The 59,898-nt window shown below is 40.4% G+C and overlaps 1 protein-coding gene across 1 annotated transcript; it reads right to left on the reverse strand.

The window, feature by feature from the left end:
- Positions 1 to 23,901: 23,901 nt before the first annotated feature.
- On the reverse strand, positions 23,902 to 59,047 carry ABCB5 (ATP binding cassette subfamily B member 5). Its single transcript, XM_009282053.2, has 28 exons — positions 58,987 to 59,047; positions 57,842 to 57,929; positions 57,667 to 57,715; positions 56,463 to 56,616; positions 55,441 to 55,507; positions 55,015 to 55,206; positions 53,728 to 53,899; positions 52,580 to 52,704; positions 50,008 to 50,182; positions 48,920 to 49,033; positions 47,941 to 48,051; positions 45,438 to 45,563; positions 43,945 to 44,148; positions 42,551 to 42,721; positions 39,754 to 39,915; positions 39,023 to 39,262; positions 36,902 to 37,048; positions 36,386 to 36,490; positions 35,524 to 35,601; positions 34,318 to 34,401; positions 32,163 to 32,366; positions 31,209 to 31,309; positions 29,503 to 29,643; positions 28,851 to 29,013; positions 26,920 to 27,117; positions 25,794 to 26,000; positions 24,644 to 24,790; positions 23,902 to 24,099 (listed from the first exon to the last, which is right to left on the reverse strand). The coding sequence occupies exons 1-28, from the start codon at positions 59,033 to 59,035 to the stop codon at positions 23,902 to 23,904; spliced, it is 3,972 nt and encodes a 1,323-aa protein (XP_009280328.2). The 5' UTR covers positions 59,036 to 59,047.
- Positions 59,048 to 59,898: the final 851 nt, after the last annotated feature.

A 59,898-nucleotide genomic window follows, 5' to 3' on the forward strand; every position in this document is an offset into this window, starting at 1 on the left:
GATGTCTGTCTAACTTTTCAACTGCATTTACGTTCACTCAGCCACGCTGTAGCTTTGAACTTTGTTCTTTGTACTTATTACCCTGTTGATCTCCATTTCTCTATTTTCAGTGTGCTTCTGCATCCCTTGGTTTTCATTTCAGTGAGTTTAGAAATAAGTTAGGTTTTAGAGATAAGATGTGTTTTATAGATAAGCACACAAAACTCCACCACACAGATGGAAAAAGCAGCTTCTATTCAATACTGAACTTTCTGTCAATTCATTTCCAAGGAAGAAAGATATTTCAGTATCGTAACAGGAAAATCCAGTAGGTTAACATACATATTTTCTTCCTTTGTTGCAGTTACGACTTCTTCATCAGTTACCTTTTCTCTGCCACATCTTATACATGTTCTAACTCTCATCCTAAAAGGATGGCGGCCTGGCTGACCATGCTCACGAATTCTCAGAAACCTCTCAAGTTAAATGATTTTTACATCATGTTCCTTCAGGATGATCTAAAGAAAACATCACGCCCTCTATCAGAGGGCAAGATTGCATTTTGTGGCCTTTCATCTCTGAATCAGACTGACATATAGGGCAATCTGATACCAGATTAATGAGTCATCAGGTAACGGTTTGTCTGCTTTAGGTGGATGTGCAAACATGCCTGCAGATTCTTTGGATAACAACTAGAAAATGATGATATACATACATGTATGTATGTGTCAGGTGGTCACAGAGCTGAACAACTGCCTCATGCATTTTCATGGAAGAGCGCCTGGCACTGGAGTTTAGGCTTGAGTGTATTTTGCCACGTTACAGATTGGTCTGGAGAGAATATGCACGCCTTAATGGCTTTAATTCTGTTAATTTTTCCTATACTTAATCCCACCTACATAAGCGTTACCCCCAATGACAGCATTTTCCATTCTTTCATTTAGCCTTTCTGGAGGCATCTTTATCTTCCCTCCACTGATTACAAAGGGAACCTAGATGATTAGCTTAGACTAGGCATCAAACTTCTAGATGGTTAAAACTGGGTAAGATAATGCTCACGTGAAATGTAAAGATGACTAAGTTTAAATTTAGAATGCTCTATAGGCTGAAAAGTTAGAAACTGATGAATAGGTTGTTTTCAATGTTACTCATCTCCTGTTGAGAAAAAGTGATTATTGCAAAAAAACACAAGAAGGTAATTCTCAAATATTCATTGGCTTAACATAAGTAGTTATTATTATAGCAAGTTTTACAGAAAACTTGCAGCCTCCTGCAGTCTGCACAGGGAGAACTTTTTATCTGGCTGCATTGCAAACATCGCTATTTCATTTATAATCTTGCATCGAGTAGCAAATCAAGCTTCAGTTATCTCTGGGTACTCAAAATGCTCAGCTCTACCCAGCAGAATGCTGTTCAGAGGAAAGGCAACCTGAGCTTTGGTTAGGCTTTAGTAATCATGTGATGTTTAGATGATTCAGTATTTTGTGACGAATACTCCAAGAATACTCTCCTCTTCTGCTGTTGGGATGTCCCTATGTAGCTTATGATGTTCTCTATTTAGGTATTTGAAACTAGAAATAAATATTTCCATGAAGTCACATAATGTTGCCTATGTTCCCCAGTTAAATAAATATCTCACAAGTCATATTTTTTGTTTTAATGGGTCTAGAAAGTGAATTTTGCTGTAACCTGTCACATACATTTCAAGCCGTTTCAATTCTGCAAGCACCATATTTACACCAGACATGAAAATATACATTTTGATATGGGTAAAATTGCTTTTCTTTCCCGTCATACTTCAGTTCTGTTCCGTAGCTGACTGAGATAAGGACAGTTAAAGGTGCCGTGCCAGTGGTGCCGGTGGGGCCCTTCCCTGACCTCATTTAAACTGGGGAGTGAGTAATTGCAGTGGAATAAATATGGCTATAGCAGCAGTAAAGCATTTGCGAGAACACTAATACCATGACCTGATCTCAGTATCGGCTCTGAAGATTTACTCTGAAAATGTTAGGCAGTGCTTTTCAGACAGCTGAGCTACTGAAGAAAAAAAGTCAATCAGGACAAGATAATAATAAACCTACTTACCACAGGCATCCATATGATCCTTGAATATTTTTGTGCGCTAGTGGTTTTTTTTCCCCATCATCATGTCTATAGACTATTTATCCTGCAAAAATATAGTAATGTTGAGATTAGCGTTTACTGCAAAATCTTTTAATTGGTAAAGAACATACTTTCTGTTGGTGTGGCAGCTGTAAGAAATCATTAAAATATACAACTGTACATGTAATATCCTATGAGCTTTTGTATTATACCAGTTCTGACATCCCCATTGCTTGCAGTGTCCCTACTCCCAGCTACACTTGGAGTGAAAGGAACAATTGCTGAAAACCAGGGGATGGGGAAATCTATCATATAAACAGATGAAAAAAAGATTGGGAATATTTCACCTGGGAGAGAATGGAAAGGGCATGATTTGTATATAGGGTACACAGAAAAGAGATTGGAAACCTCTTCATATCTCCCTGTGCAAGAGGAATAGCATAATTTCAATATCTAGGAACAAAATAACTGTCCACCTGGATTGCAACAAGAACATTATATCTATTTCCAAAAATTGTTACAAGCCTTATGTCCAATATACCAACCTAGACTCTACTGGACTGTATATGTCCTTTTGTGTGATTTTGCCTGTGTTCATCTATTTAAAACATCCAAGGCAGAAGAATTTACAAGCCTGGATGCAAGTTCCCTGTTTTGGGATGCACTTCCTTTATTCTCTACTTAGAAAGGGGAAATATTATAAATGAGTCATCTGATACAACATACACTTTCTACAGCACTCCTATACAGACAAACATTTCTTCTGTACTAAAGAGCTACAAGCATGAGAAATCACACCGCCCCTCCACATACAGGCAGTGCAGCACCCAGCTTCAGAGGGTTTTCCAAAGGTGTCCGGAATTGCCTGGGGGTGTGCAGAAGCTGCGTAGCAAATAGCAGCTACAGATCGTTTCAAGAGAAATATTAGTTCAACTGCAACCAATTTCCTGCCCTTTGCCACGGGAGACTATTTTGCATGAGCCTATTTTTAACTTGGGTTATTATTTCTTTACTATGTTGTGATAGCTACAGGAGTACTGTTTTCGGTTTATCAAAGCAAACGTTAACTTGGAAAAATGGACTTATTCAGATATTATGTAAAGGCAGAAATAATACTCCTGCCCTTTATTTTAGAAGCAAAAATCATAGCAAAAGATATATTGAAAGCTCTGGTGCAAAAGATTACGAAATTAAGGTCTCGGGGACCGATAAAAACATAAAGACCATCTGCCTGCCAGCTTCTATGGAAGATGTAGCCTGTTGTGTTAACCACTCCAGGAACTCCCAGCTTTAATCAAAGTTCTTCAGCTAAGCTGCTGACTTTGCATGTGGTGGACAAGGGGGCACTTGCAATGATTGCTCCTTTGGCCCTGAGGCTTTGCTGCTGACAGTTGTTGAGGGTCCCACAAGCACCGCTGAAGTTGTCCTGTGACATTGTAAGTTTGAGGGTTGAAAGATCCTCTGAAATCAACCTTTTGAGACCTGTTGCACCTTCAGATCTGTAGTTTCTTACCTCTATGTTTTGCCTCTAGAAGCAAATAAAACCAGAACACAACTATACAGCGCTGTTTTAAAGAATACATTTACCCAAACCATGGTAGGAGGCCAGGTGCTGCCCCAGCTGATACACCTGTATGAGAGTCAGTAGCAACCACAGCTTTCACAAAGAGCTTCCCAGACTGCTGACAAGAACAGTCGGAGGTATGGGAGAGGGAAAGGGTGGCAGTATAAAAAATAGCAAGCAATACAGAGTAAGAAAAACTGGTACACCTATTTGCTTTCCTTTATAATGCAGGGAAATGGGGGTGGAATGAAATCTCCAAGGCAGCATTTAAAAAGTGGTTGAAGATGCTTTTGAAAGGTATGAGCATAACTAACCCATGAATTTCCCTGTCTAAATACTGCAGAGCCATAACAACAAGAGCAAAGATTTTAGTCTTGAAAAACTCGATTGACCCAATTTTAGGATGATTGACACATAGTTAGTAATAGATGGGATATGTTTTTAAAATTGAAAGACAAACAAAACCCTTTACCAGCCATCACAGTCCATTCTTCCATTAAGTTCACTTACTCATCGTGTTAACTGAAAAAGTTTAGTATGAATTTTATTCAGCTGGATTGAATATCCAGTGAAGTCAATCGGGCTGTAGAGCTCAGGGACTGAATATGGAGGACACCTGAAAGGTGCTTCAATTTAGAAGGAGCAAAAGCTACCAGGAATTGAACAGCCTTAGGGCAAATACTCATCTCAAAAAAGATACTACGAGTGAGCAAAGAACCTACGAGAAGGGAAAAATATATTTATCACCAAATTTAGTTCTATTTTGGATGTCAGGAAACACAAGGATGAAGTGAGAATAACCTCAAATCAAGCAGATTCAATGCTGCAAAAAACTAAGACTAATACCAGGCAGTTCTCAAGACACATGGATAGAAAATGACAGAAGCAGCAAGGCCATCGTGTATAACTGCCTCCACCATGACTGCATAATGTAGGCGTGACCTAAACTACTAAGTCAATACCTTGACTTAGCTTTCCAGGAAGCTGATGATGTCACGTATGTGGGAAAGGCAGAATCACAAAAGGGGCAGGCAGCACGGAAATGGAAGTGACCACGGTCACGGAGGTCGTGGGCTCAGCTCGGATAATCTCTGTTCCGGAAAGGAAATGGCATGTGAGGTTCTGCCCGGAGGCAGCCAGTCTGAGACATTCTGGGTTCATCAGAGGCATGTCGCATGCTTTACTTGGCAGAAAATAGATATTAGGAATATTTTTGGATGTGAAGAAACTGATTAGAAATGACTCTATCATCTTCTATACTTGTGTGAACAGTTTAGGCGATCTTCAATTTATTTAACTGAATCGATGGTATGTGTAAGGGGAATCAGGGAAAAGCGTAATTTGTATTCAATTTGATAATCAGTAATTTAATTTAATGAACTCTTCCCACATCAGCAAAAATTGAATTTTAAATCACTGGGTTAAATAAAGAGAACCTTTCAATGCATAACTGAGGACTTGTTTAAAGTTTCTGGTGCAAATTTTCCCTGTTACCCCAGGGATTAATATGACCTGCAAATCTAGAAAAAAAAATACATTAACTGGTGTAATACAAGGCAAGAGGGTCACCTCCACCAGAATATTCTGTTTACAAGACATTTCAGAATTAAATCTGTAACTCCTTTAAATTCAGATAGCATATTACAGTGTATGAAGTTCGTGTTTAAGACTGGTGGTTCATGCCACTACTACTGCATATAAAGCAGAAGATCTGACCAGAAATTATTATTTCATTGGTACCTTTACATGGTATTAGAGCCCTTCTAGGACTATTAATTTATAAATTAAACGTATATAAATACATCGTCATAAGTGACACAACACGGATGAGGTGTAGAGCACACAACCCGACTTGCAAAGATTGAGCTACGGTTAGAAATACGCTCTTCTGAAAAATGCTTCTGTTTGACGTATATCTCTCCCTTCGCTTTTCTCTGTAGTTACACTCAGCAAATTTGGTATGACATATAGATTTTATAAATACTTGTGGTTAATATCTTTTGTATTACTTTCTTTAGGTTCTTTCAGCTAAGTCAGTTGCTCTCTCCTCTTATTTCAACTAGCAGTGATGCGAGCGGGCTTCGTGCAAAATGCTGCTCTCTGTATTCACAGAGGAAGGGTATAGATGTCCAAGCGACAAATGAAAGTGGCAATGGCTATGCGACCTGCACCTTCTGATCCATTCAAAGCAGTGAAAGACAGCAGTCATCTGAAGCAAGGACGTTTCTCACGAATTTCTTTTGCAACTGAATCTTTATCCTCTGCCGAGGGAGAAGCTGACAGTTAAAAAGATAAATGAGGAACAAGAAAACTGAAAGAAAAAGAAATCTCCTTTTTCCACAAAATATACTAACGGTACGCAACTCAAGACTGATGTCTGTCAATTTTACGGGGATTAATGATGCCTTACACAGAGCAAAGTCTGCCATGGGGAGCAAAATTCTGTAAATTACATTAAGAAGTTGTTTTTTCAATTGAAGTGATAGACCTACTTAGACACTTTCATATATTTGTAATAAAATAAATACTACTACTTATTTATAATGTATTTATATACTATATACTTATATCACATGTCATATATTAAATGTATTAATTGTACCATTGCATGTGGTACACACTGTGTGTGTGTTATAAAATTAGTATTTTCTTCCGACTGGATATATATGTGTTTCTGCAGAAAGAGTACAGAAATTTGGGTCTGTATATGGTATTTTCTTAATGAATTAATTAAATCCTTGCTTTTAGAGTATAACTTGTTGAAAAAAAGCGCTGTGATCAGTTTTTCCATTTTGTGTAATTGCATGCTTACAGACTTGCTTTAGGCTCTTGTTTATGAACATTACTGTTTTTTTGTATTTTACCTTTAAAATACCAACAAATGATATTTCTTTTCTGAACAGATTCCACCCAGACCTTTCCTTTCCCCAAGATTAATACTCTTGACTCATACAACATTTGAAAATTCTGGCAACTCTCCAATCGATATGACAGGATTTATTAGCATCTGATCTGTGTTTCTTGGTGAGATGTTTGGCCCTGAGCATACAATCAATAGTTTGCCAAAACATAAGTTCAGTGGGATAGCTTCTCAATTTTATACAGAAGCTTTTCTGGATTCCCACCTTTTTTTTTCTATGGCTTAGTGCATTTACAGGAGATGATTTCTGATGGAAATAAACATTTCCCTTCTGCCAAAAGTGAATGCAAAACTTACGGCTATGCACCATAAAAATCAGCTTCCTACTTTAACAGAAAGTTTTAGATGATGGGGAAAATGTGCCTGAGGACAGCATGGAGCTTGGAGCAGGAAGATGTTTGTCTGAAACAATATAATAATTTATTTTTAAATTACAAGCCTTTTCTCTCCAGAATTATGAAAGTTGTTGTACTTGGATTATGGAAAGACATGATGCATTTTGGAATAGGCTTTTTGTTTAGGACATTTCTTCTGCAATTTGCTTTGATCTCAGCAAAACATGTGGGTGAGCATTGCTAGAGGGGGACCTTGTGTTTCAGTCCTGTCAAAGCACATTCTTTGCAGAACATATTGGAAAAAGCTAAGTAATTAAAAAAAAAAAAAAAGCCCTGTGCGTGTACGTCTCTCCTTGCCATAACATTGTCCATCTTCAAGCCATGGGTGTCCATGCCAGCTCTCCAAATTCATCACAAGTGTCAGTATCTGTCAGGCCTTTGTTTTAGGGACAAAACCCCAGATAAGGGCTTCTTCCCAAGTCCAAGCTCAAACTAGTTTTGATACCCCAGGAAAAGACACCAAGCTAAGTTTGGAGCAAAGTAGAAAAGCTGTTGGTCTACCCTTTTATTGTGTTGGGTTTTTTCTCATATTTGTCTCCATGTTAATATTGCTTTAACAATTCTTTCACCGGCTGGTCCCCCTAACCCTTATGCTGGTGACTGGATGCTTTGGTTGATGGCTCTCCGTGCAATGGTCTGCTGGCCAGCTTTATTCAAGAAAGGACACACGGGTGAAAAAGAAGCTAGGGAGGAGACATGAAGTGCTTTTCTGAACCCCAGCAAATTGGCTCCGCAGCCAGACAGTTGCAGAGACTTTAAAAAGCCAAGCTTATCTGCAGAACTGATGAAGAAAGTATTGCAATTAGACTGACATTTTATACAGAAATATAGGTCATTTGCCATGTACCCTTCTGACTCTGGTTTCTTCCCTTTGCGTCATAGTGACCGATCATCTAACCTGTATGTATCGTTTTAGCTCCTAAAACAGTGACTCAGTTTATAATCAGGATCAAGTGCCTCCAGCTTGGAGATACCTTTCAAACCCGCATGTCTGGATTCACAAATACAACCAATATATGAGAGCTGGAGAAAACACTCAGATAAAAGTGATATTTTAATTTTAAAAATTAAAAAAAGGAAGAAGGGAATGAAGCTTTGTGAAAACATCTGTGAATTTGCTTTCCCTTGTCTTCAGCTCTGGCTCCAGGGCCTCCTTAGTGAGAATGACACCTAGCAGGATGATTACTCATGAAAAGAGGGACAACCTTGTAACCCTGGGGGCATTATCATGTACTGCATACGTAAAACTGTTCACCCAGGATAGCTCTGATGCCGCAGGTTTACCGACCTGACTGCTTACTGGGGATTTTCTTGCATTGCTGTGTTGGAAAGCTACTTTCTTCTTCTAGAGGCAGCATTTGTCTCTGCTTGCGCTCTATTTTCTTAGTCATTAGCAGTGAATGCATCAGCTGCCACTTCTCCTTGGGCAACAGCAGTGACTACGACCACAACGGAAACCCAGTCTCCTCACAGTCCCTTCCTTTGCTATTGTTACACAAGATTTCATAATGATCACAATGTGCGATCTTACTCAGCTTAGGTTTCTTTACAGATAGCTGATTTAGATGTGAGAAAGTTCAAAACTCATTCATACAATAAAACTTGACTAGACACCACCTTACTACAATAAACAGGTAAAATAGAAATGAAAATCCACTTTAAAATCAATTTTATAGGATCTCTTCTCTTTTTTCCCAGGTTTCTCTGATGGGACAAGGAAAGCAAAGAAATGTCTCGGTTAAAATACCTTGTCCTTTAAGCTTTTCCCCATCTCTTCAGAGCCACATGGTAAATTGCTTGCAACTGAAGTAATCAGAAATAGTTTCACTGAAAGAAGGCTTAAAAAACTGAAAAAACCTAACAAAACTGGAGATTTAACTTGACTTAACAATGCTCTTGAAATACTTGAGCACACTGTATTCCAGGAACTCAGTTTATCCTCTTGCATTGAACTACACAGTTTCAGGTATAATTATGGAAATAGTGAAAGATCTCCGGGAGTTAATAATAGTTATTGAACCACACACTCAGCTAAAATAATTATTTTGGCCACACAGTAAGCAGGCAGCTTTCGTTAGAAGCAAACCTCCAAACACTTAAACCATGCCACCCCAAATCAGAAAAGATGAGAGTGCACTGTAATGGCGAATAAAAAAGGGAGTAAACCCACCTGTTTATTGTTCACAGTCAGGCAAGGAGAAGGTGATAAAGTCTCTAATGCCCCCATGTTAGCTAGTTCCTTGACAGCTTCTCACTTACCCTCCCAATGCACAGGCTTGTTGAAAAATAGATGCAGCAGAGGAACTGACTGCAAAACTCTCTGGGGCTCTGAGGAGAATTAGTTGCCTTCCTCAGGAAAGTTACTCCGGTGGTGTAAATTTTGTCAAATTGAAAGAGATGCGTCTGGCAAGTCAAGTGATATAAAAACACTAACCCAGGACTTCCAAAACTCATAACTCTGCAATTGCCTCGTGGGCTGGGAAATCTGGAGCTTGAAGATCCCTATAGTCACCTGGGGCTGGACTTAACACACAGCCTCAAGGACTTTACAGCCAAAAAGAAGAAATAGTTTTACCAGCAGTCTTGCTTCTACCTGTTTTTGCCTTGGAGAATCACTGGGTTCCCAAGAGAGTAGAAATTCTTGTGGTGAAGTCTCTTTCCCCTCTCCCCCCAAGCTAACATGTCACAAGACAATGTTTTTGCTACAAATGAAGGTTTACACAAGTGGAAATGTCTTTTTTTTTTTAATAAAAAAAGAGGGAGTCCACTGTTAGTGGGGATTGCAGAAGCATGGACTATCTGCAGTTTTTACTGTGCAAAGAGAAAAGACTGTTCATAGTTGAGACTAAATTTATTTGCACCTTAAGGGCAAGTTATCCAAGAGGCTCTTTACCTAGCAGCTCTGCCAGCTTGCAGGGCCTGTGCCTGGGATCGGCAGCATGCTATCGCAACAGCATGCGATGCACACTCATAGCATTGCTAATGCAGCTAAAAATATTGCAGGAGAATAAACAAGCAGGGATCTGTAAAAAGTTTGTGTGCCAATAGATGTCACTGTTGCATATCTTATGTAGCTTTATAGTTCTAGCAAACGCTATCTGGCCTAGCTGTGCTGGGAAGGGACTGTATGTGTGTCCTATTTTGTTTCATAGACTCTTGTCTATGTTTTTTTATATATAAGCCTGTCCATATGACACAGGACAAGTAAACTGGGGCATCCGCTGCCTAGTGCTTCATCAGCTAGATTGTAAAAAGTAAGTTTTATCTGTCACATAACGATTAAAGCAGACCTTTACCATTGATCTGTTTGAATTTGCAGGCCTGGCAATCAGCAATACCATCTGCAACAGAGCTGATAATCAGACTTCACAGAGATAACAAAGGTGAAACCGAGGAGCCGCACATGGCAGCCCACAGCCGGTCCAGTGTCTCAGTTGGCGCTGAGATAATACCTGCTCACGTGCCGTGTTGTTGTGGGCCCATACAACCAAGAGCAGGGCTTGGCACGGCTTTTTGGCAACCCCTGTGTCTGACTCATGCTCCGAGAGAAATACCAGAACGCTCCTCTGTTAAAGCACCGGGAAAAGGCGCCTCTTCATCGCCGGACGCATCAGCTGGAGACTCCGCTTTGTGGGGAGGAGAGCTTTTCAGGGGGTTTTATTCTCTCACCAGGGATTTGCTTTCCATTACTTGCCAGATCATTCATCCTGGCCATCTCCTTTCACTCTGCAGCCCCCTCTCATGCTCCTGCATCTCTGGTTACATAGCAGGGGAATCACAGAAAACGTTGCTATAATTAATGTGCCACTTCAGGATCCTGTCTTGCCTATGCTCTCATTCTTGGCTAATGACTCATCCCCTCTTTTATTCCCCCTTATGGCAATCAATGTGCATCAGTGCCTTTACCCCAAATGGTAATGTTTTTATTAAGGACATCGAGCATATCCCTTGCGCGGCGATGCCAGGTAGAACACAAGCGGTTTTGATCCTACCAGCGTAACCAGAAAATCCAAAGAGGTTTTTTGGCCTCCTGAATTTCCTGCATCTCATTAGACTGTCCGGCGCACATCTGTAACAGCTCACAACCAGGCCTGTCAGCACATGGCTCATTAAAAAGCCATGGCTGCCAGCTTCTTTTGGCCTAAATCCTTCCCTTCACTGCGTAATACAAATACCGGTCTGTGCGCTGAGTACCTTCGTGGGAGCTTGAGGGAAACAAAAGCAATCTCTTATCAGACGGTTCGGTTCTCCGTGGGTGTCAGTGTGTGCTGATGTGCAATAGCCTTTGCACTCCTCAAGAGTGGGAAAGTGGAAAATCCCCATGGATGAGACTCTGACCTGAGGAATTTGCCTTGTAAATTACACAGAAGGGTCCAACTGGTGAGAAGGTTTTGTTTTGTCCTCCTGCATTTTTTTTTCATTTCCTCTCCTTCCCCAATCATATCATATACAACTTGCAAGGTATATACTTAAAAAAAAAAAAGGGAAAAATATATGAGGATTTAAATCAGGGCTATTATTTCCAATCCCCCTTTACTCTGTCCCAATGAAAAACCATTTCTGGCAAATTATTAGAATTTAATTCTTGGAGCATGTGAGCTACTAAACTTATGTCAAAAGCCAGAATACCTCAAACTTTAGCTGCCTTGAAACCTTTGTCATCCCAGTAGTGAAAGCTGGAGGTACAGACTGAGTATCATCACCTTGCCCTGCTAATACCGCTCTTCCTCAGGAATCTCAGACATTTCCTGCATTGGGGATCCAGAGAATTTCTCATGAAAACATTGCTCAAGATCTATTTTGGCTAAAAACATCTTGATTTATGGCAACTTAAAAATATTTTCAACTGTCTGTTGAAGCATTAAAAAGCTCTCAGAGTTTTATGGGCATGTATTAAGGAAGGAGGAAGAGTGGCTTTTTATTTAATACTAGCAAGTTGGGTGTTGTTTTTTTTTTAACAGTAAAAATGTTAAAATCAGGTAATCAAACCAAATATGGATGAAAACATGGATGACACCTCTTCTTTCTCCTCCGGACCCAATTTGTCCCACGAGCAAGAACATCCGAGGGGCAAGGCTCGCTCAGAAGGCCCATACAGGGCACTACTAGCAGCCCCGGACCCCAGCTGTCTCCCGTGGGAGAAGGGGGGTGGAAGGGGTGTCCTACCTGGGACATCCCCTGCAGCAGTTCAGGGGATCTGCTGGGGCAGTGCAGGTGGTGGCCGTGCTGGGCAGGTGCAGAGCAGCAGGGCCATCCTCATCACGCTGAAACGAGCGTTTGTGGGGTGAGCGCTGGGAGAGGCATAGCGCCCATCCTGGGCTGCGGTTGTCAGCTGCCACAGCCAGAGGCTGGGGTAGCACTGGACAAAGCACGGGGGAGCAGAAGCTGTGGCTTCCCATCATCATCCTCCCTTTCCTCTTCCACACATCTGTCTCCATCCATTTTCCATTAATCTTTCTTTCCGGTCCTGCCCCAGCAACCCGGTGAGCGTTAGGTGGGGTGACCGTCAGGGTGCCAGGCGCTCTGTGGCTCAGCTCAACGAGAAGGGCTCTGCAAGGTGCACAAGCTCTTCCCGCTGCCAACTTCAGATGCTGTGGCCCCAGCCCAGCCCCAGTGCAAGCGGGGCTTTTCAAGCACTTTCCTCCCTGGCCCAGGTTATTAAGCCAAACCCCAGATGAGGCAGGCACAGCTAGGGACAGAGCAGTCTCACGCAGGGTGTGCGATGGCACTATGCGATGCACTACGGAGCATAGCCAGAAAATAAATAACCTTTTTTTTTTTTAATTAACCTGTTTTTCATCTCCTCAGCCTCCTTTCCCCAGCAGGTTCTCCTTGTCACAGAAGTCTCCTGCTGGAGTTGTATCTCAAGTCTGTTAGAAACAGGACTGGGTAATTGGCTTTGGATGTATAGTTTATTCAATAAAAAGGCCAGCAGAGGTTAGCTAAAACTGTTCACAGCTAAATTTGGAAAATGCTTTTAGCCACAAAAAATTGCTGAGAAGGTTGAAGCTCTTCATCTCAACATTTCTAGAACAAAAAAAATATTTTTATGTGCACAAATTATTTCTAATCAAGAATTTTAAGAACAGAAACCATATATCCAGTTTCTGCTTGAACAAAATGTTCAAAATATTTGGCTCAGCTGAAATAATTTTTTAGTGAATGCATTTTCATTCTAGCTTCCCCCAAAACAATTTGGGGCAGAATGTCTTTGCAATGGCTTTGCAATTGCAATTTGCTATGGAAGAACTTGCCATGGCAGAATTAACAGTGTCAGGTAAGACCCTGGGCTGGTTTTGGAGACCTTGTGATACACATCCTGGCACTGATCCTGGCGTATCTAACAAAGTAACCTGTCCTGCAGATAAAACTCTCCTCCCTGTTGTCTTCTCAAGGCTCTCTTGGTGCGGTCTCGGGAGGCTGTGAAGGACGCTCATGCTTCGAAACCTGGGACTGGGTGGACAGATTGCGTATATCGGCTGTCGCTGGATGGAGAAAATCCCCTGTCTTGTGATCTGAGCATAATGAGGCTTCTTAGAAAAATATGACCTTTTGAAATCTCTACTACTAATCACTCAGAGAGCAACCATACCCGACAGAAATCCTCTGTCTTCTGTTAGTTTCCTGTAGCATCATTACTCACCACTTCTGGAGTTTACTTACCCTTTTCATGTGTAGGACTTCTTTGTTTGAGACACTTTTTTTTTGTGTTTCATGTGCTTGAAAGTATTCAGGCAGGACCGAAGCTGAATGGTGCTAGTCATTTTGTAAACAACTTGGGGAAATACCTCCCCCTCTCTTGACAAGTTTGCCATTTAATCTGAAGCAAGATAGGACAAGTGAATGTGATGAGCTGAAAAACGGAAGGCCACATGAAAGTTGTATGGCTAATGTCCTTGTAGAACATCTTTTACCCCTCGAGCCTCATGAAATAATTCCAGAAAACACACACATCTGACTATCATTCAATTCAACCTTTAATGGTTCCCAAGTTTTTTGGAAGGTTAAAATAGTGCAGAGTCCTGAAGAAAGATTTGGAGATGTTTCTGCTTGTGTGTATTGATCTAACCATGTACTTCAAGTGTTTAAGGTTTGGGTTTTTTTCCTGTTTTATTTTTTCCTAGACTGATCTCATTTGGGGACAGGATTCTCCCCGCCTCGTCAGAAAGAAGCTGGCACATTTTAGAGGCAATTGTCTAAATAATAAATATGGTAACAATTATAGCAAAGCCCCTTCTGGCTTTGACTTGTCATCAAACTGGGGTTACACGCCTAAGTGCATCTTAGTACTTGAAGTTCCCAGACATTTCCAGTTCTAACAGTCGATCTGGCCATCTTTATCTCCCCCTGCCAGTAAATGAAACACAGCAAGCCACTTTTTGTGTACCTCTGTTTCCAGGGGAACATTATCTCAAGTAATACGGTCTCACCAAGTGGGCCCTTGCTAGTCTTAGTGGAGGACGGAGCTACCCGGGTGGCTTAGTTTCTTTCTCTGTGGCAGTGGTTGCAGCTGAGACATTGCTTAATATGTGGGGCAATCTGAGAAGAAATGAGGAGGCATGAAGGAAATTCCATCAGATTTTGGGGAAAACAAATAGAACTGCTGATGTAAAAAAGTCTATATATTATGCAGTAGTTTTTAACAATATTCTGTTAATCACAAATCACACATAATCAAATAACACAACCTGTTATATGCAACATTAAAAAACATTTATTGATGCCTGTTTTCTTTTGCTTGTGCTTTTGGTTTTTTTTATTAAAAAACCCGAGACTCAGTTTAAATATGACTTGTGTTAGCACAAGTTTATTATAAACACATGCAAATATTTATGTGAATGTGCCAGTCCTGGTGGCATTATGATTGAGTGTACTTACCAGGAAAGAGGATAAAATACATTTTTAGATGTACAATACTCCCCATAAAGATGAAAACAAGCTGAAGAAGTCATGGCAAAAGCTGAACTTTAACGAAACGCGTTTTAAATGTCACCCACATAATACAGTTCTTTACTGACGCTTGGCAGTAACTATGCAATGATGACTAGGGTGGGATAAGCTGTGCTCCTGGTGGCTCGAGATAGATTTTAAGGACACTCAGTGTGGGGGTGTTGGCCCATGGCGGGTGGCACTTCTAGGCGCCTTCTGTGCTGAGCATTTTCTTAGCAGTGACTGGGGTTCAGAGCAGCAGCGGGGCACCGCTGCCCCTGTGTTTTTCTGCAAACAACGTGCAACTGTGGGATGGCTGGGGGGAGAACGAAAATACGAAGCCTTCACAGGAAAGCTATACTTTCTGGAAGAAAGCAAGTCTCTGGCAAAGCAGCGAGACGAGGAGAGGTTTAATTTTGCTGTAAGAAGTGTTTTCGCAGAAGCTGGTTTGGGTTGTGTAGCTTTTCATAAAACCATCTCTCGTGGAAGCCAGGGGGCAGCTTCTGGGGTCTGGACAGACTTGCTGCTGCTTTCATAGCGTGAGCTGTCTGGGCTTTTCAAGTGCAAGGACTTTAATTGCTTTCCCAGGAGGTATGGCTAAAAGGCCTAGACATAAAAGCTAACAAAGATTTATCTACTGAAAAATGGAATAAATATGTGTGAGTAGCTAAAATCATGGGGGCAAGTGCAGTATGTGAGTCAAGAGTGATGGCTTAAGTGTCTGACTAAGCTGAAAAGAGAAATTGCATCATCAAAGCTTGGTGACTGTCAGAAGAAAAAACTACTTTTGACTCTGCAAGATTGAACTAAAATGCTGAAAGCAAATGGAATTTTCCCATGATTCATTCGAATTTTTGCTTGGATTCTTTCCAAACTTCTCATCATGAAGCAATCTCTAATGTATTTAAATATATACAAACATATATTTTATAAATCTAAAACTATATATCCATTTAAGTATACTCATATATATTGCAAAGTGTATGCTTTCCTCTCTTCCACAAATGGGGCAGATTAGACATTTTCTCACAGAAAAAGCACATCCATAACTGTTTATTTGTGAGTGATAGAGGAAAAGATTATTTAACAGTGGTGGATGCAGACAAATTTATCAGAATCAATATACATTATCACACTGTGCAACTAAATGTATAAGTGCAAAATAATTATAGCACGGTACTAAGATATACCAAAAAAAAAAAAGAGAGAGAGAAAGAAAACATTAAAACATAACATTGGAAAAGTCCCAAAAGGATTGGCATAAATTCATGGAAAAAGTTGCTCCAGGTCTCCAAGTATGTGTGAAATAAGAAATTGAAGAAAACAGTCATGTGAGTCTTTATTGGGAACCATATTTATTCCAACTAAAACTTCATTACTGAATATTAAAAAGTAAATCACATTACAGATGTCTTTTCACGTTGCTCTAACATCATAAAAGCGGCCCATTAAAATTTCATTTTCATATTCAGTGTTGCTGATATACATTTCATAATATACATTTCACACTGTGCAACTAAATGTATAAGTGCAAAATAATTATAGCACGGTACTAAGATATACCAAAAAAAAAAAGAGAGAGAGAAAGAAAACATTAAAACATAACATTGGAAAAGTCCCAAAAGGATTGGCATAAATTCATGGAAAAAGTTGCTCCAGGTCTCCAAGTATGTGTGAAATAAGAAATTGAAGAAAACAGTCATGTGAGTCTTTATTGGGAACCATATTTATTCCAACTAAAACTTCATTACTGAATATTAAAAAGTAAATCACATTACAGATGTCTTTTCACGTTGCTCTAACATCATAAAAGCGGCCCATTAAAATTTCATTTTCATATTCAGTGTTGCTGATATACATTTCATTTACAGTAAATAAAACACATGTACTGGGTTTATAACCGAGACCATTAGTGCTGCATAAAGTGATAATTGTTTGGTTGAGTTTCCTTTGAAGCAACACACACACTACATTGCCAGGTGTATGTTCATATGAATAGCAGATGTGAAAATGGGAACTCCACTTACCATTTTAAGTGTGGTTTCATAAAAAACAGGCAATGTGTGGGATTGTCAGAGACACCGTTTATTTTGATCCCTGAAAATGTTAACTCCTTGTTTCAAATTCCCCTCATGCCATCCGAGAGGGAAAAAAAATCCAGATTCTGCTAATTCACTCATTATTGTAAGCCGTTTTGGATGCTTCTGCAATTTGTAAATTTCTTTTCCATCTTACACATTCAGGATAAACAATTCCTGTTGCCTGAACGTTTGTCCTTCACTCCAACCTTCTTGCACTGCTAATACCTAGACGAAGAGACTTCACCCTCCTGTGCTGCAGAGGCCCTTCCTCTTCCTCAAAGTACTCCTTGTCTGCAAGAGTGTGCTCCCCAGCGCCTTTCTGGTCAGGACCTCCAAAAATTATTTGCAGGACTGATAAGCTAACCTAGCAATCTCTTTAAGAAAGATCAAACATTCGGAGTGGAACTCTCTTCACCTAATGTAAATGTATAATCTGAATGAAAACCGAGACTCCCCATTTATATTTATGGTAAGAAATAGGCACTTCCCTGGGGTAGTTCACGGTACGCTCAGACAGACATCTGGAAGCAGATGAGTCATATCCTAGAGTGCTTTAAAGGCAATCTGATTGATTGCTTCAGCCCTAAATGTCTGAAGTTGAGTGGTAAGTGTCCCACTGCAGTGCCCGTTTCCCTCTTGTTTCCCTCTTCATAGAATACCGTGTGGGTTCTCCAGGAATGCTGCCCGTGGTGGATCAAATAGTGAGGATAGCCTTTTGCAACTAGGGGTGAACTTGAACAATTATTTCCACAAAAATAGACGTATTCAGGTCATTCTTTCAAACCTCAAGGACCGTAACAAAAGGAACTATTCTAGTGGTGGTTAACTGCAAGATGGTTTTTCTTTGGACTATATAGGAGAAGGCAGTAGTCACAGACGATGTTCATAATGATTAGAAAGAAATGAGGATGTTACTCCTACGGCAGCAGCAGAGCAAGGAAATACATAGCGGTCAATTCAAACAAGTCCACAAAATCTATTTGTTGAGCTAACACGACTTTAAAATATCTTTCTGTGAAAGCATTCAGTAAAATAAAGATTGGCATCTTCAGGAGAATTACAGGAAGGCTTAGCGAGTTTGCTTTGGAGCATGTGATACTGATGTCGTTGGACAGGCTGGGGATAACTCGAGCGGATGTGTGAGCTTCCCTAAGGGCACAGCAAATTATTATTTCCAGATGGAAAGACACGCTTCAGAAAATAGTTTCTGGACATAACTGCTGATGAGCCAGGTAGGCAATAAATGCTAAAATGAGAAGGTGACTGCTAAGGTCTCAGGTAGATAAGAGCTGCCCGCAGTCTAGATGACAAAGCACAGCACAGAGGCAGATGGAAGCAATCCAGTGTAAATGATTCACTTACTGAGAGCAATGACCACTCTTCTGCTGAGAAATTTTTGTTAATTTTAGAAAGTAATCCTTTTGCATCCCTATTGCTTTTGGCACTTCCCCTCTCGTCTCTGTCTGTCCTTTTGCATCGGATCACATGGTGCAGCATCTGCTGTGTGTACTAGGGAAGGCGCTTGAGGAGGAAAAGCAGCCCAGGCAACCAGAAGGGAACAGTCAGGGAGAGCTATAACCCTAGAAAATACCAGGGTGATGGGCAATCTGTGGTAAGGCTTATATATAGGGCAGCTGGAGGCTGGTAAAGAATAGCAAGGCAACTGGATTCTTCTACCTTTGCATAGAAAACTGTCAGTCCTTTAAAAGTACCTAAGGATCCGAACTTAACAAAATAAGCCCCTCAGGTATATTTTACAAGAAGAAAATACATATATGCAGTTTGTGGCCTCGTTGCCTAGCTATTTCTCTTCTTGCCTAACTATGTTGAAGATCTTAGAAACACCCTAACGTCTCAGACATGGAGAAGGTGTATTTTACAGAAGTCGTTTGTCCTACATACAGTAGTATGGATACAGGGAAAGAGGTCAAATAATGCACTGACTTTCACTCACTGTCTTGACCAGGTCATGTACAGTTTGGATATAGCTGTAATGACTGCCAAGCCAGTTCTTCAGTATAATCCAAGTCCGTTTGCAAACAGAAGAGCTTGGAAAAACCTTGAAAAAGCTGTCATTTTATTTCCTCCTTCAGCAAGACACAACCATGGCTCGAGAGAAACTGAACTCTTCTGCTTTTGGTTGTTTCTCCTTAGAAAAAATGAGTTCCCTGGGTAGAGCGCCCGTGGTAGCAGGCAGCGGGTGAGCCCTAAATGCAGGCAGAGCTGGAGCACTGCTGTGACAAAACACTTCTTCACGGAAGGGGAGGCACAAGCCTCACCCAGGGAAGATACTTAACCCTTGAAATCCAAACTCCATCGGCACTAGGTTATCAGCTGTCCTACTGATATCTGTATGGTAGGATCTAGCAGATCAAGGTCTGGCTTTTTTTTACCAGTGTTACAAGGGTAGCTATTTTCCTAGAGCAGACACAGTCCAGGAGAGCAGTTTCTCTTCAAACCCTCAAGCAACGTCAGGTGAGCAGACCTTAACGATCCCGCATAGTTTCTTAACATTTCCCTTACTAATTAGGTGAAATCACAGACCATTAACATTTAAATAGGCCCGCTCCCAAGTGTGACAGGAATTTCCTAGAGCTCCGTAGGACAAGAGCCCTGCGAACTCTCCCTCAGCCAGACACATTCCCACCTGCAAACACGTAAGTGTAAAGTCAGCGGTACAATGTGTGTTGATGGTAGCCAAGAAAGGACAGGTGAGGTATTGCCTGCCACAGATTCCGTAGTGGAATTTTGCAAACTCTCGAATTTTAATTAAACTCATAAATCTAATCCAGGTAAAAAAAAAATAGAAAGACACATTGATGTAGTATTTCAGCTGACCCTAAAAAACCTCCAATTGTTCTTTTCTCCCCCCTTCTCAAAAAAAGATCGTTTCTAAAAGTACAAGGGTTGTGAATTGTAATTTTAATGAAAGCTGTCCTTCTTGCCATACAACCAGCATTATTAATTAACTTCTTTATGAGGATGCTTACTTTACAGGTTTTAGATGAATATAAATTGAAATTTTATAGGCTGCAGAGGAAAGTAGATATCTGGGAGAAAACACGTGATGATAAACATTATATTCATTTACTGTCTTGCAAACAGCGTTATTCCTGAATTGCCGACAGGTATTTCAAACCGAAATAGCACATCCAGGAATGGGAAACATCACCCACTGGGACTGGTGCACTCCAATGCTCATACAAACAAGAGGACAATTAACTTTTTGAGGCCATAAAGATAACTGGGTCCTGTGCCCTCTAGTTCACATGCTTCTGTCAACTACTTCTCCCATCTCTGGGGCTTCAGACTGCATTAGTAATTAACATTTTAACTAGACTACTGATCGCAAAGTTTTAATAAAATTTAACAGCTATGTATGATACTACAACGGAGTCAAGTGGTTAAGAAACACTCGATTCTTTGTCCAAAATGCCTTATGAATGCCTTCTCTGAAGTCTTCGCTCTCTTTTTTGGGACATCATACCTTAATAATTCCCTAGGAGGCTTAGATCAGTGCTGGCATAAAGAAAGTGTGTGGGCTAAGTGCTTCTCATCTAGTCATGAACAAGGCATTTGGTGTTCCTTGACAAGTATGGGCTGATGTGTTTCCTTCATCACTATCCTCATGGCAGTTATCTTACGGGTGAGGTCCCCAGTGACACCAGCAGCGACTCACCATACTGTGGGCGTGTTTGGAGAACACTAGCCCCTGCCTGGGCAGGGATAAGGGAAGTCTTTTTTTATCTCTGACACCTGGGGTAGATGGCAACACAGGACAGAGTGTGATGGGGCCAACAAATCCTCTGCTTTTAAGATGTGTCCTTATAGGCTTTTCTTTTCTGTCAGAGCTAATTCTTTTGATCTCTATATCAGTCTAGGGTTTGGTGCTGAAAAAGTGCTTTTAACATGCATTTATCTCTGAATTTAGGTCTGCTTTTAATCGGAGCACAGCCAGTCTGCAAGCTCTATGGGCATATCCAGCTGGGAAGGTGACTTGGCTGGTCTGAAGTAAACCATCAGAGCATAGAGTTTGTTATTAGTGCCTACAGGCTGAGCACATTAATCTATTTATATCTCACGGAGTCAGTAAAGTCATCCCGCTCAGTCTGTCTTTTAGCAGGCATGCAGTAGTGCACTTTTTTGTCATTCTTACAGATCTTTGGGACTTTGCTCCGTTTGCTTGCTCACCATCTCTTTTGTGTTGGGTAGGACTTGCTTTTGTCTGGTGTTTTTCTCAGGTCTGCAGCTGATCTTTAAAACAGGGCTGTGATATGAATGGCCTTTAGTATGTCTGTATTGAAATAAATCAGTAAAGTGTGTTCTTACATTGCATAATATCTCACTTGTGAACTTAAGTAAATCAACGCTATTTACTTCAACTGCGTTTTCTCTTTTCCCTTTTTAATCATGTAAGAGCAGAGGATGTTCCCGAGGCACATCTGTCTGGCTCTGCTCTTTCCTCACTTGGCTGCCACAGCCCAGAGCGGTGCACACACGCTCCCTCCATCACATCGGCACCTGCTCCTTCTGGCCCTGACCAAAACCCACGCCTACCTTTCTATAAGGAACAATGTGACACAGTGCTGCCAAGCGTCTTACTTCAAGACCTTTATCTGTTTATCCTTAGCATACATAGCTGGTACTGAGTCTGTCCAGCTATTGCAGCGTGAGAAATCTCTATGTAAACAGAGGTGAGGAACATGCCAAAAAGGATGCAAGTGTAGTCACTTTTCTTTCCATGGTAGGTAATGTTGACCTCTGAAAGAGCAAATAAGGGGAAACACAAGTCACGGAACTTATTTTTCTAGGCTGACCATGCTGCAACTCTTTCAGCACCTTCCAGGTCAAATAGTGCATATTTCCTCATTCCTCTTGCCCCTGTGCTACTAAATAATTCCAAGCTGGTGGGAAGTAAGCACATTTTGGATTCTTCTCCATTATCTGCATGGATGTGAATGCAGTATTTTCCACAAAGATGCTCCATTAACTAGCCCCAGATGTTAGATGATTCATTATGTTACAGAGCCTTAGCGTAATGGTTATCTCCTCCATTTATATATTGAAATTAATTTCTCATTTTTACTTCATCTTACTTAATTGTTACTGCAATAGAGTGTAATGAATTGTAATATTACAAAAATTTATTATTCATTATAATTGTAATGAAAAACACATATACATCTAACCCAAAAGTATAAAAATCACTCTTTCCTTCCCCAAAAGCTTTCTGGATTAAGGAGGAAGATATTTTATTTTCAAAACTGAGAATCAATCTCTACTGCTTGTAATTTTAATTCCAGTGCAGAAACAAAACAGGGAAAAGGGAATTAACTGGAGCCCGCATTGGATAATGGGGAATGTAATGAGAGCAGCAGCTCCTGTGGTATCTGCCTATCATGAGGAAGTGAAGAGGTCACATAAGAGGGGTGCCTGAATGAGTGATAACTCCTCTTGTAACAGTCCCTGAGAAAAAATGCGTGAGGGAGAGTGCCTGTATTTATTCTGGCAAAGCTGAAACCAGAATTTGTTTTCTTTTGTGTGTTTTATTCCCCTCATGGATCCTGATGCCGGAAAACAATTGAAATGGGCAAAGGAGGTAGTCATTACTGTAAGTTTTGTCTGCTACAATGGAGCAGAGATATCTGGAAATTATAAAGTACTGCAGGTTGCTCCAGGCCATAAATCCTAACCCAAAGCCACGTGCAAAGCCTTGGAAAATTAAAATGCTGCAATTGAGTTTAACCAGCCAAAAAAAACGGCTGCTGAGTCACTCTGACTACATGGTACATATCCTTCAACTGTTGAAGGATGTATTGCAGCACCTCGAGTAACATATCAGAGGAATAACCAATTATTAAAGCACATGCGTAAATGAGTTTTGCCAACACTTAAAACAATCTTTAAAATTATTCATAGAATCATAGAACCATTTAGGTTGGAAAAGACCCTTAAGATCATCGAGTCCAACCGTTAATCTAACACTACCAAGTCCACCACTAAACCACGTCCCTAAGCGCCACATCTATTCAAAATAAAGGATCCCATATTGAAAACCACTTTTTATTTTTATTTTTTTTCCTAAAGAAAAGCTATTTACACGGCTGACGTGAGTCCACTCCAAAAGCAGCCATCCTAGCTTCCCTGGAAGACTTTTGAAATGACCCTGATGGATGCAAAGAGTGATTAAACTCTATTAGGTCAGCAATGGAAAAATGCTGAACAAAACAATGGTATCTCTTATGTCAATTTATCTCTACATGGAAGGCTTGTAACCATTACAATTATTGACTGAAATAGAATATTGAATCTCCAAGAAATGCGTGAAGCACAGTAATATTAGAAATGTGGCATAACATGGGAAAAAAAAACCAACAAAGCCACGCATCCAACCGCTTCTCTCTAAATTTAATTCAAATGCCTTTATTTGGAAATTCAGCAGTAAGAATTGACAGTCATCTTTATCTAATTAAGAAGACTTTATGGCAGCATCTGGCTGGTGAAGAAACCCACAGGGCAAGCAGAAGCACCTGTTCACTGCGTATCCATGATGCTTAACCACTGTCATACTCTGGTACCGCCTTGTCTATGGCACCTGGTGTGGGCCAGGGTTTGGGGGGACAGCAAGAGCAGGGTGCCCCACCTAAGCCGTGGTGTGGATGAGACTACTCCAGGTCTGGCTGCCTCCAGATCATGCGATCCCCACAAATGCCCAGCAGATTCAGCCCCTGGGACTCACCCGTGCACCTTCCATGACCCACCCTGGGGCATGCACTGCTCATCCCCACGGATGTGTGGGGCAAGGACTACAATGGATATAGCAACCAGGCTGCAACACGCAGTCCCTGCTCCATCAGCACAGACACAGCCAACCTTAATTCTCTGTAAGCTTTTCATGTCTTCCCAGAAAAAAAATATCTGCAAATAGTACTAATTAGAGACTTGTGCATTTACAAGGGCATAGTAGTGTCCTTCCTTTGCCAGTAACTGGCTGTGGGTCCCCGGCTCAACGCCCCTGCCGTTCTGGATCACTGCAATGATGTCTGCAGTCTGTACGGTCGTCAGGCGGTGAGCAATGACTATGCAGGTTCGACCTTGCCGTGCGTTATCGAGAGCTTTCTGGACGATCTGCACACAGATGTCGTGAAAATGCTGTTAGCGCCTGGAAAGCCTTCACTTGTCATAAGTGAAGAATCAAATCACATTTGATTTCTTACTCTTTGTTATCACCTGAATATATCTCCCATAGATATACAAGTCAGTGCATACACGAGACACCCTTACTTAACACGATTTCTCACTGAGGTCAGTGAGACTGATCAAATGAGCGTGAGACATTGAAAAGTGGGTTCTTGGGCATCCGTTTTGGGTCAGAACACAGATTCGGTATTTACCATCAAATACAGCTAATAGGAAGACAGCTGAAGAGTATCAGCTTCCCATGGTGTTTTCTACTTAAAGTTTTGGGGTTTTCTACTTGTTTATTTAGTAGATATGCACAGCTTCCTAGTGTCGTTCAGTTCACAGCTTGCAGCTGGAAAAGCTACCATGATACACCTGCCCTGTTGTTTCACAGCTGAGCGTTTGCAGCATGTTTGCATTGATTTTATTCTACAGAAGGAGCTAGCCATGTACATAGAGATATATATTTCACGTAATAATCATTACTCACCTTTTCACTTTCTGTGTCAAGAGCAGAGGTAGCTTCATCCAGAAGCAAAATGGCAGGATTACGAACCAGAGCACGGGCAATTGCTATTCTTTGTTTCTGACCTCCAGAAAGTTGTGTTCCTTTCTCACCCACCCGGGTATTATATTTCTGGATGTTAAAAATTAAAAAAAGAAGGCCTGTGAATACTCTTAGAGAAGGAAGATTAGAAAAGTAAAGTTTTATGCATGACTATAAAAATGATTAGGTATTTCCATCTTGAAAGAAAAGAATAGTGCAAGTGTTTTTAAGAAAGCTAAGGTTTTATAAACACGTCTAGTATAAACAGTTATATATACAGACACATGTGTTTATACCTGGTCTGAAAATTTACTTCCCCAAAGACTGGAATAGGTCTTGAATGGTACCACCAGTGATACAGTGGTAAAGCGTCCACAGACATCTGGCCATGAGCGTATGATCATAAGAGTAACTAGAGATTTAACGTTTACTGACACATACATGAAGAACTCGATCCTGCGTCACTTGTGAATAAAGAATCCCAAACATCATTAGTAGTAATGAAGATGAAATCTTTTTCAGCATCATTATATCATGTTCAAGTTACACAGAACTACAGTGAAAACAAACTATCAAAACATTTTTTCTTGTTATAACCAAATTCTTGGCAGGCATGGTCAAATGCCATGTCATTCACTTTTGATTTATTGCCCCTTCATATTTGTTAAGAAACGCTCCCTATCTATGGCTCATCCAATTAGACATAGAGCACTTAGTCAATTTCTTTTTTCTAAAATAATTCAGTAAAACTTTCTCAGAGTAACTTGAGAAGTTTCAGCTGTCAAAGGAAAAAATATAAAAAAAAATTATGAGGACCTGTTTGTACATAGAGTGTCCTCGCATTTTTTTCCTCATATTCTGCTTTGTCTACCACTGTATTAATTGGAACATTGACTTTTTTTGAACAAACTAACAAGGATTTTAAGCTTGAAACACACCGACATTTTAAAACATAAATTCTATATTTTTTCCTATTAAGGGAAACAAAAATGTTTATTTTTAATTTGATCAACATAAGTGAGCATTGCCAAGATTTCCCCATGTCACTCCAAAAATCTATTCTCACTGTGAAGAGAAGATCACTATCTCTTACCTCTGGCAGTTTTTCAATGAAGGTATGAATATTTGCTGCTTTAGCTGCTTCTTCAATTTCCTCCTGACTAACCACCCTACCGTTGTCTCCGTATCGAATATTTTCAGCAATGCTGCAGTCAAACAAAATGGGCTCCTGCGACACCAGGCCCAGTCTGGACCTCAGCCATTGTAAATGCAAAGATCTGGTATCAAATCCATCTGCTAACTAGAAAAAGCAACAGAAAAATGATGCCAAGTTGACTACAGAGCTCATCCACTGATACAATTCGTGTTTCCTGTTTACAGTGTGTAAGAGGAAGCCTGTTACGTGTTCGATTCCCAGCTGAAATCAAGTAAATTTTGCATGCAAAATGGAAAAGAACCAGCAGTAGAGATGAAATATTTCCTTTCATTAGTTTTTAATTTTGTGTGTGTTTTTGCTTCCATTTCCCGGCAGACAGAAACGCAGAGTGCAGATTGCAGGCTGTTCCTGCAGTCCTTCCAGCCCTACTGACCGGGAACCAGGAACCTCACAGGAAAGCCTATCCCTGAGAAGCTGAACACAACAATAAATATTCTCAGCTGCAGGCCTTTAATTCGATCTTAAAACCTCCAAGGAGGTTTCCTTGGACTTTCTATACCCATTAATGGGGATTGCATCAAAAAGCCCATTGCAGCCTTCCAGTGGTGATGCAGCAGCATCCCCATGGGATTACATTTGTATTCTCTGAAGCATGTATCTATGTCTCTAATGTGTGAATTCACATTAATGAGATGACTTACACACTGACAAGCAAGCAACGTGAACTTTATGCCCTTGTGTGACCAGGCTGTGAGCAGCTTTGGGGAGGCAACACAGTGACCCCCTCATTCTCCTCCCTGGTGAGATCAGCGTCCTGAGCCACCGCACCGTGCCAACACGGGTGCCAGTGCTGGCATGTGTGTCTAATGCATGGGGCAGGCAATGACAGGGGTCTCGAGGTTGTCTACAGCTCCACTGGAGCCACAACCTCACTAACCCACACCTCTTTAAAAGGCATCTCTCCAGAGATATTGCTAGGATCGTTTAAAGCCTCTGAAACCTTGGAAGATAAAGAGTTCTGTAGATTTAATTGTTATTAATAGACACACAAGTCTATTTTTACCACTTGTCCTTCCACAGGGTCATAAAATCTCTCCAAGAGCTGAATGGATGTGCTTTTGCCACAGCCACTGCTTCCTACTAATGCCAGAGTCTGTCCTTTGTTAACCTTCACGTTGAGTCCTTGCAAAACTTGAAATTCTGGCCTTGTTGGATATACAAAATGGATGTTTCTGAATTCAATGTTGCCTTCAAAATTGCTCTGAAAAAGTAAGAGTTCACATGCTCATATTAGCATTTATTAGCTTTAATTAAAATAACACTTGTAATACTTGGTTATTTAAGGGAGAGAACTGAAAAGGAAGTTTGGGAGGGTGTTTTCGAAACTGCTTTTGAAGTTCTTTTCAATTGCATATTGGATCAGCGTAGTATCATTGTTCATGGGATGATCTGCAGTTGTAAGATCCTAGATCCTTCTGGAGAAACAGTTTTCTGCATCTCTTGTATCTATTTTTCACTTCAGCTTTGAAAAGTATATCTTTAGACAAATAAACAACGTTATTATTTTTCATTTCTGACACATGTAATTGAGGCACTTCTACTCTTGATATAATCTATGGCATTTGCTTTCCTGATCTCACACTGTAGGTAGCACAATTTGAACGAACTTAACACAAGGTCAAGATCAGCTATTAAGATAGCAGAGCTAAATTCTTCGGTAGGGAATTCACAGGCACGTAGAACAAGCTGTGTTTTAAAACGCAGTGATAGTTGTTAATTAGCCATTCTAGCCAGGCCGATTTCTAAGCACAAGGGGAAGAAAGGGGGCACACATTAAGACTATTGCCTCTCCTATTGTTTGGGGTAGGAGCCAGCGCTGTGTACGTACCAGCAGCACCGCTAGCACAGTGCTCTCACAGCAGCTGATGATCTAATTTAACGGGCTCAAAGCTTTGCTTTGCTGAGGTCACAGGCATCACTGGCATTTGAGTCCAACCTATACTAGGTTTATTTATTTATTTATTTCTAGTATAAATATTTTTTATTTATAAATTATATATAAATTATATAAATAATTTATTGGGACCTTCTGCCAAATCTTTCAACGTCTGTGCCGGAGGACCCTTGTTCAAGAAGATATGTAAGTGTGCTCCTACCTTTAAAGGCTGAAAATCCTGTGTATAAGCTTAAAGTTACAGAAACTGGATTATGGCTTCCTGAGTAGGGGCCACCATCTGAAACCTACTCGGGAAGTTCACTTTAAGCTTAGATGGATGTGCAAATGTAATCCTTCCAGATCACGTAAACTGAGAGCATTTCATGCAGAAATTTGACAAGTGCTGAGGTCAGTTTCCTTAATGACAATTTTGGTTTAGAGGTGAATTTTTTGGGACTTTGAGTGTTTTGGTTTTTTTTTTCTCTTTCTTGTTGTTTTTTCCTTGTTGTCGTCCCCCCCCCCCCCGCCGCCCCCCCGCGACTTTAGAGCAAAACAGATTATTCATTAAGTTAGTTTTGACTTCACAAGAACACATTTTTACTTGTAAGAGTTTCCACAGTTGTAAGAGGATGGCTTTTGGCAAAACTGTTCTGTCTCTGAAGGAACTAGTCTCTCTTATCTACAAAAAGAGTAGAAAAATGCATTTGTATTTTATTTCTCCTGTAAACCCTTACAAAGACAACGCAACTGTTAGTGGAACTGACATTGTCAGTGTTTTCCTGAAACCATTTAAGACGTGGGTCAGTAGAATGAAAAGTATTTTTTTTAGCTCATTCAGAGCAATACTACATTTAAGGCTATACACTTCTGACTGAAAAACGGAAATAATATGGTCCGTTAAAAAAAAATTAATGAGTCAGTACCACTATTTTATATAATGTCTGTCTTTTGTGACACCCTAAAAAAATATGAAGCTATGAATACAGTTGCAGACAATAAAACATTACTAATTTAATACTAATTAATTAATACTAAAACCCCCAAACAACAATTACAACTCTTAGCAATTTGTCACCTTCTTCACTGTAACTGTCAATTAGAGGTTTTCTGTCCAAAAGTTGAAAGATTCTTTGGGCTGACATTCTAGCTTTGCCATAATCTGGTGCCAGGGAAGCAGACTGACCAACATTCGCAGCTGCAAATATAACTGAAGAGAAGACTCTAAAAAACAAAACACAAAGCCTCATTTATTTCAGGTAGAACAACACATTGTTTTCTTCATGTGTAAAACAAACCTTCAGAATAAAGTTTTTTAGCATCTTTACATTATGACATTTCTGGAGCTCCTCACCCCCCAAAATGTCATCCAGTATTAGGAAGTTCTGTTTGTTTCTATAACTACTTTATAGGTGAGCAGTGGTGTCACATCATTTCTCTATGTAATACCCTTTGCCTGGAAGGAACGTCAAACAGCAAAGACTTCTCTAGAGTAGGTGTGCTGAGCATGGCCACACGCTTGCTGCTTCACTGCCCGCATACACACCTTTCCCCACAACAGCCCTTCTGCCCAAACTGCACTCCCAACCAGACTAAATTCCTAAATCTCTATGCCCCATTATCTCTGTACGTTGATGAAATAATTTGCATGCATTGAGATCACTGTCACATGTTTAGATTTTTTTTTTTTTACATTTTATAAAGTATACTCACATAAATACATTTTCAAAGTTGCTCAGACAATGGGCAATGAGCCATGCCCCAAATCTGAAGACTGCTGCATTAATAAAGTAGTTTGCACACTGAGCTACTCCGTAGGTAAATCCATAGAAAGGGGCTTTTGTCAGAGAATGTCTGATAAAGGAAGAGACTTTCCATAAATAACTTGTAAAACAGAAATAGCAGACACTGGCTGGGGGATGGCCAGATTTCTCGGTTAAAACTTTCAAGCAATACAACTCACCCCCTGAAAACACAACAAATCAGCCCAGAACACATGCACACTCACAAACAAGCCCTGCCAGACCCTAAAAGCACCCTGCATCGTGACATGGAACTGCCCTTAGGACAGAAAGTTCGAGCAATGAGATCCTTCATCCTCACTTATGCTATCTTGAATCTCCTCCTTTGCTTTTCTATAGCAGGGCAGGTCACTAAAGCAGTTAAAAAAATAATAAAATTTAATAACTACCACATATGACCCATTTTATTAAGAAAACAAGCAGGCTCCAGCCCAGCCTAAGAGCTGCCTGCGGGCTTCCGCCAGGTCTTCCCATCCGAGCAGAGACCTCTCATCCCGATTCAGAGCAGGGACATATTGCTGGGTATCCCCGCAGGGATTCAGACTAAGCCTCTATTTCTCAATCCGTCCTTCTGAAGAAGTTTCATTTTGTGTAGCTAATTGAATGCACACTGAATCGGAGTCCAGAGCACTCTGCCCTCATGGTTTAGGATGCTCTCTGAGGAAATGAAAATCTCCTTTCTAGTCTGAGCTGTAAATCAGAGACCTTTGACAGTCCAGGTGAGCATCCTGCCCATATCCGGGATATTACCAGTTCACCAGACACTGAATTTTGACACTGTTTTGGCTGAGGACAGATTATACAATGCATCATTTTCAATTCCTCCTTTTACATTAGTTACCTTGAGGGAGGAAAGAAACAAATTAGATTTTGGGCTATTTTGTTTAAATAAAATGGAGCTAGAAAAATCTGGCATCCCTGATTCAAATGTGTTTCAGTGGAGACAAGTCAGTGGGATGTAGCGGGTCAAACAAGGGAAACATGAAGTTCATTTCAAGGTTGCAAAAGTAGTATGAGGGGAATAGAACTGGTTTATGTTATAAAGGGTGTGGTATGGGAGTTAACTGTCAGTTCCTGAGTTAACTAGTATCAATCCAATACACTGAAATGGAGTGAACATGATTCAAATGCGTTTCAGTGGAGACAAGTCAGTGGGATGTAGCGGGTCAAACAAGGGAAACATGAAGTTCATTTCAAGGTTGCAAAAGTAGTATGAGGGGAATAGAACTGGTTTATGTTATAAAGGGTGTGGTATGGGAGTTAACTGTCAGTTCCTGAGTTAACTAGTATCAATCCAATACACTGAAATGGAGTGAACATATGTCCTATATTCTAGGCACACACAAGAAAACACAATATTCTCTAACACATATGCAGAGAATGCAGTTTATAAAGTGTTTGCATAATGAAAAGGAAAATCCTGCAAATGTTTTTTCACTCTGCATTTAAGAATGTATATTAAAATATACCAACTGAACAACTTTCAAAACTACGCAAACTGCTATTGATATCCTTCACAATCTTTTGGGTATTGGATAGTTTGCAAGAAATGTATTTACAATAAGTCTGAAAGACTAAAATGTAGAAAGAAAGAGTTATTAAAGAAAAAAATCCCACCTATATGGACCATTCAAACTTGTAATGTATCTTTCATAAAATGCTTCTTCCCTGGTCAGTGAAGCTACAGTTCTTATGTTTTCAACTGATTCTGTTGAAATCTAAATTGGGAGATAAAACAAGTAAGAGGTAATCCCTTACAACTGCAATCTACAACATATCTCCTAAACACTCGATCTCTTCTCTAGCATTTATTGCTTTAGATCAGAAAGTGTTTGCTTAAGAGAAGAGACCGAGGTCTATTACCAGGTGAAGGAAAGCCCAGAGCAACAAGATTATTCACCTGACGATCACAAGACAAGGTGGGGGCTGAAGCCAACAACGTATTTGAGTTCAGAACCTTGGGCCAGCACGCAGGAAGTGTCAGCAGCCCGTGCCCTAACCCGTGGGTTGTGATCCTGATGATTTAAACCCTATTTCATAAAATAGGAACAACCCCAGTAATCTGGACACAGCTTGCACTTTTGCATGGACTACTTCTGTCTCCTGGAAGAGGGCTATCAGGTGAAGGAAGGCAGTACCCTGAAAGAACTGAGCACATTAATGGTTTGCATTTTATGATGGAATAAAAATAGTAGCAATGTCAGGGCTCGATGGCTCAGCCCTGCAACGCTTCTGGCCACAGCACAGAGCAGTGCAGAGCTAAGCTGCTCACTCTAGGCACAAGGCGCACCAGTGCTGGGGCTGCTGCTGTTACAGCTGTCCCTGCCCAGAAATCCACTATGGAAGCTTTCAAATGCATTTTTATAGCCTAATTTACAGATGTTTTGTGTTATTTATGTTTTGCTTTTCTCGGGGATATATAAACATTCCCTTCATCCCCCACCCAGTCCTGTCCTCTCCTCTTCCCCTTTCATTTATCTTGGATAATTGAGTCAGCTGTAATATAGCTACAGTGTTGTCCTTAAAAGTGATCTCACACCATAACCCTGTAGTTAAAATTGGAGAACTTACTCTTCCAGCCTCTTCCAAAGCTTTTTGATCTTTTGCGGCATGACCAGACACAGAGCTAACTCTTGCAGCATTTGTAGCAATAACGAAAGGAATGCAGGCCAGGATAAGCAAAGTTAACTGCCAGCCGTATACAAAAGCAATAACGATGGCAGTCAGAAGGGTAAAGACAGTCATAGTCATCAGTCCAAGTCGGCTTCCAGTTGCCTAAGAAAACCCCAGAAACCCCCAGATATCCATCATTAGATTTTCTTTTTGTTATTTATATCACCACTTGAAATCGCTATACAGTCAAGGCCGGCGGTTCAGCTGGAAAATGAAACCATGCGTGGTCACGTGCGTGGACATTATGCACCTACTTATGTAACTGTTCCTAGACGTTCCTCTTACCTGCCAGCATTCAGGCCTTCAAGAGAGGTTAAAGGAGTCTAAACGGTTGGTCACGGCAGTTGTTTAATGAAATATATATCTGGGACTTCTTGCACTACCTGAGGCACAGAAGACTGTGGCCACTGTCACGGTAGGGCAGGTTGGCTGTTGGGTGCCGAGCATTAGGCAAGATGGGCTTCCTTCTAACAACAGTCATCCATTGACCCATCCCACTAACAGTGGTGGAAACTACTCATCCTCAGGTTCTCACACTGCTGCACCTGGGGCTGGGTTCTCAGAAAAATATTTGAATTTGGCCACCCTGCAGAAATGCTTTATCTCAGCAGGGATAAGGAGTGGGAAAGATGAACTCATACTGAAGAACTCCTGTCTCCTCCCAGCCTGTGTAACCTTTTCATCGAGAACTTTTAAAATGAGAGATGATTAGCATCCAGCATCCGGGTGGGCTCTGATCTGCAGAAAAAAGGTCTGAAAACAGCCCTGTGGAAATAGTTCATCTTCCAAAATTTGGCTTGATGGAAAAAACAAAAATCCTTGGGCGGGAAGCAAAACTCTTCTCTCTTTTGCCAAAGACTTTCCTGCCCTGAAAAGACTTTTCTTGTTCAATAAATTTTAAAATAGTAATAATTAAACCAATGCCAAGGTGAATTGATGCCATATGTTCTAGGGGCTGCACATAAAGATGGATTTGGAAACTTGAGCCAGCGCAGCATGAGGCACGGTACTTACTTACTGACACTCTGTAGCGCTCCAGAGAACACAATAGCTTTGGAGAGCAATTCATGCCCTTAGTTGACTTTTGTAGTTAGGGGACCCTGTGCACCCCTCCTTTCTACTGTCCTGACAGGGTGATATAGTTCAATGCCACTGAAACAAACTGGAACTTTAAAAAATGAAAATGACTTAAGTTTTGTCAAAAACTATTTTCTCACTACTAGCCCATAAGGAAGGAGGACAGGAAAGAGAAACAAAAGTCTACTGAGACTGAAAAACATAGGGATTAAAGGGTGTTTGATGTACAAATTTGAAGGACGCAAAGACATCTTAAAACAGAAAACTTTTCCCCTACAAGTCCTGCAGTGGTTTTTTTTTTTGTTTTTTCTTCAGGGAGAAGGGAAGAAATGGAGAGACATTTGGCAGATCATCAGGGACTGCTGATGAGGTGAGCAGTAAGACAAATTGTGCAGAATCTGCCATATTCTCCTGCCAGTGTCCAGTGGCCACCTCTCTCATACCAGTACCTTGAGTCATTCCCTCCCTTGGCCACCGCCCTCCCTGGTGTTCTTTATTAATGCCGGGCCATTTCCTACTGTTTGGCTTGCTTGTGTGTGAAGCACATTTGGTGGGAATGGGAGGAAGAATTATCTTCATTAAGGTTAGTAAAGGGTTGTATCATCTGCAGATGCAACTTCTTCATGGTTCTCATGTGACACCCGTCACAGGGTACTAAAACCTGGGGTCCACTGATTCTGGTCCCCAGCACACACAGATTTCACTTTGCATGGTGAAATGGTTTACAGTTATTATATACTTAGCTTAAAGACTTGCAGGGAGGAACGTCTGCTGGATTTTTCATAGTTCTCATAAATTATCAGCTGGGAAGCCATTTCCAAGGTGTCAAAAGCATGCTATGTAAATGCATCTGCCAGTCTGTGGGGTAGATTTACTACCTTGTGTTCTGAAATAATCTCAGTGTCCCTTGCCAATTACAATTAATATTTATAGGGAAAAAAATATTAAAAAAGCACATAAAAAAGAATCGGCATACCCCTTTGACTTGGGAAGCATCTGTGGCAAGCCGAGTTAGCAGAACGCCAACAGCATTTTTCTGATCATCGTACCATCCAACCTCCTGCAAGAAAAGACACTGTTACTAATTTTTGTTTCAAAATTTACATGTTCTTATCATATTTCAGATTTATCAGGATTACTAATAAAATGAACAAACGTCTCCAGCTCAGGTAGCATATGGGGAAATGGAAGTAGAAGTCATGATGGCTAACTGCAATATTCTTCCTCTGTAGTCAGCATCTTCCAAGTAAACTAAAAGAAAAAGCTTAAAAAGTATTATTCTGTTGTGAGCATCTAATTGTTCACAATCCAAGTGTTATTAGCTGTAACGTTCTTCTGACTGTGCCTTTTTAGAAACTTTTATTATAAACCCCTTTTACTGAGTACTTCCTGAAGAGGTTAACTATTCTCTTCTTACAAGTTACCTATTCCATTAACTATAGAAGAGCAATTGCTCATCTGTATTTGTACATACAGAAAGGAAATGAGGCCCTTTTACCTCCAAAGGCTATGGCAGGTTTTTTTTAATCACTGATTTTCCCTCTCCTAGTCCCTTTCAGATGTTTCTATGACCACACAGGTTCTTGTCCCCCGTGGGTGTGTGGGGTGCCAAGTTATGCATTCTCAAAACTCCTATGCAAGTAACATGAAATCACACAAATTAACAGGAAGGGTTTAATATAACTAACTTTGTTCTTCTCATGGGTAATTCTTGATGCAATAGGGCAATTTGAATTTTTTGCAGTAAAAAATTATCAGATTGTCTACTTGCTATGGATTGCAGTATGTAGATTTAAATCTAAATAACTAAACAGATTAGACTTACATCTCTATATTGCATACTTGCATCATGACCACCCAAGCAAGGGGAGATTAAACTTTTTTGGTCATCCTTGCACACACAGACAGCTGCAAACTGTGTGCATATTAGCATGTCAGAAGTATGCACATTTGCAATGACACTCCTTCAAAATTAGACTATTTGCAGTAGCAGCACTGAGCCAAACTGCACATGGGACAGGAGACTTTCAGAAAAAGTTGTACTTTTTCCTAAGCTAATGGTAGAAGAGACATGTTTTTGTTTTCTTTTCTCCAGACCACACAATTGAAACCCAACGTGCACCTTGTAACAGTCTGCAAAAGCCATCTGGCTCTCACGATACCCTAGCTGCACAATTCATACCTGCTGAAGTAGTGCTCTGAAGGACAAAGAGCGCAGTCTCATTGTTAGTATTTCCCCAGACTTCCCAAACATGAATCCCTGGAGGAGGAAAGAGAGTCACATTTTCTCATCTGATGCTTTAATTCTGTTTACAAAGCCGCACGACAAAAGCAATGACACCAAAAAGTCTCCTACAACCCCCTTTGCATATATGTGTCTTGGGAAAACTGCCATTTACATTCCTGGAACCTGAAACTCTGTTTTCCCACAGAAAGGAAGCAACATGGCAAAGAAGGCAGGAGCTTCGTTGTAATGCCTTATTCGTATGCCTCAGCAGCATTAGAAGATAAATCAGCCTATCTAGTCGTTGGCCTCCCTACTCTGACTGCTACCAGAGACATTCACTCACAGCAGTCTTACCAATGGATTTTATGATATGGACATCAATGTGCAGTAACTGTTTCCTGCAAGCTGTGAAGCAGTCATAAGAGGACAGCAAACGATGGAGTTTGATGGTATGAAAAAGACCATCTGCTATGGAAAGAGTCTATTTTATACTTACTTTGGCAAGAGCCTATAGACTGTCAATGAGAAATGTCAGTCTTAACTTTGACTTTTAAGGCCAGACCCTCCGCTTTGATTTCAATCATGCTGAATCCACATTGCCTTCAGTGGCTTATTTAAACCAACAGTAAATATGGACATCTGTCTTTAAGTAAACACATCAATAAACCCCGCATATCTCAGGAAGAACCCTGGCACTTCTGCATGTTTTTGTAAGCTCTGATTGGTGTTTTGCTTCTCAAACTGTATTGATATGAGTTATACCTGCAGTCTGCTGGGGAGCTAAGAACTTCTAACATTTCAGTGTAGTGACACTTACTTGGATTATGTATGCTGCTAAGGTAATCACTCCAAGTAAAAGAAACATTAAAGAAAGCACCAAAGTGTTTTTATTCCTCTTTTCTGGATCTGTTTCTTGAAAAGCCTATGCAAGAAAAAACACAAAAATGAGTACGTAGACAATGAGTGCCAGTTACATAAATCAGCCTTCATCTCAAGAAACTTGTCTACTTCAATTTCTCGTAGTAAGTATCCTGGATCTTGAAATCTCTCTGCAGTCAACTTTCTGTTGAGGGCCAGAAGACAGTCCAGCTTTCCATTTAACCTACATCTCGATAATTTGTTCCCCCATCTCCAACTATTGTTCCTCCTTTCCTCTGCTAGTCAGATGCAGCTCCACTGGGCTCTGCCTCTAGAGGGTCACGTCACCAACATTTATCCATTTTTCATTGGCTCCATTTATACAAGTGAATCCCACCCAGAGTCTTACATAGGGAGAACTGGCTGAGCATGAGGGAAGCTCAGGACTACAACGTCCATTTGCAAAAAAACTTACCCCAATGATTTTTCCAAATATAACAGCAAATGCAGGATGGACCCCACCTGAGATGGCAGCAGCAATCACTCCCAGCAGTACATACAGCCACTCAGGTTTGTTCAGAGCCAGGATTCTTGAGTAAGGCACAGCAGGGAGATTTTCTTCCTACAGGAAAGGGAAGGCTGCAAGTTTTCCGTGGAAACATGAAATTCCCCAGACAGTGGGTGTTCATTAGGCTTTGAGTAGTGAGCTGTCTCGGTAAACTACTGAAAGCCCTCTCTGTGCGCTCGGAGTGAGCAAACATGCTGGAGATCTGCAGCTTTGCTGTTTCATATCCTAGAACTTCAACTGCACTGTAAAAGTTTGGAGGCAAAAATTTAACAAAAGGCTAAGTCATGAGGGGAGAAGGGTCAGGACAGTTCGCTGAAAGTCAGATAGGGCTGGTCACCACAAATGGCAACTTTAACACTTGAATCTTTGTAAAGAACTAAAAGTCTCACTGTTCAGAGCACAGAAAAGATCCCTCCGGTTCAGCTAAATGCTAGTGGGCTGGCAGTAATACAATTGGGTAGAGAGGTCGTCTTTCTCTTTCGCAAACTATAGCCTATGCATCATTACCAAAAGCATGAAAGAAGCATATGTAACAGTCAGTTAGTCTGCATCTCCTTTGAAAAAATGCCCTGTTCTGCTTTACTAATTTATTCAAGTGTCTATGCCTCCACAGGGGGAGTTCTGGAAAAGCGAAAAATGAAAACATTGGAAATGAGACAAAATATTGGGCAGGATTATGAGTAAGTTGCTTTTGCTTCCTGATTATTTTATCCCATGTTTCAGATGCTGAATGAGGGTGGCTAAGTCTCAAGCATAAAAGTGGGCTGAGCTTTCTGAAATAATTACAACTGCTGTATGCTTGATTTCTTAATTTTTTGTGAATGTGATGAATATTGAAGTCTTGAGCATGAACATCCACTACTTCCTCTGAGGTCTTAAGCAGTATTAATACACAGACAAAAAGTATCTTTTGAAGTTGCATAACATTTTTGTGATAATAGGAGTGGATCCAGCTCCTTTGTACTATTTGAAATACGTATTAGTTGGAAGCTATATTTAGTGAGAAGGAATGTTGATAGATACAATTTACACTAAGGTTTCCATAAGTATTTTAAATAATCAGATGCTGTGTTACAGATGAGATCCTAGCTTCCATAGATTTAAAAGGATCCATGGTTTTACTTCAGAATTTATATTTTATTTCTTCACTTCAAGGGTCCTGAAGTAAGGTAAAAAAAACCCAAACCAAAAAACGCCAAACAACTCTTCCAATACATTTCATGCAAAAAAAATGCTGTAGTTCAAGCAGTACAAAATAGGAAAAAACAAAATCAAGTTTCTATTGAGCTGCCTACCCAAAGTCTGATCTAGATTCAACTAGAAATCTGCTCCTATTGATTGCCATGAGCAAGTTTTACTCAACTTTGACAAAACAAGGTTCTGTTTCTAAAACCTGAACTTCCTACATGACTTTTATTTCTATATGACATTTGTCAACTAAAGTGTTTTATGTGAATAAAAACCTCCAGAACTGGATGTTTTAAAGCATATACTAAGACAGAGAGAGAGAGAATAATGATTCTTTTGTTTAGAATACACTTCAAAATGTTAGGGGTTTGATACATTTTTTTTTCGTTTGACATAAAGGTGATATGATATTCCAAAGTGCCTTAAAAATTGGTATGCACACCCCAGGGATTACATTATCCACGAGTATTTGCAACAGTGAGTACCAGGAAGTAAAGAGTCTGGCAAATGAAATCTCACAACTCGTTTTAATTAGATAGAATTAAAAAATCAGTAACACTGAAATAATACGCTTAGTTTTATGAAGCATAACAAATCAACAGCACAGGTTCTTTCCAGCTCTACACTAAGTCAATAGAGTTAAAATGAAGTTTTTGCTAAGACGTACACGATTGTCCCCATATTCCTAGGATAAATACTCAGCCTGGTGAGTACTGACTATAATAGCACCAGAGTAAAGGTTGCATGGCAGCCAGCTATCTAAACGTAATTAAAATTATGTGCTTTGTGTTTATGCTTACATGTTATCACTAAGTTCTAAACTAAAGCTTTAATACCCACCTCCAGCTCTTTTTTTTTCTTTTTTCCAGAGGACTTTTTCTTAGAAGAGCTCCTCTTACTCTTATATCTGCTGGATCTTCTTCGAATGTTGCCTCTCCCAGAGATCACCGATTGTTCAAAACGATCTTGAAGAGTCAGCTCCTCCTCAAGATCATTTCTGTCATTTTCCTCATACTCCTCAGCCCCTGCATCTTCACTTTCTTCTGATGTCCCATCATCTTGAACATTATTGCTACAACCCTAGTGAGAATTCAGGATATACAATCACAAGACATTCTGAGCAGGGAGAAGGAAGAGTAAAATTTTTTTCTCATGAGTACTGCTGTTTCAATCATGTGATCACTGTTGCCTATATGCCACATATATTTCAGTCTGTAATGGCAGAGCAGTAGACTATTTGGTCCTGATTTTTTTTTTTCTCTTTTCTCCTTCTCTTTAAGCAGTCTATGGAATCCACCTGGAATCTAACAATTCTGTGGTTATGCCATAATTATGTAGTCTGTGCCTTCAACTCACTTATGTTTTTGACGTATTGGATTGTGTGTAAATGTGAAACACTTTTATGGGTAAAACCCCCAAGAATTCCAAGCCTGTGTCTGTGCCCAGACTAGAGCGACTGAGCAACTGCCAGCTGGACAACATGCAGGAGCTATAGAGAGAAAATGGCTCCACATACCAGCATTTCACAATTTTGTGAAATGGAGAAAGAAAATAAATAAATTTGCCCTTACCTGCTGCATTACAAGAGAATAGTAGACTCCCTTCTGCAACATGAGTTCACTGTGTGTTCCTTGTTCAACCACGACACCTTTCTCAAATCCGGCAATAGTGTCAGCAGTCCTGATGGTAGACAGTCTGTGAGCAATCACAATGGTAGTACGTCCAGTCCGAACCTTACAGAAAAACAACAAAAGCAATTTACATTAAAATGTGCAAGAAAACAGCACAGAAATAAGACAAAGTTATTTTAGGCATTTATAATATAAAATAAATCAAACTTTAAAAAGAATTCTTTCTTCTAAAAGCAAAGATTTTTTTTCCTGGTTTCATATCTCTTGTTTAACAGCCTAAGGACACTTTCACTTGCCTAATTCAGGCAGAGAAAACCACATTAATCTTATTAGACAGGCAATGCAGGTATTAAAGGCTATAATTAAGGTTATTTGACTTTTTACTAAACTTGAACTGTTTGAGCTAAAGTTGCCCATAAAGTGTTTCCATGTGTATGCGCGCATGGGAGGGAAATGCGGTGAGAACAGTTAGATCTTTCTCAAAATAAAGCTGGGATAGCTAGTACATAAAGAAAGGATATTTCTTTATATACTGTCCATGCATATTTTTGGAAGTATAACATTAGCATGACTTCTGACAAGACTCAGCAGTAAAGCGTAGAGGAGTGGAGCACATCTGGGGTCAGAAATGGGTTTTAGCCACTCCCTAAAGCTCTCTCCCAGTCTTTTGAAATAAGCTACATCTCAAATCAGGGGCCTGCTGGGATTTGGCAGGGAGAGCTGCCGAAGCCTCAGTCTGCAGGTTACATGCTCCATCCCTCTCCAGCTCCCACACGCAGACCAGTGGCACGCACTGGTCATGCAGCAAATGAGCACGTGCCAGGTTGCGGCTGCTGGAGAGAGTGGCTTCCCTCCTCGCTGACGCCTAGAGCAGACGGTGGCTTGGGGGCAGGAGGAGAAATCCAAGGGGACCTCATGCAACAAATATGTTCTGCAGTCAAGGAGCCTGCTGGAAGTTACTTGCTGCAGAAGTTGAACATCACATGGGCACAGGAACAGGGGTGTGGAGAAGATGAGGACAGTTTCAGTAGATGAATACTTCCATGGAGATTTGGTGTCTTCCCCTACACCTGCCATGAAGTTCTCATGGATCTGATGCAAGTCACTCAAAGCCTGTCACAGGACGTCTGCCTCGATGCAGTTTTCATGCCTGTGCCCTAATGCGCAGAGGTGCAGAGCCTTCACCACTGCAGCTGGGAGCTGTGATCAGAACAAGCAAAATGCTTTAAAAGATGCAAAGTTATCTGAAAAACGGCAGACTACAAGCATCTGCATATGACCGCTCAGAAACGGCGTGCATTTGTGAAGTTAATATCTCTGCTTCTCAGCTGTAAAAATAATGAACAATATTAACACCACTTTTTCCACTCAGGGATGTTGAGAAGAAATTTGTAAATCCCATTTGGGGACTACACTGATGGACATCAAAAAGCTGTGAAAAGATGAGTAAGTTATGATTCAAGGCTCATTTTGGTGTGTTCTGGGAACATGCTGAAGGATGAGGAAAAGTATATGGAACAGTCCCCTTAATTGAGTGATCTCCCTCTGTTATACACTAAATGAAGCAATAAGCTTCTGGAAAAGGTTAGTATTTGATCATGGAATTAAAGAACATGCAGAAGAAAGCTAAATTATGGCTGAAGCGGCAATCTTTTAGTGCTTAACTTTGCAGCAATAATATCATTTATATACAAATTAGATTAGATGAATATTATTTTTGCATCCACATGTCACCTCAATACTAACAATATCAGTATAGTCATGTGAATATAACCAACAGCTACATTTTATTTCAGATTTAAACTGAATGGCAATGAAGGTGGTAAATTCTGTATTTCCCTTGAGCCATACTTGTAACTCATGTCTCTTTGTGCATAACTACTGAAATGAAAGACAGGATTTTTCACTTAGCTTTTAAAAATACATTAAAATATTAGCTAAATATAGATAAATTTCATTTATCTACAGATAAATTAGATAAATATTAAATAAATGAAAAAACATTCCAGCCCGCCCATGAAGTTCTTTTTTAATCAAAGCCTTTAGGCTCCACTACATCTTGGTGGAAACTGCTGACGAAGGAGGGCTGTGAGGAAGGGACCATGAGCTGATGGGACAGAAGCATAGGTATGAGCTCTGACAGCTCTGCTCCGCTCCAGCACCCACCCTAGAGCTGCGTGGCTGATAAAAAAAAACATGAGGCGGGCAGAGACTCAGTATTTGTAACTGCCTCTGCTTTTGTTCTGTGATTTGCATTCAGTCTCTGTAAAGAAAGAAAATGGCTAAATCCCAGGAGCTTTCTGGAAATTATGAAGCAACTGCTCAATTAACAACCAATACTAGGAATTTTACACTATACATTTCTATTAATCTACCTGAAAAAGGCCATTCAGTCCTCATACCTTGTCTTGATAAGACGCCATCCATATTTCAGCAGGAAATGAACAACTGTGATTTGAGGAAGGGAGTGCAGGAGACCTAAGTTACAGTTACACAAGACTGTAAGTGTCTCGGTAATTAGTAATAACGCTAAAAAAAAATAGACGTGATTCCTAAGGAAAATTTTGATCGTTTAAACACCCTGTTAAAACACTGAAATTGAAACATCCATCCAAATTTTATTTTTCAGTGTTCTTGATTCCAATGGAAACCTGCACTGAAAATTGTATGTTAATTTTTCTTAAGTGCTGTTGCACCTTTTCATGGCGACTGGTAGCTTCAATAACATGACTCCTACCTTATCGAGAGCTGCTTGCACTATGGATTCACTCTGAGTATCTAGTGCGGATGTAGCTTCATCCAGAAGAAGAATCTTGGGATTTCTTGCTAGGGCACGGGCAATAGCTATTCGCTGCTTCTGTCCCCCACTCAGCTGAGCCCCTCTTTCCCCTACCATGGTGTTAAATTTCTGAGAAAGGAGAAAACAAAACAGAAGTTGTGGGACATCTCAAATGAAATCCTCACTTCTCTATGCGATCGTAAGTACTCAGCTTCTAGACAAGAGGTAGCTTTATCCGGCTGACTTGAGCACGGGCAGAGCAAACATGCAACTACATCCATCCATCTAGTCCTTAGTCAAGCCCTCCTACCTCCATTACATACTTTACATGCCTAACTTTGAACTTATGGTTCTTTAAAGTCTTGATCTTTACTGCTTGCTCAGAGTGCTCCAAACCCTGGCCTGTAAAAGGCATCTATTTACTGAGGACTGCCTACATTTCCAACAGGGTTGGGATCATAAGGACCCACCAGGACCTACAACGTCACCTCCTCTGAACCTGAGATGTCCCCCTTGGAGCCATGGCTTGGTTCCTACTGACTGTGTCACTCACTCCAAAGTGGCAAGTCTCAAAGTCCACTGGAGTCTTTTATTATATTGCTGTTTAAGAGTAAATATGATCAAATAACTCCTCCTGAGAAGAAGGGACCTTGGAACAGACTGACACGCTAGGAGTGGCACATTCTTGAGAGGTGGGGGCCAAGCTCTCTGAAGTAGTAGAAGAATTTGAAATCAAATCCTAGGTGGGCACTTTTTCCACATCTTTTTAACTGCAGGACCAAAAGGAAGGACATATCATCATCCATTCCTGAGGATGTGTTCTGAATGACTGATCTCACTTCCCGCCCTCACCCCAAAAGGAGTAAGGCACCTACAGCTAGGAGAGGGCTCAAAGCTGTGAATCTCAGGCAGAGGGAGAGCTCAAGCTCCCAGCCACTAAAAATGGCCTTGGTTCAGGGTATACTTATTTACTTCCACCCCCTATTTCCTATTGAATGTGCAGACAGCTGCTGACAAAGGGTTTCAGATTTCTGGATCTTCTCTTTAAAAGTCCAACTCTTCTCATGCCTTGTGAGATGGCTAGGGATGGTAATACAGCTGTGAAGCTTCCCTTCTCCTGAGTTAAGGCATTGACAGTTTTTCCAGACTTAGACACAAATCCTTTGAGGGCAACCAAACAAAGGCACAATATCTAGTCCAGAAAGTCCCTGAACTGAAAGCTGCTGGAGGCTATAAGAGTATTTTGGGAAGTTATACTACAGCTTGGATTCCCATGCTCTCCCTCGCAGAAACAGGACACCGGCCTAAATGGACCTTTCGTTCTTACACTCAGAAGTTGTTCATGAACTCACATCAGGCAGTCTAGATATAAAGTCAAAAGCATTGGCTTCCTTGGCTGCTTGCTCAATTTCAGCATCAGAAATATCTTCTCGGCCATAGCGAATGTTCTCAGCTATTGTTGTTGCAAACAAAACAGGCTCCTGGCTCACAATACCAATATTTTCTCGTAGCCACTTTACATTAAGCGTCCGAATATCCTGACCATCTAAGGTAATCTGAGAGGAAAAGCATATGTCGAAGAAGTTGAGGAAATGCATTCTGTTCATAATAAATCAATTAATTACTATGACTTAAGTATCAGCTACAAGGACAAAAAAGAAAAAAATTGTTGCCTTTAGTAGAAAACTATGTTGGGGCAGAAGTTACAACCGCAGTTTTTCCATCCACTGCACAAGCTAGAAAATAGTGAGGAGCAGCATAAACAGAGAAGACATCAGGGGTTTTTTTTTTTTGGTGTTTTTTTTTTTTGTCCCCCCACCCCAATAACCATGCTGTCCAAGCTGGCTTAAGAGTTTTCCAGCTTCCCTGCATACTTTTTACCCTGTTCTCATGCCCCTGTGCCAGTTTGCCGGCCTCACAGTCGCGGCTACACAATTGCCTCTGTGGCTGTGCTTTACACCAGATCAAAGAAATAGTCCAAGTTGACTAAAAAGGAAGCAAAAGTTATTTTTAACCTAGACCATTTGCAATGTGGTCTTATGAACATTGACATGAGCACAGGGGGGGAACAGCAAACTGAGGCATGGGGGCAGGAATGAACAGCCACAGAAACAATAAGTTTAAGAAACAACTGTGTTAATAGATAGCTGCCTTGATACATTATGTAGTGATAGTTCAGTGTTTAGTATTTGAAATGCTTACCTAGTTCCAACTAACAGTAACAACTACCAAGTAGCATTCTTCAAATATTAAGTAAAAAAGAACATTTTCCTTAAAAATTTATTGTTTATTTTCTTCCTTTTTCCCTTTGGAAATTTCTTATGAGAAGTATTTACCACTTACTGACTGGATCTAGTGTTTAGTGGTAGAGCAGACGTACAACATGTAACGACGGAAACTTTTGCTGTTAGGAGATAGAGAAATACGAGCCAAGAAAACAACCATTTAAAATAGGAAAACTCTCTCCAGGTTTTAGTTTATGTTCAATGAAAAGGAAGCAAAATACAGCAGAGCACTGTTGGATTATGCTTTGCTTAAAAAAGTTTACAGAACCTTAAAAGCCAATTGTTGATGAAAATAATTTTAAATTCAGATCTTGCATCTGTTCAAAGATTTGTGGTATTTAGTATTTCTGGCATAGTACTGCAAGAAGGAGGAGAATAATGAAGTCAAGCCAACAAGAGAAGAGAGTTCATTGCAATTTAAATTGTGGAAATACTGAACTATGCAGAGATATGCTCAAATTCAATAAAAAAAAAAAAAAAGAAGAAGGTTCTGTCAACATGGGAAACTCATGCTTATCCTAATAGCTCTCAGTTTTTACAGTTCAGTTGCAGGCACTCACTTCTCCCTGGACAGGATCATAGAATCTCTGCAGCAACTGAACAGTAGTGCTTTTTCCACAGCCACTGGCACCAACTAAAGCAATGGTCTTCCCGGTTTGAACTTTCAAGTTTAGACCCTTGAGGATCTGTGGAAAAAAAAAAAAAATTATATCTTAGTTTGACAAGTTTGATTAGAGAACCATCTGTTAAGGTAACTGTAGCAATAATCAAGGCAGTAGTAAGGGGCGCAGTCTGAAGGTATGGCAATATTAGTAAATTAATTGTACCTGGGAATATTCTGGGGCACTGATATGAAAGAGCCTGCATGTATGCTTGTGAAGTATATTAGCCTTCGAAGCAGGATGGCTACATGCAACCTGCCTTTTGGGAATGGTCCCTGGATCCTTCTGGCTACCAAACCAAGCCTGGGAATTGAGAAGATTGATAATTGGAACAGGCCAAGTTCATGCCAAGAAACATTTTAAGAGTTCCCTTGCATAGACCATTGCATTCCAGTGCCTGGGAAAATTCCCCAGCACACTCAAATCAACTAATATAGACACAGTCACAGTACTCTCAACTTGATAGCTCATTTTCTCCAATTTGTGTGATCTGGTAGCAGGCTTGGGGTCTTACGTTCTCCTGCTGTCCTCCACTTTCCAGTGCTTAGACAATGGCATAACACTTAATTATGAATCTCACAGAAAAATACTTCTAAGGTGCTAAAGTTTACTGCTAAGAAACAAGCCTGCTTTCTTCTACTTTTAGAATATAAATGGCTGTTTTGACAAGGTAACTGCTGGAAAACCCTTAATAAATCCCAATCCTTATTGTTAACAGCCTCAGCAACCTGGAGAGTAGTTACAAATTAATGATATATCTTTTTTGCCATTTTCACATTTAGGAACATTTTACCTCAAAAGATGTCCATGTCATATACGAGTAATGTTGTGTAGTTGCCAAAATATTTGGCTGCTATGGGAACTCCTCTTGTTTATACCAGGCTGATTTATAATTTTGCCTACACATGTTTTTGCAATGAGAGATTAAAATAGTTGCAATATTGCTCTCCTCTCCCTGTGTTACATCCAGCAGCGTTTGTATCTCCAAGAAGCTGATATCCTGGTGCCTGCATTATCAAGAAAGAACTATATTCTGGATACTATAATTTCTCCAGATGCAAATAGTCACAACCACCTAATGGGCTATTTCTAACTCTCTTTTATCAGGCAAGGTGTTGTCAAGATTAAAACTGACAATAACTAGACTCCTTAGATCTCTTTGATTTGGTTTAGCCTGGACAGGGGAGATTACACTGTGTTGCATCAACTGCTTGAGAGATTGTGGATAACTTCTACGCATCTTTGCTGATTCCTTTTGGCTCTATTAAATAACATTGATACTCTTAGTAGGGAGAGCTGCTGACTCAGTAGATTTGGGAAGGATGACAAAATATTTCTTACTTCCCTCCCATTTGGCGTGCAGACCCATAACATAGCTCATTGGCCTGAATAGCATTTTTAGGAAGGATGAAGAGCCTGCTCTGTCACTTCTGATTTCTGAGCCAAGGGTGAAAGAAGATGCATTGCACTGACTTCAGTTAGGCAGAAAGCCTAGCTCTGGGTCTGTCCTTCAGCAGCCCCAGTGTCCTGGAAACAGGTTTGATGCATGATGGGACAGACCTCAGATGACTGAGGTGGGAAGAGCCATCTGAAGAAATAGCCACAGTGATATGAACTCTCCCATTCTCACCACTTAATTGGCATGCCCAGCTTTTAATTGTTGACATTTGAAATCTCTATTTCTACCTTTTTCTTCATCAAGTAACAACAGCAGCAAATCCCTTTTCCCTTTCACCTTTATCAAGGTCTTCAAAAGATTATAAACTGTTGAATATGGTAGAGAGGTCAAACCAACTGTATCACCACAAAAGTAATCACCATGACATGACGCACATAGCACTGCACAATAAGGGCACTACGGGAAGTTAACTGGCAAAGAACAGGGACATCAGTTTATTGAACAGCAATTTTAACATCTGCCCAAAACAACATTTGACTTCCAAATGTATGTTTAGGATGATACGTTTCAATCCATTTGATGGCATATTGTTGTAAAGCCTATCTCACAGGTCATTTTTCACATGGGATATCACAGCAACTCAGAACAACCAAGGGACTAGGAAGAGCAACTTCCTAGTTTAACTGTGTAAAGTCTGGAAGTTTTAATGACAGATCTTGAAAAATCTTATTTGGTTTATCAGAGCTCTTGTTCACAGAAATTCAGACTAGGAGCAACACATGTTCTTCTTAGCTTTGTCCAGCAGAGGAGAATGATGAGCAGGTAGCCAGTGGCAGGAGATCTAAGGCTTTGTCTTTGTGCACTATTGGGGGAAAGAATAATGTCCCATCTCCAAGGCAGGAATGCATTTTGCATTCAAGAACAACAACAAGATTAGGCAAATAATATGGACATAGGCTGCAGAATTTCAGTACAGTAGATTAATCTAAAATGAACACTTACTTTAACATCAGGTCTGGATGGGTAACTGAAATGGATGTTTCTGAATTCAATTTCTCCTATGAGTTTGTCTGGTTTGTAGCCTTCCTTGGAACTGCTATCTATGAGCCGTTTCTGGAAAGAGGTTTTTAAAAGATATTGCTGGTTATTACACTTTTGGAACTGTTATTTCATCTGGATACATTGTTCTCTCCTTTACTTTGTCAGCTGCTGATTTACACCGCAGTACACCATTGCAGAGCTGCTGCATTTTACTCACAGGATGCTGAATGCAGGGGAACATCGAACTGTGAATTCTACTTTGACAAACATAGTACATTTTCAAATGCAACAAAACCCACAGCAGAAAATCTGTAATTGCAGAACTTAACACTACTACCTTGCAGCCAAAACATGGCCCTCGGTAATCCATATAGGAGGATTTTATATTCACATCAAGTAGCCGTTTCTGCATGAACTTTCTAGTCCTACTTGTTTAAAATATTTTATATACACAGATATCCAATTGCTGCATAATACAGCAAGACCAAGATAATAACAATGTGGAAACCCTTTTTCATAGCAACATCAGCACTGCAGCTTTATATTATTATAGCTTTCAATAGCACTATTAATCCCCTCGTCACCAACTCCCCCCCAAAAAAAAAACCCAGCTCAGCTGAAATTGTGCATACATGCATTTTTAAAAAAATAGTATAGTGCCTTACTACTTTACCTCTGGAGTTGCAAGTCTAATATTAGAGAAAGACCTCATGCATAAATCTCAGATACACATGCCAGGTTTCCCAACATTCATTGTAACAAACAAAGAGGCAGTTTTCTTGATATGAATGGAAATATTTTGGGTTTCAGTGGTAGACATCTATAGAGTTTATGGTTTAGGGGCTGTTGAGTGTTTTTGTTAAGTCTCTCGAGGGAAAAAAAAAAGGGAAAAAATTAAGCGTGGTTGAAAGGCTTCTTTTTTACTTACTTAGATACTTACCTTATTGATAATCCGATATACTTCATAGGCAGCCCCACGTGCATTAGCCATGCTCTCCAGGTTGGGAGCTGCCTGGCCCAAAGAGAAGGCTCCGATGAGCACAGAGAAGAACACCTGCGGGGGACAGAGGGAATCACAGTTAACAGTGATTACAGAGTCACCAGTGCCTGGCTGTTAAATGCCCAAGTCTTTCTAGTGCACCCTTTCCAGGAAAATTAAATACAAAAGTGAAAGGTGCATTTCACAGTTGCTGCTGTCCACTCCCATTTTCCTGGGGTGAATGGTAACTACTGATAAATGCTTTTGTGGCATGAATGACTTTTCTTTTTGATGTTCTTGCATTTTCTATCATGTACAAATAGAACAAATATTTTTCTCTGTTGCTTTCCAGATGTTTCCAAAGTTAAGAGGCTTGCAAAATTCAGTCCAGATTTTCTTAACTGAAATCCCACCTGTGGGACCAACACACAATTAACTTGACACGCTGTGAGGAATCATACTGAGGAGAACTCATCAGAAGTCACCTGAGTGTGAAAGTTAAGTACGTAGCCAAACTTTTGACGGCAAGAAGATAGCTAAATATCCTCAAACCAATAACAACTTAGACATATTGGTAATGTACAGTAAACGCTTGCAAGTAAACAACAACAAAATGCACAGAAGACATTGTGGTTAAATGAGATGTTGAGGACTTCCCAGTACACATTCAGCACACCAGTGGGATTCATTTAATCCTAGTGTCTAGCTAGAATTTTGTTGGCAGTCCAGGTTACTTGTTTTTGCTCCCTAATCACCAGCTGTAGGTTGTTCATCCTGCCCTACAACAGGGTCCAAGACAAGTGAGAAAAGCGCAGATACTTTTGCCTCTACATGGATTAGAGTGGGAATTCAAGATGCCCCATTCAAACTTGTTATATCAAAAGCTAGGTAAGATGAATGCCTTCCTTTCAGTTCTTTTCTACCAAGTGAGTCTCTAACAGCTAATTTAGCAAGCACTTGGCAGAAAACAGAGATAATTATATACACCACTTACATAACTATTTTCTTGAAGTTACAGAGCATTTTTCAAGCTGCATTGCTGTACTTACAATTAACACACGGCCGATGTCATAATTTTCTTCCTCAGTGGTGAGCTTGGTTCCATACCAAAATGCAAGTGCATAGGATCCAAAGATAAGAAATTGTGAAACACCGAGAGATGTGTTGGTGGTAATGGATTTTTTCACTCCAACACTTCTAGCCATCTCTAAGTTAGCATCATATCTGAACGTGGATAAGGAAACCATTAATTTGACAGGTACCACATGCCATTCTGATTGATATTTCCCAGCACCCTTTTTTTAATTTAAAGGATTTCTGCCATAAAAGCAATTAAAGTCTCACAAAGAGAACACAGATTTTGTTTGACAGAGGACTAGTAGGGATATAATTCCTTTGAATAAATCTGCTCTGACATATGCTGACAACATTGTCATACCTCTAAGGAAGACATATTTAGAAAACAATTGAGTAGCGTGACATCATTATCATGACAGAAGACAGGATACCACTCTTGAGCCATTTGTTTGCATTAGTCCTGAAAGGAAGCCTTGAAAAAGTTTTATCAACATTACCTATCAAAGGTAAAGTTTAATCTTCCACATTTAAAAAAGGCAAAACAAACAAACAAAACGCCCCCAGGCACTATGGATGAAGGCAGGTAAACAAATAGAAGCCAGAGCTCCCTCTGACGCCAGAGCTGTTCTCTTACTGGCCATTCTGGGAGGTCAGGAATCTTTCCCCTAGGTTAGTTTACTGATTAATATGGCAACATAGCAAACAAGTGGACACGGAAGACCAGTATAAAGACTGACAAGTTCAATGCGAGAATTATTTCTTCTAAGGATAGTTCATCTTCATTAATCTATCATTTCCAGCTAATAGCTTTCACTTACTTAAGTTCATTATGGAAAGTATAGCCTCGGAATAGTGTATCTTTTTACTTGTCAGTGACATGCTCAGCAGCTTGCACTTTTTTCCTAATACATATTTTCTGTACAAAACATCCCCATAGTAAGAAAACATGAAATTCAGTCAGCCGGGAAGGAATCTTAGAACAACGTGCATTAATTTTGTTCATGTAAATTGCTCACATGCTACCGATGCTGTATTTGTTACTCAAATATGTTTGAATGTTTTGGCTTGGTTGTGTTCTTAAAACCAAGCCCTACCTTCGAGTCAGCAGCATTATAAGTCCTCCAGGGAGATGAGAACTGGATTTAAGCAGTGTAACAAGTACACGTGACCACTTGACTACAGAGGAAGAGCCAAGCCACTGCCAGGAACAGAGGATGACTGAAGGTCCCTTGCAAGCATAAACATTTGCGGTCAGTGGAGGCACTGTGCAGTGAAAGGTTGCTTTTCCTAACTCTGAGGCCATTGTTCAGGAGCTGTGTAGCAGTCACAATCCATGGTTTGCAAAATGCCCTAGTCAGTCCCTAGTAGGAGTTTGTCTGTCCCTAGTAGAAGGTGTTTCTAGGACAGCCATCAGTTCCATGTTTTTTTTTACATTAAATGCAGATGGAGCTGTGGAAGAGGCTGACTGGTCAACCATGGAGGAAAGGAAAGGCCTTACTGGCATGGAGTTACCCGGATATCAGTTGTTTTGTCTCTAGACCTCAAAAAAAAAAAAAGAAGAAAAAGTAGTTTGAAGCAGCTCCTACCATTGGATTTTCAGACGCTGGTATTTGCAGGGACCAAGAAGAAGATGGGGAGGAGGGGGACAACAGATCTAGGCCATCGTAGGGCTTTTTTGCCTTTACTATGTAAGCAGAAAGGTTCTTAATATTGTTGCAACTTAAGTACAAATCCCAGTAAGCAGAATACAGTTCTATAAGATAGTCAGAGCTCAGCCCTTGGAAGCGGACAAATGCAGGAGCAGGCTGTAGGACCCCAAGCTAGGGCTAACATCACCTTAGAAATTTCGCACAAGACCAGGGCAAACATGAAAGTTGAAAAATATAGAAGAGATTCATGGATCGTCTGGATCAGGTCTTCTGGTCTGCCTTTCCCAACTGCATTTTATTGGTGCTGCCCTGTATTTGTATACTGAATGTTATTGTTTATATTTGTTGAGTTATCTGATATCTATGTGAATAAATTTGTGGTCAGTCATATCCACCTCACTTTTTACATGTGACTAGGGCCAACACTGGATTAGGTCAACTACAAGTGTTATTTGCAAATCATTAAAGTAATAAAAGCCAGTGATGCGATTTTACTTAAGGCTGTTATCCAGTGAAGCTTAAATATAAGCTCATTAACCAAAGATCAGAACAGCAGTGCACATGTTCTAGAAGTTAAGCAATTAATCACATGCTTTGCTGCATTTGCCTACTAGGTAAAGATAACCTTCCCACCACTTTCACTTTAAATTCAACTCCAGATCTCAATCAGGGAAGAAATTTGCAGTGATAACACCAAGTAGCCAGTATTCACTGACTAGGTCTATTTACACATCTTTATTTTCAGGTGAGCTGTCCACTTACAGAAAGATAAAATGACACTAAGGAGAATCTCATTCCCCTGCCCATCCAAAAAAACCCAACCAAACCACAAACCCAACCCACAGCCAAACTCCTTTTCCATATTTTAAATATAATTATTATTTAAAAAACTTACTTTGCTAATGCCTTCTGCTGTCCATTGAAAGCCACAACAGTCCTGATGGCTGTCAAAATTTCTTCTGCCACAGCTCCTGCTTTGGCATAAGCAGACAGCTCTTTAGCAGTAAGGGATGCCAGGAGCTGGAAAGTTGAAAAACAGATGTTATTGCAGTCTACTGAAAGGGTATTCACACTGTATGAGTGAATAAGAATGACCAATGTTCAAGGCACAAGACGAGGTTTTAGGAAGGAGGGGGTCAATGCCTCTCTGTGCCCTGAATTTCCCCAAAATTCAGCTCACTCTCTCATTGTGTCCTCATTAAAGTGAAAGACTACACGAGCATCAGATGAGCTTCATGTCTGATCCACTTTCCTCCCAAGCTGAGGACAGCCTATGAGCTACACTATGATGTGTGTGGGGTCAGAGAGGTGTGCCGTAGCTGCTCTGGGAGGTGTCTGTGGTGTTCAGAAACTAGAGCACGAGCAGACATTGAAGTAAGCAAGGTAGTTGCATTACAGCTTCTAATGTTCTTTCTAGCTTATTTGAAATGCTTCAAGTAGAAAAAAACCCCAGTATTATATATAAGTAACCACTCAGAAATACAAGCCGTACCCATTCACGTGGCTACAACGGATCACAAGGGGAAAATATTTTCCTATCTGAAAGGGAAACCTCTCCAGACATTTCACTAATTTATATCACTCCAGTCTGTAGCAGCTGTATATATATCCTAGGGTCTACTCTGTACACAGCATGAAACTTAGTAAATTATTTGCAAGAGATACGGTATTGTACACGTGCAGATGGAAAGAGCTTGAAAGGCATTTGTGTTAAGAGGGAAGAGTGAGGGTCACAAGCGCGTGCCTGGGCTTCCCCAGTGCTCTGCATGAGGAAACTGCTGTGCGAGGAAGATGCTCTGATGCCGATGACCCTCCTGCCACATGGCACGAGGACCGAGTATGTGGACAGAAGGAATATGACTTACAAGTACGTGCTTGGGAGCCCAGAGAAAAGCTACAGGAGGAGCGGAAATCATGAAGTAAGCATGGGGCCAACCTCCCAACTTAGAAACCACACTAGGTTTCTCCCACTCTCTCCCCCTTTCCTGTGCATGAGTTGTAATGTTTTCCTGGTTTGCTTTGTTTTTTAATCCCCACACTTACAGTTGACCAAACTGCTGCTGATGCAGCAAGCAGAGGGCTGACTGACAAAATCACCAGTGTCAGCTTCCACCCGTGGATGAATCCTATAATAATCCCTGCCAGAAATGTGGCAAAAAACTGTACAAATATGCAGATCTTGTCTCCGATGCCTTCGTGGATGGTGTTGATGTCACTTTAAACAATAATAATAATAAAAGAAGATTTGTTAGCTTTGAATGCCTTTCATTCTAACTCCTTCCCCCTCCATTTCATGCTGTGTGGCCTAATGTCAGAAGCTTTGCCATTTCCTAACTGGCACAGTGAAATTTCTAACCACAGCTACTGAACAGTACCATTAGTCTCTTGTGTGGCCAAAACACAGCAGAAACCTCCTATTTTTTAGGACTCATTATCTGTATTTTCCATCATTCTCTGTTGTTTCTATGCCCTGCCACTAGGTCACAAATGACCTAGTTTCCTTATCCAGCATCCAAACGGAGCAATACAAGTAAACAGCCAAACAGCCTCCTCCTCACCTCCCGTGACCATCGCCAAATGATTCCTTCTGCTCAGCGCTCTGATGCATTTTATGTTCTTAATTTTGGCTACAGATTCAGATCAAGGGTTATCTCCATTCTATCAGAACAACCATTATTTGGAAGAACCTCTGTTTTTCATACAAATTTCCTTCCCCATTTCCTCTTCCCAGCACATACAGATATTAGAACTGAGAGTGGTTTCATTTAAGCTTCTCTTACACCTTTCAGGACACAGCTCTGTCCAAAGCTACCTTAAGATCCAGAAAAAAAAATAATAATCTGTGTTCATGCATATAGTCCCATTGCATCTTGGGGCATACAGTCCTCATCCCCAAATCTATTTAAGTCTATGGAAAAGCTCCAAAGACTTTAACTGACTGGACGGAGTCCAGCCTGAGATGTGGCTGGATGTAAATGCAAGCTCGTTTCCATTCAATAAAGCATCAGAGCTTTCAGTGTTTGTAAACTAGCTGGAGACAGCAGAGCTGTTTATCTAGTACTGTCTGCCACGTACTTCATGGACATTAGAAAGCCAATGTCAGGCATTTCACAGCAAAAACCCTTCCAATGCATATATTATAGAAATTGCCCAAACGAAGCTGAAAAGCATAATGAACTTCTCCCTCAGAGCTGTAATATTTCCCACTTTAGGTTTGGGGGTTTTTTGGATTTTTTTTTTAACTCTCTATAGGCTATTCCATAGAAGATAAATGGCAGTTTTCTTCTAAATGTCATACTTAGGGGGGTAAAAAATGAACAGAGCCCTCACTCTGTCAGTCTGGTGTTCAGCATTCCTATCTGGGTAGTATCAAACCAAGCCATCTCCTGATGGAGCACTGCAAAAAAGAACTTCTGCCGGATCCTTGCTGTCTGCCTCACAGCAGCAATCAAAAACGTCCATACTTGGATGATGCTCAGGATCAACACAGCACAGCCAATTCCTATGTAGTAGTAAGCAAACCTGTGATAAGGGAACAAAAGGCCATATGACCCCACTGTATCTTGTGAGAGAAGTCAGACACACAAAGCAACAATTAGTCTTCATTTACCCCATCAAAGTAAATACTGAAGCCTGTGATACATTATTGAGAAGCCTTTTTGAGAAGACAAACATTTGGCTTCTGCTCCAAGGGGTAACACAGTAAAAGAAAATCCCCCAAAACTCTGTTAACAGAATAACTACAAAGACTCTTACTTTGTCATTTCACCTTCTATATTTATGCCTGGCACTGATGGACAGCTGGAACTATTTACTGAAGTATCTGTGGGGGGAAAAAAAAAAAAAGTAGTAATATTTGTGAAAGTATTATATGTAGAAGATAAATCATGGCAATCTAGGGTCATCAGTTTGGGAATGTTTTGTAGTTTGCAAGTGGGGTTTTGAAAAATAGAAAATCATTTGGCAAATACACATTTATTTTTAAGGAACTTCTAGCAATTAGTGCCTGATAACTGATGATACAGAAGGTGGTAATGCTCCTTACTATCTTGCCAAAGTTGAAGTTAATTCATAAAGAGCACATCCAATGCACTGCTTTTGTCCTGGCCTGGCCTTTAAAGATCGATTAAAAAGATTGGGTCATTTGTAGCAGGATGAATTTTCATAGAATCATAGAATAGTTTGGGTTGGAAGGGACCTCTAAAGGTCATCTAGTCCAACCCCCCTGCCGTGGGCAGGGACATCTTCCACTAGATCAGGTTGCTCAGAGCCCCCTCCAACCTGGCCTTGAATGTTTCCAGGGATGGGGCATCCACCACCTCTCTGGGCAACCTGTGCCAGTGTTTCACCACCCTCAGCATAAAAAATTTCTTCCTTATATCTAGTCTAAATCTACCCCCCTTTAGTTTAAAGCCATTCCCCCTTGTCCTGTTGCAACAGGCCCTGCTAAAAAATTTGCTGCCATCTTTTTTATAAGCCCCCTTTAAGTACTGATAGGCTGCAATAAGGTCTCCCCGGAGCCTTGTCTTCTCTAGGCTGAACAACCCCAACTCTCTCAGCCTTTCTTCACAGGAGAGGTGTTCCATCCCCCGATCATCTTCGTGGCCCTCTTCTGGACCTGCTCCAACAGGTTTGTGTCTTTCTTACACTGAGGGCTATATTTGCTCATTATATACCTGTTTAGATGTGCACCACTGCATAGTCTGGGGAGAAAAAAATCTTAGCCCCTGTAGCAAAACATAACTGGTACGTAGAGAAGTCTAATTTTGACTTTTTACCTTCTGACACATTTGATTTCACGCCGCTTAGCACAAAGCTGTTTGTCATCTCTCCAAAGACAACGATCATAAGTGGCAATCCAGTACCATTTGCAACAGCTGCGATCAAACCAACTACCATCAAAAGGACATCCACCCAATCAGCATAGCAAAACTATGCAAGCATTAAAAAAAAAAAAAGAGGAAAAAAAAAGAAAGAAGTTATGCCTGACAGTTCACGTATTTGTTACAGTACAGCAGACTTACAGAACATGCTTTGTTTCTACCTACGTATTCTAAGTAGCAACAACACTCCAACTGAAGGTAAACCCAGAACATAGGAATTTTGTAGTAGGCCCCATACAGCTTTAAATCAGTACTCAGTAAAGCTGCTAAGGGAATATTGGCAGGACACATGGTTCTTCCCCAACTCAGCAGGAAAAAAAACAAAGTGTATGTCCTACATATTTCCAAGTGATGATCTTCTCTGTACAATATATTGCATTTTGTGTTCCAGTAAGTTACGCATTTACGAAGATAATGCCTTTGAAATGTAAACAAGAGTGAGTTATTGACCAGCACCTGGGTTATATCTACCAGTAGAAATGCAGCAGAGATTGTATCTTAAGGCTTGTCTACCCTTGAACGTTTGTTTGGTTTAAAGAAGGATGTGAATTTAAACTGCCATAGCTATTCCAGGATGTGGTTAATCTGAAATCAGAACATTTTATTCCTGACTGTCCTAACCCTCTTCCAAAGTGTAAATGGACATGGAATAAACCAGAGAAGAATAAAATTTCTCTTGTTCCAGAATAAGCAAGTCCACGTGTAAGAGTTATTTGGGAATAGCTGTTGTATGGAAAACTGACACAAAACCGTACCACTGGTTCTCTCAGAGAGCAGATCCCTCAGATGTCAAACACAGGATAAATCCTTTATAAATAGAGCCAAGGCGAGGGCCTGTGCAGTATATATGTCCTAGATCAGCCTCAGCAGGGGTGAGCTTCATCCTCCAACAGCACTAAGGTTGAACTGCTGTCAGCACTACCAATACACTGCGGGAGGAATCTGACCTAACAGGCCAAATTTTAAGGAGGTCTAGCATCAATAGGTCTCAGGCTTCTTCTCTGGTTTTTGATTGCCTACTAATTGCAATTCATAAACAACTCACAATGACAAATAAAGAAAAGAAAATATAAAGCAGACCATCAAACTGGACACTAACCAATTCAAAAATGCCAACCACCCGTTTCTCTGGCTTCTCATTTTCCTTCCTAGAGGGAAATACAAAAGACTAATTAAGATGATTTTTTTCTAGTGAAGCCATATTAAACTCTGTCCCCTGACCCCCTACACCCAGTCTACCAGCAGCCAATATGTTAAGTTCAGAGAATACCTACTTTTTTTTCTTGAGCTTTAAATGGTCACTTTGTTCAAGATTTTCATCATGTTGGAAAGAAGGGTTGTCATATCCCTTGCTTGCAGATTCTGTGAAATAAAAAGCAGAATTTTTTTCTTTTAACATAATAACCCATCTTTTGTACCACTTTCTTGCAACCTTCCCTGTGTTTTTTGCATTTAAAGCTTAAAGACTAATTTTTCTCATGTTTTTGGAACAGCCTGGTGAATTTTTCTTGAAACTTCCTTTCTCTTCAGTTCATCTCCTCTACTCCAGAAAAAAGATTCCAGCCCCATTTCTGAGATGGAAACAAACTTGATTTTTACAATTAAAATATATTTATACAGAAAGGCTATCAAAGACTAAAAGCAAGAATTAATTAATTCTGCAAACACCTACACAACTGAATGCAAACAAGGAGAAGCCCTACTGAAATTAGTGGAATTGCTTATAGTGAAGGTTATAATTGCTGTAGGTAACACAGAATAGATGCGAGTTAACTGAAGAATCATGTCTTTGCCTGTAATAACCATCTTCATTATTTCTTTGTATTTTAGTAGTTGCCACACATCCCACTTCCTTTGTGCTAGGGGCTTTAGAAATCTACACAAAAGAGGAATCCTACCCCAGAAAGCTTATGATTCTAAATGCATAAAATGAGATGTAATAAATGGATAAAGAAACCGATGAGCAACCACAGTAGGGAGCCAGCTGTGAATCGCTGGGGCTCCACACACCAGCCACCCCCAATTTACATTTACCTTAACTTTAACTGCTGACTCACTATGAATACAATTTTCCGCATACTGTTTTTAATGTCAGCCAGTCCATAAAGACTGGTTTAGACAACCATTTGAAGGCAATAATGTGCTTCCACCTTACTGAGCTTACCTTAGGAGCATTTTCATGCCTAGGCTAGGACGCACCTAAATAGTTTTACCCATGTAAATGAATTTTGTTGAACTTGGTGGAAAGATTCATGCATAAATGTTTTCTAGGTGGTGGCTTTAGTTCACTGGAAACTCATTGTATTGTCTCCTATAAAACCACTGTGGCAATCAGGAAAGACTTATAATGCACCTTTAGGTTTGGAGCTGTGGAATATATTCCCCAAACGCGCACACAGCTTTCATGCCTGTGGCTTACCAGCATCGGAGAGGTCCCTTTCTGTGGAATTTACAAAACAGTCCTTCATTGTTCTTCTTTGTTGTATGCTTACGAGATAAAGTCACGTTAATCAAAACCTGCATTAAAAAAGCAACAAAACATTTAGAAATAGTTGATATTTAAAGAGTTCACATTAAACTATTTGTGGGTTTTTCCACGACTCATTACATTTTGGTCTCAACGTTGTCCTACTTAAATACGACTAAAAAAAATATGTAACAGCGTGATAAAGAACTACTTTTAATGAGATATTAAGAACGGTGCAAACTATTAGAATGAAACCTAACTCAGTAGCCTGTTTGAGCAGTCTTTTATGCTAAATCCCTAGATCATTCATATAGAAACTATTGTGGATGATCTATGACAGAATAGAGGATTTCCCTCATTATCTTGTGTTTGATTAAAACTTATTGAACAGTCGTAACACGATCATGATTATAATGATAAAGACTGAAGATGCACATACGCATTATGCCATACACCAACTAAGCAAGATTTAGAGGCAGTAAATGACTGATGCGCCAATTTTCCCCAGGCTTTTCTTCTTGAAGCATCAAGGCAGTAAAGACTGATGCGCCAATTTTCCCCAGGCTTTTCTTCTTGATGTATCACATATACAGGTTTAAAAAAAAAAAGGCAAAAAACCCACACATGAATTTGATGAAGGATGAAGGAACATGCATTAGATGAAGGCTGAAATAATAATGATAACAAAATGCATAATCAACCTGACATAAACAAAATATTATCTTTTTTAAACATCCTTTTTGACAGATTTCTGGCAGTGGTGTTGTTTTCCTCACGTTATTTCAGCTTACCTTTACAACCCCCGCTGTGCCCACACGTTTGGCTGACTACGGCCCCTTACGGCCCCCCGGCGCGGCGCGGTGC

This window comes from Aptenodytes forsteri, unplaced genomic scaffold, assembly GCF_000699145.1.
Source record: "Aptenodytes forsteri isolate BGI_AS27 unplaced genomic scaffold, ASM69914v1 Scaffold164, whole genome shotgun sequence".
Lineage (NCBI taxonomy): Eukaryota > Metazoa > Chordata > Aves > Sphenisciformes > Spheniscidae > Aptenodytes > Aptenodytes forsteri.

Coding starts and splice junctions, on each gene's coding strand:
- ABCB5 (XM_009282053.2), bottom strand. CDS start 59,035: ATGAAGGACTGTTTTGTAAATTCCACAGAAAGGGACCTCTCCGATGCT. Junction 55,207..55,440: donor ATAGAAGGTGAAATGACAAA/GTAAGAGTCTTT, acceptor CCCTTATCACAG/GTTTGCTTACTACTACATAG. Junction 26,001..26,919: donor ACCCTGTGGAAGGACAAGTG/GTAAAAATAGAC, acceptor TGCTTTTTCTAG/TTAGCAGATGGATTTGATAC.